The sequence below is a fragment of the Syngnathoides biaculeatus genome, chromosome 14 (assembly GCF_019802595.1).
Source record: "Syngnathoides biaculeatus isolate LvHL_M chromosome 14, ASM1980259v1, whole genome shotgun sequence".
Taxonomy (NCBI): domain Eukaryota; kingdom Metazoa; phylum Chordata; class Actinopteri; order Syngnathiformes; family Syngnathidae; genus Syngnathoides; species Syngnathoides biaculeatus.
The window spans coordinates 9,232,280-9,304,368 of NC_084653.1; the positions used below are offsets into that span (position 1 = coordinate 9,232,280).

The 72,089-nt window shown below is 38.3% G+C and overlaps 1 long non-coding RNA gene across 1 annotated transcript; it reads right to left on the reverse strand.

The window, feature by feature from the left end:
* Positions 1–357: 357 nt before the first annotated feature.
* LOC133511780 (uncharacterized) lies at positions 358–34,060 on the reverse strand. Its single transcript, XR_009798034.1, has 4 exons — positions 33,921–34,060; positions 2,346–2,393; positions 2,171–2,214; positions 358–581 (listed from the first exon to the last, which is right to left on the reverse strand). It is a non-coding gene; the product is annotated as an uncharacterized LOC133511780 (long non-coding RNA).
* Between the last annotated feature and the right edge of the window lie 38,029 nt (positions 34,061–72,089).

Consider the following 72,089-nt stretch of genomic DNA (forward strand, 5'->3'; position numbering starts at 1 on the left):
CCCAAACTGGAGACACTACATTGGTTTCACAATACACGCAGACTGAAATAATAATAATAAATAATACATTATTTTCCGAGCCTATTTTGAAACTTGTCTCAGATAAGAGCTTCCTTAGCCAATATGTTTTCACCCTTTGCTGTCTGCTGCAGATGTTTTTCAGTGTAATGTTGGGTTCTTTTGGAGTTCAAGAATCAGTCAGAAACAGGACACCAGATTTTTAATTTTTTATTTGCAAGTTCAGGGAACATGACTTGACCCCATCTGCCTCGTTTGCTTGTCTTTTGGCAGTAGGAGAGACACACCCACAGAGGTGAAAAGGTGTCAATAATGTACTTCCCATGTATTTATTGGGGTTAAGCAAGGCAAAATGCTGACTGGAAAATCTGCTCAGTCATGGACCTCAAAGTAATGAATTAGGTGGTGCAACAACTATATGTTTTCAGGGTTGATGATGACACATATGTTGGTCCTTTGGGGAATATAGTATCCATACTCATCTGATGGACGCACAGGTGGTCCTTTCACCTGCTCAAAGCCTTTTTTCCTTCAACGGCGGTGGTCTGGTTCTGCTCTGTCCTCTGTTGGTTTGAAAAACAGTTGGAAATCACCTTTGGCCTGATTTACTAAGATCACAAATAGCTGGTTTTAAAGTGGGTGTTCAGTTTGACAGAACGGTTGTTGTGATCTATTAAAATTGTAGTATTTTAAAAAGATCCCTAATACTAAGCTGCATAATATGTACTCTCACTTGTATCGATGTGAATTGTTGGCAACAGCAGGAAAAAAAACTGAGTCCCATATTTAAAAGAGGGTTTTCTGATTTCTGTAGCTCTCTGATAGTCTTCACTAAGGCAAGAGCAAAAAAGTTTGAAGTGATGGAATTGGAAGAAATAGTGGAAGAGAATTATACATATTAGAGTTGCAAAAAAATTAAAGCCTACAACTGCATAAAAGCCATGTTTCGTTTGATTTAACCTGTCCTGAGTTCATGGCAATTGGATGCATGTCCCCCTTCTGCGAAAAATTGCGTCTGAAACACAGACGAAAAATTGCTCTGGGAGAGGCCAGCACTGATTGTTGCACTACGCTGAAAGGACCCAAATGTACGCAAATGCAGAGTTGAATGGAGTTTTGTCGTCAGCGATATGTCATGACTCCTGCTTATGAATAGCTTTTGCCTGCACTATGGTGGTAATGCTGCAATCTGGTTTGCAATTGCTTTTCAGATGCAGTATTTAAAGACCCAAAATGAGAGACCATTCTTCTCCACTTTGCTTAATTACATTGTGAATGCTACATTAATCTTTTTGCATATCCATCCTCCCTGAAAGCACGTTTGGCAGATGCAATCCTAAATCAGAATCTTGGATTCATATCCATCGAGGGTTCATCTATGAAAAACGTATGAAACAGGTGGCGGATGGATGCTGGCTTTCGCACACTTTTCAACATGAAATTGCTGGACTTGCTCACCATGTGGAAGGTGATTCAGCACTTCATGCTGTTGACGCAAAATCAGCACATGCTGAACGTCAACAGCTTACACTGTACTGCCAGAAAAAGAATGTGCTTACTGCAGATTTCGATCCTCGCCAGAAAGCTGTTGTATTTAATAGTAGTACGCACGCACATACGCGTGCGCGTATGCGCAAGCAAACACACACATACGCTCTGACTATCCTTTAGTGAAGTGTAAATTTGGGCAAGAAATCAAGAGAAAATCTGGGCACTCTAAATCCTAGCAAGCTGTGAATGTGTTTTCCACACAGAGATATTTGACATACTCCCATTGTTTTATTCTTGAGAAGTTGCAATTGGACATTGGACCTGGCCAATATTACATTCCAATTGAGAAGTTAGACTCTTGAAATGGGTGTGGGAGTGCTGCTCTCAGACACATTGGTATTTGGCTAGGAGAAAAAATAGCTAATCTTCTGGACTTATTTCCCAGTCTAACTTAAGTGTCCTTGTGTAGCTGTTTTAACAAAACATACAAGTTCAGGCATGTTTTGGATCTTAACATGTTGACGACAGCTGTCTTCTGTCTAAGTCAGTCACTGGCATCCCAAATTACTGTGTACTGACACAGTCATGATAACAACCAGCAGCCATCTTGGTTGCGGTGAATGATCACAAGATACATACACACACAGAAACAGAAACTCACTATGGCGGTGATGCTTCTTAGTCTTCATATAGCAGTCTTGTTTGCTTAAGAAACCACAGAAAAAGGAAAAACATACAAAGAGCATACATAAAAATGCCAAACATTCCAAGAATATAAACTATTGAAACAGCAATGTATTCTTTTTGTCTGCTATTCACATTCTTTATATACATACATAGATGCATTTTCTGTGCCACTTATCCTCACGAGGGTCACGGGAGTACTGGAGACAATCAGGAGGCAGAAAATGCAGATTATATAATATTTAGAATATCCACATTTGCAATGATAATCTTTATCCATAATCTTTGTTACAACATAAATGTAGGTGGAGTGTACAAACTGCTTACAAAACAAGTCAATTGACAACAGAATTTAAATTCTAAAAATACTGATGTCAGAACAGCCATTCAGTTTGTGCTGCGACTGATAAAATATTCAAGGTTACAGGTAACTGTGGCATGTTGGCGAGGTTGGGATACGGTACACCCTGGACTTGTCAACCATCAATGTTGTCCGAACAATCAGAGAGATTTGATAGTTTTCCTGAGAGGACACTCCTCAACTGAAGTCTGAGGTTTGAGGACAATGATGTCTTCCCTGGAGGTGGTTCAGAGCTAAATCGAAAATGAAGTGCAGGGTTCTGTGTCCCGTGTGGACCGCAGGGTCCCGTAGAACCCTCGGGACTGTGGTACCCATCATTAGCAAACCGGCCTACATGTTTTCATTTGCAAGCAGACTGCAGGAGGTCAACTGCTGTTAAATTACCAGCACTGGCTGGGAAAACAGCATGCAGATAATTAGTTCACTCTGCCTGTCCACACAATTAGGTTTTCTGAAAAAACAGTCCAGGAGTACCTCTGTTGCAATTAGACCAACATTAATCCAGCATTTGCGTCAATATGCAGCTCCGTATCCGAGAGGCATCACAAAAACTTTGACTGGAATCTAGGGGTGGACCAATATTACAAAAGATTGTTGCATTCATTTGAAATCCACATGACCCAATAATTTACACTTCCCAGGCATTTCGAATCCTTGCAAATATGGCACATTCAATTCAGATACTTTACAGTGACATTAAGTGTTTACCCAAATAAATTGAAGTTTAAGGTTTGAGATGTTGGGGTTTGTCTGTGGACTTTTTTTTCACCAATTACCCCCCCCCCAAAAAAAAAAAAAAAAAAACATTTTTGAGGTCAGACATCTCTGGTTCTTCCACACCAGAATCATCCACTCATGCCTTGATGGACCTTGCTTTGTGTATTGTGACATCAGAAAAGGCCCTCCTCAAACCCTCCCCAGTTGTACAAACCCTTCAAAGATTATTCTTAACCTTTCAGTTTACTATACCTGTATTATCTGCAGGGAAACTAAGAAAGACATACTATACATACACATTTTTTTGCCAATACATTTATCTGAAACACATTGTAGCTCAGACATGCTGTTCTTTGTATGAATCTAAAATAAATATTTAACTGGTTCTTTTTAAAAATCTGGTTTTTTTTTTCAGGTTGGCGGGGTTATCTATAATGATGTAGAAGATGGAGGTTGCAGGTGTAAACAACATGATGGGCTCTACAAACTCCTTTGTTATCTCCAAGCACCAGTTCTAATCTGTAGGGAAAATACAAAGTAATATTTGGGTTGTGGACTCAAAGATGCAAACACACTTATCTCTGGCTCATGCATGTGGCCAGCGGCAAACTGCTAAGGATTTAATGCAGCACTGACCATATAAACAAGCCAACAGACTGGAAACCTCATCAGCACATGTGCACTTAGTGCTTGAATGTTTGTGCAAATGCACTGTCAAGCACAACACATATTTGTTATTCCATACTGTTATCTTCATTCATTTCAGCTATCACCATCATGCAGGCCTCCAGTGACCTTGTGGGTCAAAGAAGAACAAGTATCCTCCCCCGAATTGACCTTAACGGCTTGCCAGGGAGAACCCCATGGATCTGTACTGAGGACAGAAACCTTCACAGTAAAATACAAAATGCAAGGATCATTTCCACAAAGTAAGTGGACATTGGTTTGATTTTACTGCAAGTACTTTAACATATATAGTTCCTACTTTAATATATATACTATATCCTGAAGGTTTGATTATGACTGGAAATTAGCTCAGCTAATACCAAAAGGTCACTATTGTAAGATAATAAAACATATGTGACTGGAAAGATCTAAACAAACAAACAAACAAACAAATTAAACCAAAAGCCTTTAAGGATCCATTGAACGCAGGAGGCCAAAACTGGTTGCATAATTTTCTGTGAAAACTGGAAATGTAATTATTTTTTAATCTTTTATACATTAATAAAATTTTATACTTGTTTCCTTTGGCAAAGTTGATGTTTTGTGTATTGCATTAACAGTTGGTTTATTTTTTGGTATGTTGTCGCAAATGGCCTTTTTTTCCACTTTTTTTTTTGTGGGGGGGTTGTGTGGTCAAGTCTAACACGCATTTAAGGTTTTCATAACTTTGTTACCTTCAGTGTTACATTAGGTTTAAAATAAAAGTTAAAAAAAAAACATTATATAAACAAAGTTTATAGCTCCCTGGTCCTTGGCAGCAATTCAACTAAATGAATGAAATGAATCCAAGACAGTTGGTGAAAACATTTCAACCTTCAGACATTCCAACTTGGAACAGACCGACTAACAGCCTTCAGGTGTAGGTCTTCCGTTCATAGGGCCTGGAAAGAAAACTCAGGAGCCAGTGAAGACGGTTTCCTCAGCCATCAAAGCTCCGGAGGAAAGTGAAGGAAACTAGCAGGAAGAGGTCTGTCAGATCGAAACCCACAACATAATCACAGGTCGGGTTTCTGACAGTCGACCCACAGGCCAACAACATGAAGCAGCTTGAGAATTTTTTTGTCTCTGAAGGAAATACTTGGCTGCAAACCTTATGTTTGCCAGGGAGAGTGGCAGCAGGACGGGTATTGATAAAATGCCTATTAAGAAAAAGGCTTCTCTGGGTTACAAAGATAGAGACATTGCCCAAGGTACTGTATATTAGATTTAAATACAACATTTATTTTGTTGAGTGTCTCTGAGTCCCAACAAAATACATGGCCACTTCCATAGAATATGTCAATGCTTGTGTTACAAAAAACACAAAAGTAATGCACAACCACGAGCTAGCCAATCAGTGTTTTTTCCTTCTCGCAATCGAGCAGATAACATTAACTGTTATTATGAAGATAACACCCATGAAAATACATTTGAAAACAAGATAACTAATTGTTTGTCTAAGATTGTAATATCATTGCTTAATTGATTTCCAAGACTTTCTAGTGAGCAGGAAGACACATGCCTTAACTCTTGATAACAATGAAAAGTTATTCCTGGATTCAAGCTTGCCTTCATCTGGATTTTCACCAAAATGGTCCCATGGTAATTGGATATTCATGACAACAAACAAACACATGCTCAGTAAAATATCTACTCTCCTTGTGTTTGCCCCGAAAATCATTTTGCAACATTACATTTCATAGTCATTGCTGCAGTGAACATTTTAATTTTTATATACAGGTAGGTATACTTTGAACAAGACTCAAGAACAAATGATGTTCAACCTCTAAGGTTCCATTATATATTACAACAGCTGTATGCACCGTGAAATAAGACTTGGAATTGCATTGGACTCAATGACTTGAATTCCTAATGTGAAATTTGTTGGGCATCATTGGTCAAACCTCCTCCCTAACTGGGATGGACATCCAATTAATCCCTGTATTGTTATTCATTAGCTCTGTCTGTTATCGCTGCTTCATCTATGACCTTTGACTCCTATGCCACAAAAGATTAGCTCATTGATTCAGATTCAGACATCATGTGCCCCACCTCTAAGGGTCAAGGTCATTAGGTAGCAACTTAATTCTAATTACAGATTTTATGCCATTTGATGATGGGTTTATTTTATTTTATTTTATTTTAACACATAGGTACGATTTTTACTCACCTATTTTTTTTTATTAGATCACATACATTTATCTTGCTGATTCAGGCCCCATTTCATATCACCACAGAAACACTTTGGCTGAATTAATGTCATGGTGAAATGTTGTTCAGGACCAATCAGTAAAATAATTTCATTTTTTCATCAAGAAGCTTCGCCATGTTTCTCTCAACTATTTGCAATCCCACTGCCTTTATCTCGTGGCAGCGCGTGTGAATGGTGGCTATAACTCAGAGAGATGGATTGAAAACGTGAGGGGGAAAAAAAAAGAAAGAGTTCCAGTCTGTGCATGAATTGTAACGTGAAATACACACCTGATGTTCAGAGAACCATTTGGTTTTCGAATTAAGCTGATAGAAATGGAATATATAATGAGGTTATATTTAGAGCTTAATAACATGGCTGACCAAAGTAATGAAAAAGTAAAAGTGGATATTCATTAGCAGCTGTATTATGATTTATTCAAGCTGCTCAAAATTCAATAGTTTTTCTCTTAGACAATGGATTTCTTCATATCAGGTCTTTTTCAATTGACCATTCACAAGACCCTTTGTGTTATGAAGAAACTCATATGTGGTATATGGCAGTCATGAAAGAGGAAGCATCTTCAAGATGAGCTGCTAGAAAAGACAGGGAAAAGGCTATGTTGGGATGGGATTCTAACGTCAGGTAGGATTTATAAGTCCCATGTATTGTATTCATTTTGATCTGTGTGAAAAATAAAATAAAAAGCTCTGTGCAGTTCCCAAATGGCTGGAGCTACTTTGTGTACTCTCTAGTTAGACTGTTCACAATTCATTTCCTTATTTTTTTTCATAAAAACTATGGGAAGTGGTAAACGACCTTTTGTAACTCCCAAACACTCAATGCGCTTTTATGGGTGGCAAACAGTATGATGACGAGATAAATGGATTTCACAGAGCAACTTAAAAATGAAAATTGCTCCTTCAGATCAGTTTCAAAAAAAGTACAATAATAAAGACCTCATGTTTGTTTATCATAGTGTTGATGTACTTGGTAATAAACAACGGTATAGCACACAAAATGATTGCTCCAGAGAGAGAGACCAAGTGTCCCAACTCAAAGCAGAAGTTTGTGGTGTTACATGTACTGACTTCTGTAAATCAGCGTCAGCAAAGACTGCCAGAAAATACAAAATAGCAGGAGTTGGTGTAGTAGTTGAAGCCTGCAGTTAGCAACTCTACTAACCAAGTTGTGTTGGGAATTGCTTACCAATGTTTCTTTCTATTGTGGTGAATGACTTAGAGGACACATTTGACAAAAACACAAAAACAAAAACAATGTTGTCCTCCAATTGTGACATCTGGGAAGAGCGTAAGCTTCAGTTAGCTTCCTGTTTGGCTATTTTCCTATTCTATGGCACAATCACGAAGTGCATGACTTGGTCATCTTCCATTTTATTGCTTGCTTATACAGTATAATAACACAAGAGCACATCATAGTTGGTGTCATCTTGCCAATGTATGCCTAGTTTCCTGTGCAATAAGGTTGTTAATGGCAATGACCCTGAATGTTTGCTGCCAGAGCAATACTTCGTTTAAGATGCGCACTTTGCAAGGTAAACAGAGTTTTAAGGGATCTTAAATGAGGTAATCCCAACATGGCCCCCTCTTGCTCCAGGCTGGGTTTTGAATACGAAAACTGTTACACACCCTCTTTTATGTTAATCCGCTCCTCCGGCTTCAAAATAAGAACCACATGTCTACAAGAAAGTGCTTCAGAGTGCACTGACAGACTGGTCTTTCATTGAGTGGATGCAGCGTGTCCTGGCTGGGGCGCCCGCCGCCGGATTCAAAGGGAGCGCTAGTAACTGGAATTTGGTTAGGTTATACTTTATTGATCCAGAAGGAAATTCTGGAATAATGCAATTTCAGTAAAGTTGATGTTACACAGATTATATTTTTAAAAAGTTTTAAATGATGAAAATGGCCATCATGAGGAGATCTGCTCAAATTTGGATGCTCACTGAATGTGATGTAAATATTTGGCACATTGTTTGGAGAATGGAAAGAAAACAAAACTGGAGGAAATGGTGCCTGCACACAGAAGACCTTGATTACCAAATATTATTCTCTACAGATGATTGTTTCCAAGACTGCCCACTGAAGCATTTTCTGATTTGATTCAAAGGATCCCATACAACACAATTGCAGAAATGTTAAGGCTTTATTGTCTCAGTTATACAAGAGGAGTTGAAATTTTCATTGGGGCCATTTTATTCAGACTTATGGGCCATCTTTCGACTAACCCGCTCAATACAAGCCACAAGGTGGTTAGCATAGACACCATCCAATGAAGGAAAGTAAACATGTCACTGATTATTTCAGCAGAATATTTTAAAAAACATGTTACTTCCTGGTTATATTGTGCCTGCCAAAATGTGAGTTTCAGGAAGCAGTCACACATCTGTTGAGGTCATCTGTTGGTTCAGCCAATTGGTGTTGTTTTCATGCTTTTTGATTGCGCCTTAATTGAGGAATTCTCAAAAAAGTTGCTGCTACTGCCAGTCCTCCAGAACCAAGAACCCACACATGAAAAAAATCCCATCGGTATATACAAGTCGACCAGTAGGGACGGGCCATTCTCTGCAGGCTCAGTTTAAAATCCTGCTGCCACTTGAATGAAATTCAACTACAGTGTTTTTTGGGGAAATAAAAGTCAGTTTCCCGATATCTCCAGGTGCTATTGCGCCTGTCATCAAAAATCACAATTCTCAGATGAGAGGCGCAACATCTTCTGTGGACATCATAACATTGACATCTCTCCTTTCACCAAGCTTGTGTGTGGTCCCGCTCTCTATACGCGGTGATGCATGATACAAGAATGTATATCCAGCTGAGTAAAAGTTGACTTTGCCTCAGTCAAATTTGTATAGATAAATAAAAAAATCACTGGCTAGGATTACATTTACCAAAATTTTATTTTAACAGTGATTTAGTTTTTTAGTTGTTAAGAATATGGAATGTAGAATGTCTTAGTACCAAATGTGTCACTTGTTGCTAATGGAAGTTTGTAATTTTAAACAAACTGTACTTCCAAAGAGAATAAACTCCAGTGTTATGTAAGCTGTTCCATAACAGTTTTCTCATTATTAAATGCTATTTAAGTAATTGACTTATTACGCCAATGTTATGTAAGATTTTCCATAACAGTTTTCTCTTATCAAATGCTATTTAAGTAATTGACTTATTTCAAACACATTTTAATGTTAATGGTCAAACTTTTGCTTTATTTGGAGTAAACATTCTGATTATGTGGTGGAGATTTATCAGCACGGAGCAGGATGCTTTGTTTACACCATTATCTTGGATGTTGTGAGTACCACTGATAAGTAATGGAATTTTGTCTGCTTCACCATTCTGAGAAAAGAAATTTTAAAACAAATAGTTGAATTGAGAACAAACACAAAAGTCACGTACCACACTACTGTATTCTAGACTGCTTCACCACAATATTCCTTTAAGTAATAAGTTAATTGATAACTGCAATTGATGACCAAAAAAATTTTGTCAATTGTTTGGAAGAGACATCTTGGAGTTGGGTTAATTTAAGACATAGTACAGCCTGTTTATCACTGAGCACGTTGTGGTTTTCATCCATCAATTTACTACTGCTTGCTTATCCTGTTTAGCGTATGGAGCCTGTCCCAAATCACTTTTGGGTGAAAAGTTCACATCACATTATCATGGTTATCAGTATTATTGCAAGACTGTAATAATAAATATGAACAAACACAAATCACAAATGATTGCTCCAAAAGAATTGACACAAGTTTATTTTGAATACAGAGAAATATAAAATCCTGTATCTACTTTTTACACAGGATATTTTAAACAGCAGCAACCAGAATGAGTAAGCATGCATGCAACACCATCAAGAAAAAAAAAATAATGATGACTACAGTGATTTAACAAACAGCAAACTTTCCATGATGTAGAATTCACGCTGATCATTTGAAGGAGTGAACAATCTGAAATGTCCATTCATTCATCCTTATTTCTTCCTTATCTCCCCTTATATTTGTTTCACATAAAAACATAGGGTGTTTGTTTTCATGACTGGACTTTTCCCTTCATCATTCATAAACTCCTTCCTGTTCTTGGTCATTTCATCTCAATCATCTTCCATCACTCTAAAGCTTTATCATAAAGCAGCTCTTCGTTCCGGTCAACTTATCGATTTCCCGTCAAGTTTTCCATTAAGATGTACCCCTGTTCAACAATCTCTAAGCTTTTAAATGTGTTATTGTGATTAAATCCATAGTACTGTTTACTATGTTGAAAGCCCATTCTCTAAGTTATCCATCTTGTGCTGGTAAACAAAGTGAAATTCATTTGGTATAATTGAAAGACCTTCTAGAAGTGCTCCAGGGTTTTTATTTGTCTGCCATTTGCAACTCAAGTCTATTAGACTATTTTCTATGCACATCTATTATGTGTAATATATGTACAACAAGTCATCTGTATGCGTTCCATGGCAGCAAATATATTTCAAAAGCTAAACAAATGGTCATTGCAGTTATTATTTACTGAAATGTTCTACTGGCAATCTAGTAATGTTAGCCACAATGATTATTCATGTCATAAACAATTTATATTATGGAATTGTGTAACATGGCTTACTCAATATTGATTCACTACTTAAGTTAAATTGTTTAGCATTCTCTAACATATGCTAAACCCACTTCAAAATCATTGAAGATTTATGTGAAAAAGAAGAAGTATGAATTTCTTCACAGGTATGGTAGTTTTGTTGAAACCATCCAACCATTTGTTCTCGTTGAGAACCATCAAAACTACATAAAGCGCAAAACCCTCTCCACCACTTTTACACATGTTGCCACTAGCACACACAATCTATTAGAGAAAACACTTTTTAGTGTCTGCTATTTAGGATCTTTATAAATCAGGCCCTAAGTGGGCCGAATACATATGTAAACCATTTCACAGAAGCATGTCTTGGGAAATATCTACCATTCCAAACCACACAACGGTCCAGTTTCCAGAAGATTCATTCAAGGGGAAATAAAAACACAACTGCTACCCTTGCTAATTAGGTCATATTTCATTTCAGACACAAGCCTGAGCTAATGATATTGAAACGCATGCAAGACTGTAATGTTTTTACTGTAAACTAGCCGTCAAAGCACCAAAAAGAGCAATTTTGTTAAACGTGATCCAAAGCTACGTCACTTAAAATAATATAATATCATATATCATTTTAAGTCTGGGTAATAGTTGGTGGGAATTTTACAGTTGAATAGAGAGTGCTTATTTCCGCATCCTGCTTCTGTCCATCAGGTATATCTACACATATATTTACACAATCTGTGTTTGAAAATGAGAGAGTCAGGGCAGTGGATTAACAACAGAGGTTGTCATTGAATGGCCTAACTGTTATTTTTCCATCCTAATGCCTGCATTTACCTCTTTGAGCCTATAATTTCCACCACACACACACACACACACACACACACACAGAAAACCACCTGCCCGAGAATGTTAGCAAGCAAAGGTAAGTTAATTGCTCTAAGCTCCGACGAGGTAATTTAAAGTACTTTAAATGAGCCATTATGTCGAGACAGAAAAAAAAGAAAAATTAAGAATGACAACTATACAAATAACGTTTACAATTTTTAATGCACTAACGGACAAATAGGCAGGATTCAGTGGATTAAATGAGTCAAAGGAAATCACACAAAAAGTACAAATGAGGCATGGCCAACATGCATCTCGTTGGCTATCTCAGTAAAATTTTCACATTTTTCTCTTCGATCGTTTTTTCTTACAAATCAGATCCTAACCATAATGACTGTGTCTTCTAAACATCCAAGCTAGAATCTGCATTTCGATAATTCCTCCTCTGAAGCCCTTTTACACACACAGAGCTGCAAACTCACATTAACTATGCAAATCCAATGTGAGTGTTGCTTGTCTAATTGAAAGAAAGAAGCCGGAAGTCCTAACTAGCATTCACCCTCACTGTGCGCTGCTCTGTTTATCTTTCCTCCTCATCTCCACAAGCCTGCTCATCTCTAACATTCTGCATGTGCACATTAGCCCATGTTTATCTGGTAACATTTATCTGTCTGTTTCCTTTTTGTCATAGAACACAATGCAACCATAACTTTATTGTACAGCTATTTTAAGGTGGCTCAACTACAGGTGCTGTTATGCCACTGCGGACTGAGAAAAATGAATTTGGTGAATATACACTCAAGAATGACACACACTACACGTGTGCGCACACATACAAACACGCACACACTGACACACAATGAAAGCACACTCTCACTGCCTACCAAATCGTTGGATTTGCATCTCATTTTACTATGTGCGTACTTGTGTTTGCGTGTTAGTGCATCCGTGTGTGTGCATGTGTGTTCTTGCATGTATGTCTGTGTGCGGCAGTTTTAGTGTGAGATTCTTTTTTACATACGTGAATACCTTGGTGTCACACAAAGGCTCTAATGCGCTCTGCAAACGTTCATACCATTGCAATAGGGAGCAGATTTAGATGCACAGTGACAGCTTAATAAACTGGATGTCTTTGGGTGCCTCCATCTGCAAGGGGAGGTGTCTGGGTGAGATGCTCAAGATCCATCAATAGGAGGAGGGTCTTTCTCTCGTGGGGCTCCGGGCTGCACACAGTGCACACAGTGGCTGACCTACAAAATGGTGGTCGAAATAGGGCCTTGTGTTTTAGGGCTAAAAGGGAGGAGAGGTCTGATTAGTGGGTGGGGAAGAGTTCAGTGGCTCTGGAAGGCTCTGGAAGACCTGCTAACTACAGATTTGAATAGGCCTGCTGCTATGGTAAACAAGCTTAAAAGCAACTCAAAGCAAGGGGTGCAGGGTTATATCTTATGGTGGGAGGGGAAACACTTGAGGGAACCCTCACAGGCATAATGTAAGGGCCTCAGGCTGTGATTCAAAGCCATCCTGAGACTCACTCAGCATCCCTATAAAGATGTTAAACATATCACAATCCATCTAACATGTTCATTTGTCTTTCAAGCCATATGACTGTTCAAATTTGGTAAAAATTAAACTGTTTGTTTCTTAATTCCGGTTTTCCGGAAGAGAAATGTCTCTCACAACACAACACCCTTCAAAAGTTCACACCACAGTTAAGCGATAGCATATGTTCAATGCATGGCAATGAGACATTGGCAAAATCTTACTTAAAAGCATCGAATGCAATCATTGCCTACAGAGTGCTATGGCAACCTAATGTGCTATATGAAATCATCAGGGGTGTTGCTGCAACTTATATATTACATAATTTTTCTGAAAATATTACTTATTTCTTTATTTTTATCTTATTTACTCCTTCCATGCGATGGAACAGTGGGGCAACTGGTTAGACCTTTGGCCTCAGTTCTGAGGATCCGGGTTGAAATCTGGCCTTATCTGTTTGGAGTTTGCATGTTCTCCCCTTGCCTATGTGGGATTTCTCCAGCTACTTGGGTTTCCTCCTGAATCACAAAATCATGAGTGGTGGGTTAATTTAAGACTGAATAGTCCATAGTTATGAATGTGAGGGTGAATGGTCCCCCTCAATTGGCTAACAACCAGATCAGGTTGGATCCAACTCCTGCCTACAGTTAGTTGGGATCGGCTCCACCAGACCCACAACCCTGAGGATAATTGATGTAGAAAATGGATGAGATGTAGAAAATGGATAAATGGACAGATGGGTGCTCTGGATCCATCCATTCATTCCACACTTTGCCTCCTCCATCTATGTGAAGTGTATTGTTTATAATTTGGCCTTTTCAAATGACCAACTAAAAATTAGATTTCCACCACTTGTTCCTTTATCCTACATCGTGATAAAAACAAAACCAAACCAAAAAAAAATCCCAGCGCAGACAGAAAACCATTTAATGGCAGGGAGGGCTCATATGCTCTAACAGACATGACAAAGTTATTGCCTTCTTGGATCATTTTATCTCATCAAGAACTGTTGTGCTTCATGTTGAATAGAGTATTTTTATAGGTTAATTGCAAGCAAGCACACGATTATTTTCTCAGCTTTTTCTTTCTTGCACTACTTCTCCCCTTGAGCGAATCGCATAAGTGATCATTCACTGCAGTCTAAACAGTGTTGCTTCATCCGTGCTGTTTTATATCCCCTCTAACTATTTCACCAGATCCTCTTTTCCCATCCAAGAGCCATTCTTTGAGTTCAGTGCTAGTCCTCTGAGTTCAATCACTGCGCTGTGCTCCGGTGTCCAGCAATTATGCTAATGCACAGCGGCGTCCCTGTATGTTTAGCCACAGGCTAGAGGTAACGGACCATTCCACATTCATCCGCTTAACCCCAATCTAATGCCCCATTAGTGCCACAATGCTATAGTTTGAATGCTAAGGGGGAACTTCTTTCCTCCCAAAGTCAGCCCATAATGTTCTGTGTCCCTAAGTAATATACTTATTTTCGTACAAAAAAAAACAATCTTTCATGTCTTTCTTTTTCTTATTCCCTCATGGATGCCAATATAGAGTGTGTAATTTCCAAAAGAGATAATGAAGAGGATAATTTGCTTTTCAAACAAAATTTTATTTTTATATAAATGACCTATTATTTGCCTTAGTCTAATAGAGTGGTGTCTTGATTTACAAGTTTACTTTGTTTGTGACTGAAAACATGCAGCTCTCAAATAGCCTTTCCCAAATCAAATAAATGGAAATCCCATCGATACATTTATTCGACAACAACAAAACAAAGAATAAAAAGTAGCACTTAATGCTATTTCAGTGATACATTGGAGCAGCTGTAGCGTGTTCGCCTCACAGTTCTGAGGACCGGGGTTCAAATCTCGGGCCTGCCTGTGTGGAGTTTGCATGTTCTCCCTGTGCCTGCGTGGGTTTTCACCAGGCACTCCAGTTTCCTCCCACATTCCAAAAAACATGCAACATTATTCGGACACTTTAAGTTGCCCTTAGGTGTGATTGTGAGTAGAGGTCTTTGTCTCTGCGCTTAGCTGGTATTCAGTTCAGGGTGTACCCCACCTCCTGTCCGTTGACAGCTGGGATAGACTCCAGCATTCCCTGTGACCCTTGTGAGGATAAGTGGCAAAGAAAATGGATGGATGGATGGATGGATGGATGGATGGATGAAGATACAATATGATGGCGCTCAAGAGTCATTGCAGAAGAATCACGTTTTACATCTGTCAGCAGAAGAAACTTACATTTCTCCACACACTGCCTGTGTAGGCAGATCATTACTGACAATGCTGTATACACAGTGTAACATCAAAACTAAAATTATCAAACCATAGCAAACAGAATAGCATAACTACCAAATAATAAAACAAATCAAAGAATGATTTGTGAAATCTTTGACACAAAACATGGAGAATGCTGTTTACATGCTCCAAGCATACTTTGCAGCACTTTGGAGGTCCTTGGTGCAGCACCAGCGTGCTGCAATGTTGTGGTTGTAAGGTGGTCGGTGCCTGTCATGGTGGCAATGCCAGAACCTGTTGGTGAACACTAACGGCGAGGGATGCCGTCAAGTTGAAGAAGGTGCCATGTTTGGTCCGATGGAGTCTTGAGGCCACTGATGGGTATCAGGTGGCCAAACGGAATGCAGCTTTGGTTGTCGCTGAGGCAAAAACTTGGCATGGGAGGAAATCGTTGAGGCCATGGAGAAAGACTTCCAGATGGCTTTGAGGAAATTCTGGTCCACCATCCGCCGGCTCAGGTTGGGGCAACATTGTACCATCAACAGTGTATATTGTGAGGATGGGGCGCTGCTGACCTTGACATGGGACGTTGTGAGTTGGAGCGGAGAATACTTCGAAGACCTCCTCAATTCCACCCACACGTTTTCCCATGAGGAACCAGAGTCTAGATTCAGGCTCTCCTATCTCTGGGATTGAGGTCATTGAGGTGGTTAAAAACATCCTCAGTGGCAAGGTCCTGGGGGTGAATGAGATTTGCCCAGAGTTCTTAAAGGATCTGGATGGTTTGGGGCTGTCCTGGTTGACACACCTCTGCAACATCACTTGGACCTAGGGACGAATGTGTGGTGGCCCGCATTTTTAAGAAGGGGGACCAGAGTTATTGTTCCAACTCTAGGAGGATCACATTCCTTATCCTTTCTGGTAAGGTCTATTCAGGAGTGCTGGAGAGGAGAGTCTGGCAGCAACTCAAATCTCAAATTCAGGAGGAGCAGTGTGGTTTTTGTTCTGGCTGCGGAACAGTGGAGAAAATCTACAACCTTGGTAAGGCCCTCGAGGCTGCATGGGAATGCACCCAACCAGTCCACATGAGTTTTATGGACTTGCAGAAGGCATTTGACCATGTCCCTCGGGTGTCCTGTGGTGGGTGCTTGAGGAGCATTTGATACCGAACCCCCTTATATGGGCTGTTCAGTCCTTGTACGACCAATTTTGTCCACATTGCCGGCAGAAAGTTGGACTCATTTCCAGTGAGGGTTGGACTGCACCAAGGCTCCCCTTTTTCACCAATTATGTTAATAACTTTTAAGGACAGAATTTCTAGGCAGAGCTGAGGTGTAGACGAGGTCTGGTTTGGTGTAACAATATTGCATCATTGCTTTTTGCAGATGACTTCATCAAGCCAGAGATCTCAAACTCTCACTCGAGCAATTCACGGCATAGTGTGAAGCGGCTGGGATCAGAGTCTGAGACCATGTTACTTAGTTATGGCATGCCTTGTCCAGGATGGGGATGAGATTATGCCCTCGGTGGAGGAGTGCAAGTATTTTGTGATTTTGTTCATGTGTGGGAAGAATGGAACGGGAGATCGACAGGCAAATTGGTTCAGTGTCTGCAGTGATCCAGACTTTGTATCAGCCCATTGTGGTAAAGAAGGAGCTCGCCGAAAGGTGAAGCTCTCAATTTACTGATGGATCTATGTTCCCACCCTCACCTATTACTTAAAACAATGGGAAATACAATAAACGGTTTATTCAAATTCAAGTGCTTGACCTCTTGTTTGAAAATTGGTCAACTATCTGCTGCTTTTTGTGACAACATTCAGGATACATCTCATTGTGAGAGTAGTAGAATATAATATCGTGTATACAGCACAATCCTTAATCTAGAGATAAGGCAAGACCATATGGCTTGCTGAAAATTCCATGGATGCATTATAGGAACATACACCAATCTGAGAGATTGTGAATGGCTTTTTGGGAGTCAGATGTGTCCATATGTTGAATGAGACTGTCAGGGTCTGTTTTGGGTTAATATCCTTGCCTGCTACCTTAGACTGTGACAACAATCAAGTGAAGGCTTTTTTTTTCCAGAGTTGGTCATGATTAGATTCCAAGAGATATTCTCATTTGGAAGAAGGCTTGGCCAGTTAAATGAAAATCATGAGGATCCATTTTTTTCTACAACAACAGAATAGCCTGGTAATTAGCTGTCTTATATCAGAAGCCCCCAACTCCAACATAAATCAGCCAATCCTTTTAACAACCATAGGGTCTGAGCAAATGGTGTGAATTTGTAATCAAATAGAAGAAAAAATAGAATTACCACCTTTGAAAATCTTATTTTTGTCTGATTTGGTTTTGGTCCTGTGATAGTGGCTCTTATTGTGCAGGGCTCTACAACCCACATTATCAAGAGAAATTCAGAGCCGGAGCCTTCTACCATGAAAAAACAGTTGACAGATGTACTTGACATTGGAAATGTGTAATGAACACCTAATTTTCTGTTTTAAAAAATCAGAAACAAATGCATTGTCTAAACCTTTTGTCACACTTTTTTATGCACGAAACAATCCCTTGAGGGGAAATAGTATTTACAGTCTGCTGTACAGTTTTTTTGTTGCACACCACATGGACCACTAGATCACATGCATGCATGCATGCAAGGAAAGATTCCGAGTCAGGGAGCCACACAAACAGTGCTAAGCAGCTTTATCTGGAGAGTGAAAATGGGGCCTTGCTCTAGGATACTATGACAGTAGCCAGCAAGCAGACTTGTATCTCTCCAACAACCACAGTTGCCATTTTTTCATTTTTTGTCCACTGGTGAAGTCAAACCCGTCGCCCTTTGTCTTCAAAGGGCGAGTCTTGACAAATGAGTTCCTGCCACTTCAATACAACATATTCATGAAGCGCTTCAGGAAAAGCATAACATTTTTGGAGGGTTAAGCAAACGAATGAACAGCAAAGCACTGTATTAACATGCTCTTGGTAAAGACAGTCTGGAGAAGACTGAACAGATCCTCTTTAAAATGAAAAGCATTCAGTGTTTTTGTTCTTTTCAAAATGGCGTCTGGTTTTTATAAGACCGCAGCTTCCAGTTAGGTGTTAGGAGGCCATGTATAGAGCTTGTACACCCACATCATTAAATCACGTGGCATCGCCATATTGCCGGTCAAACAGAGCATTGATGCAAGTTAATTCCATTGAGATGAAACAAAAATATGTCTTAAAGCACAACATCCAGAGTTTTGTCCAATACCATTAAACATTTAGAAGGTGATAATAAATGAAGGTACATGGAAAAATTAGAGACACTTGGCATAGAGGACCCATATTTAATGCTGAAGTCAATGTTTTCGCTGATAAGAAAGTGGACTGTTAACTCGCTTCCGCTTATCTTGGACAACTTACATGTATCTGGTGAGTAAATTGTCGAGATTTACACAGAAAAGTTCGAAAGCATATAAAAGTCTGGACGCATACAAATACCACGTTGCCGGATCTGTTCTCAATCAGAAATAATTCCCATGTAGTGATGGACCCACTCAGATTTTTTCAATACAAATACTAATATTTAAATAACCTCTGGTTTAAACCAACTCTCATTCATTAACTATGACTGGAAAAAAAATTAGAACAGGGAGTAATCTCCTCCGGACATGGAAGCGTATTGTGGCCACACGTTAACTTTCGTAAACCTCTCTGTGACAGTTTTTTTTTTTTTTTTTTTAAATACGCAGTGTTCTCAGATGAGTCAATCTGGCATTATGAATACATCTTGTTTATTTTAGATTGAGAAGAATAAGTCCTACCTGAAATGAAATGATCCCTACACAGGCGTGTGTATTTCGTTGGCCACCATCCATCCCGTTTATTTGCCAAAATCCAATCTTTTCTCATCTTTTCAGATGGTATTTCAGTGAATAATATCTTTGAAGAAGGCTCATGTATTGTGATAACCAACACCACAATCGGTCTCGGGCATTGGGAAAAATGTGCTCCGGTTCAGCCGACTTCTGAGCAGCTTTTTTTTTGACCGGCAACCCATCGATCTTTTCTGGTCTTTTCAGCTGCTATTCTATAGGATGATATATTTGAAGAACTGTGCCGTCTATTGTGACAACCAACAGCACAACAGATCTCAGGGAATTTAAAAAATCTGCTCCGGTTCAACGGCTCCCGCACTGCAGAGCAGCTAGGCTTGACCGGCAATATGGCGCCGTGCAAACTGTGACGTCACAGCATGAGCTCTATAGTTGTTGTAACTTCTTAACTACACCAGCAGTTTATATCTCCAACTCCTGAGAGGATGCTTCACATTTCTTGTATCCCCTTTGATGGTTAAGCCTGGTATCAGCTTGAAGTTTTACAAGATGGTGAGTTGAATGAATAACCTGTATTTTTTCAAATCCAGCTACCTCTCCCAGTTATGTAATCCTACATGACCTTGTTTCTTCCGAGTTCATTGGGGTAAAGCTGGACTCACTCAAGTGAGTGTAGGTGTTTGTGCATACTTGCAACCACGATTTATTTAGCATGCCATACAGAGTCCTGTGGTGGGTGGCAATCTGAATGTAAGCATGAGAATGCTGAGCCACACAAGATTGAGTAAACCTTCTCTCCTTGTACCCAAGAAAAAATTTGCGAAAGAAAAAAAAGACAGCAAATGGGAATTTCTAGGCAGCCCTTCTTGCTTTGTTTGGAAACATAATCTCAGTCCCACACACAAAGAAGAAGCCAAGGCACGCTTTAGTCAAAGAAACATTGGATGACTGTCTAGACACACATATGTGATAGAGATACAAATCAGCACAGTACAGGAAAACTGGCCCATCATCCAATAGATTTTTAAAAATGTGACAAAATGCTAGGAGTTAAAGTGAACCACAAAGCTTTTGATGATTGTGGGTTTTTTTTGCATTCAGAAATTACAATGCTCATCATAATTATTATAAGAATGGAACCCTAAATTATGCCTTCTATTCCATGACATTCATCCTCTCCAAATGTGTTCTAATTTAAAAAGAGGTTCTTTTTAGATTGTGATGGAATATTATGAAACTGAAATAAATTGATCCACCATCTCACAATCACAAATGCATTATTAACTGTACCTTCACGTATAAATTTAAGTTTAAATTTTCTTAACTGTTCGGTCTCAAGTTAATTACTACATATGAGAACTAAAATATGTTCAATGAGTCACTTTTCTTACAAGCATAAATAAGTGAACCACTGTAAAGTAAAACTTAAATTAAGTCCTAATGATTAACATTGCCAACTGTGGAAACATACATGGCATGGTGGCAGAGTATAATTACATCATTTGCTTAGTTTTCGCAGACTTGCCTATATTCATACATCCTATGATCATGATAGTGTTATAGTCCCCATGTGTGCTGACATGCGTGCGAACCTTACATGTTACATGCTCAGGAAATGGGAAAAGAATGACTGGTCATATAACATTTTTTAAACCCTCTGCTTTTACAACCAGTATTTAAATGCATAATACAATCTTTGTTTTTTTGTATACATTTTTTTAACCAAAAATGTTTGCTCAGGGACTTTCCAATTGGATGATATAGCCACAAGACATTATAGTATATTGCAACAGTATTTCAAAAGTCCACTCAAGAAGCACTTGGCAACTGTGTTAACACATTCAGTCTCTTTGCAGCCTTCTGTTCTGCCTGCCAAAATATATGCTGTGTTTATAAGAGCAGCTTAAACATACAGTCATCAATTAGCCAGTTCAGACTTCCATATCCCCCTGGCTGTCTCCTTCACCGAGGTAATGCACACACACACACACACACACACACAACACACAGAGTTTCGCCTAACGCAAGCATAAATGTATCTCCTTCCAAGGACAAAGGTGTTGTTTTTGACTATTTCCTCTCCTAGTCAGCAGGGGAAAATTAATATTTTCTCTTGTCAAAGTACCCTTGACGAAGACGCAGAATGTGGGTATTTCGGCATTGATGAGAAACAATTGACCGACGTTTATAACTCCCGATCCAGTCAGAATAAGGATGCATTTGACTGACTATTCTGGAAGGGAAAGACAATATTAGTGTCACAATATCTTCCCACTCACAGCACAACAAAGTGCAAACAGCAAGAGACTGAAATTACATGCATGACATTTAGTTCACTGATGTAAGTCTGCCTGTTTTGGCAGTGTCAAGTAAAGCAAGTGTCAGGTCAAAAGACATACAGGAAGACTCAACTGGCCAACCAGGGGGATGCCTACACAAACAACTTCCACATTTTAGTGAGCATGGCCGAGAAATCATTTTCCAAACAATCCACTGTCATGGTTTTAGCAAATGAAATACACATATAGCTTTCTAACCTTACCCAACATACTCAAAATACAAGCAGGAACAAATCCAAGCAATGATCAATGTTTAGCTCATCTTGTTTTATCAAATCATGCCTTTTTCATTGTTGTTTGTTTGTCTGGTTCGCCAGCTACCAACCAATCAGTGATCATTTGTCACATTATGTCGACACCATTTTGTATATTGAATCTGGTGAAAACACAATAGACGGAATATACGAGCCACGCAGGAAAACTGCTCACAGATGATGGCTCATTAACTTACTGAAAAAAAAAAGCACAGGGCTACTGAGTACTGTGCCCCCATCGGCCCCCATTCCCTCCTCAAGACTTTCCACCGCCGTGTCCACAACGATCTGTCTATCCATCCTCACTCTGATCGCCTGCGTGCTGGAGCATATCTCAGCTGACTTTGGGTGAGACGTAGCAATGACTCATGAAGCGATCCCACAACTTCCAGGTTGGGACTCGAGAGACGACCACACTACTACAAACATGTTCTGTTGAGCCGATGACATGTCAGCCAATCAGTGTAGCAAGCACGGCTCTCTTGATGCATTTTGTAGTACCGGTGGCTTTTAGCTAGATTTTACCAAATTTTTCTTGGTAACACTTTTTACTGTTGTAAAACAGTGTATGTACAATTGTACCCTCTATTTTAGGGTACCTTAGCTAGCTAAAATAATACTGTAAATTTGATATGATTTTCCTGGATTATATTTCCTACAGAACCCATTTAAGTATGTGATAATTGCTTATTGTATTTTTTTAATTATTTGAAAATTGTATCATATTACTGCATTTACTGTAACATAGGTTTATATCTTGATTATCATATGACTTTGATCTCCCAAGATGTTCTTATGTTTTTTTGTAGCTGCTGTGAAGAACATTTTATAAGAAAAGTGGGAGTCATGAACCGATTTTAGGCTGAATGTTGATAGTTTGTTCTAAAATATGTACAAACAGCCCTACTTGATCTTGTGCCACAGCTATAATGCGGCCTGTGTAGACCATGTGTAACACCTTTCCTCAAACTACAGATTTCTTGCGCTTTTCTTCTGTATTTTCTATGGAGCGGTACTTCTATTTTTTTGCAAACTTTAATACAAATAAAGCTGACATATTTTCAAATACCCTACGATTCATCAATTATCAGTAAGCGTCAAATATTTGGCCTTCAAGACAACTGTATATATGGTCATTTCAGTGACTATTATGATGGAACACTTCAAATAAAGTTTGCCCATTACTATTAAATGCTTAAAAATAAATTTTCCCCCTTCCTCTGTGCAGCTAAGGAATCATTCATCCATCCATCCATCCATCCATCCCTTCTTTTTACTGCTCTTTTGTCATGGTCTACATTTAGGTTTGGGATGTTTGGTTTTATTTCATGTTTTCCTGTTCCATGTTTTTCACATCTTGTGTCCTCAGTTGATTGTGTCCACCTGTTCTCGTTAACCTCTTCTCTGGTTCTTTGCAGTTAATGTTGGTCCATTGTCCTTGTCCCTACCATTGTCTCTGTCCATCAGTATCATTTCTCTGTGCTACGTCTTAGTCACCAGTCCTGTTTAGTTTCTAATTCATTTTCAAGTAAGTGTTTCTCTGTTACTTTAGTTAGTAGTTTTTGGACTTTGTCTTTGTTTAGTTTGCTTTAAAGGAAATTAAATATTTTTGAGTATCCTGATCTCCTGCCTTGCTTTCCTGCTTCCCTGCACTTGGCTCCTCCATGTTTTTGCCTTGCCTTACTTGCATTCAAATACCCGAAAGCTGACGGGAAGCTGGATCTTATGCCAGCTCACTACAGGACAAAATGCAGACTATAGCCTACTATACTATACCCTAGAATGGTTGTCATGTCACAGGCAACATATAGAGACAGGCCACCATGCACATTCACACTGTTCCTGAGTGGAATCCATGATCCCTGAACTAAAGTCAGGCAAGCATTCGACTGTGCTATCAGTGACTACACCACCAACCACTATACTAGGAAATACATTATGGTTGGCATTGATCCGTCAACAGGGATTGACTTAGGAAAAGGGGTAATATCATTGGATTTTGTTAATGAGAAATTCTTTTGTGAAAAGCACATCAAAGTGTTGAGCGAAATGGAGGGCTGTGTGAATGCCCTGGAATGCCGTGACATCTAAAAAGATTCATGGAGAGGGAAAGTACGATTTATGCAGAAAACACACAACGGTTGGTAGCAATTTGCATCTGTAGAACACAATTCATAGTGAATCATGTCTACACTGCCTCCGCATTCCGCCCCTCAGCCAATATAAAAAGGACAACACAGAGAACCAAAGACAACATTTGTCTTTCTCCATTTCTCTACCTCCATTTGTTCATCCCCACCCTCATTCTTGAAAGGGACTACTACAAGTGTTCTGGTGACAGGTGGGAACCATCCATCACTCCTGATTGTAGAGCGCAAAGCCACCCAGTTTATAACACTGCTAGAATGTGGGTGGGCTAAATGATCATGACAATTAGTCTTGTATTGGTGAAAGCTTCACAAATGTATCCAAACAGAAGTAAGGCTGGAATTCATGCACCACACATTATACTCCAATCTGGATTGATTTTCTCCTGATAATCAATTAAAAATCATACTTCTGGGAGTCATGCATTCTAATAGCCCTGTTATTCCTTTGAGGCAAGGTGTATACTACATTTATTTAAGCTATGCTTTACATTAAAGTACCCCATTGGATAAACAGACATGTTCCTTAGCTGTAAAGCTAAAATTACAGTGAATATTTGATGATGGAGATTACATCACTCACTTACGAATGTTGTCTGAATGAGTCCAAATGTGACATCAAAGTTCTTGACAGTCATCTGATTTTGTACTGGCCAGTTTGGTCAACAACTCCAGTTTTTGATGGAAGAAAAAAGAAATCAAGCATGTGTTCATTGTGGTGTGATTACCATCCAGTAATGAGGACAGCCCCAATGTTCTAATTGATAGTGTAAGTGATGACAAAGGAAAAGAGGATCAACTAACTGAACGTTAATGAAATTCTCCAGTCGCAGTTGTTGCAGGGGAAAAATGTTGAGGTCAGCAGGAAAAAGAAAATTGTATTATTTATGAGCTGTCAAAAATTGCACACATTTACATAAGTACACGGTTTTGAGGATCTCCGTTTGACTGCCTTCGTTTACCTTGTTTATAAAGTGTGGCATTTTGTCCAGCTCATCTTTCTTGTGTTTTTGTGTACTTAGCAGATTCAAGAAATGAAAGGATCTTCCGGGTACAACGAGAACAACAGTGTAGACCTACAGAGTAGAGCATAATCCTTACAAAGTTGGTCAGCCTCCAATTTGCTTATATTTGAAGCAAATGTTTCCTTTGGAAGTAATTAAAATTTTACAACCCACCATCATAAAAAAAGAATAAATAAATTGAACTGTGCAGGCAATGTTTTAATTACATTATTACATTGTTGTACATGTAACTATGAGGTAATACTACTACTTGCTCTCGCACCTGCTCTTTTTCCGTGGTTTTAAAATGTGCCCCTTATGCTGTAGCCAATTTTGGCTGAAGGCAGGGACCTTGGTGATCCAATCCTTGACTACAGAAGCCTCGCTCTAGGAACGTGGAACGTCACCTCTCTGGCAGGGAAAGAGTCCGAGCTTGTGTGTAAGGTCGAAAATTTCTGATATAGTCAGGCTCGTCTCCACACACAGCTTGGGCTCCAGTACCGGTTCTCTTGAGAGGGGTTCCTCAGCCGGCAGACCAGAGCTGTGGCAGTAGGGTGGTTGGTGCCTATTGTGGCGGTAATCCCTTACTCCATTAGTGGAAACATACCGTAAGGAATGCCATCAAGCTGAAGAAGGACTCCTATTGGGCATTTTTGGCCTGTGGGACTCCTGAGGCAGCTAATGCGTACCGACTGGCCAAGCAAAATGCAGCTTTGGTGGTCATTGGAGCAAAAACTCGGGGATGTGAGGAGTTTGGTGTGGCCATGGAGAAAGACTTCCATACAGCATCAAGGAAATTCTGGTCCACCAGCCGGCATTTCAGGAGGGGAAGCAGTGCACTGTCAACACAGTTTATACTCAAATTGAGGCGCTGCTAACCTTGACTCGTGACGTTGTGAGTCACTGGAGAGAATACTTAGAAGACATCCTCAATTTCACCAACACACCTTCCTATGGGGTAGTAGAGTCTAAATTCTCTGAAGAATGCTCTCCTTTCTCTGGGGTTGAGCTCACCAAGGTGGTTAAAAAGCTCCTCGGTGGCAAGGCCCCGGGGGTGGATGAGTTTCGCTCACAGTTTCTAAAGGCCCTGGATGTTGGAGGGCTGTCCTGGTTGACGCGGCTCTGCAACATCGGATGGCCATCGGTGCTACATCTGCAGTATCAGCAGTGATGCAGACTTTGGATCGGTTCTCTATAGACCGCGACTTGTGTTACGAGATGTGACAACAAAAATATTGTGAAAAGCCTACCCCAACAATATTTATTTGGTATTAAGCAGAGGCATTAAAAATTCTGGCTGTTGTGTGGTGACTCACATTTAACATGCGTTTGAATAATTCTAAACAGCTACATCCCCAATTTATAAGAGGCCATATGTGCAGTTACAGTATTTTTACTCCTGCTCTCTAAAGACATACAGATAATAAGTTAAAAAAATGTGCAAAACACGTTTTTGAATGCCTTATCTTGGTTTCCTTTTTTTGCATAGCACCAAAAACCTGCCATTTGAACCAGTATGTGCAGACATTTTAAACCAACTGTAGCTTCCCTATAGTTAAAAATATATAAAACTCCTCTAACTTTGACAAGTATGAGAAAGATGGTGGAATCCTACTACTATAATGTCTGTGAATATTCTCATTCAAGGTCATTTTAAATTTATTCATTCAATCAATCAATACTGGACTGTTCTGGTTGTCTTAGAGGATTCGACTGATTTGAAAATGAATATACTTATTTGAGGTATCATCCAGTGCATATATACAGTTTCTCTTACATTTTTTTGTTAACACTTCCTTGTTGAGCGTTTCAAAAACTAAACAAAAAGAACAATGTGAATTTTGTGATGCTTGCTAAACTGAAAACGGGTGAGGTACATGACATCATACATGATGACAACTTATAAAGTGTATTTGCTCCTGAAAATATAAATATATATATATAAATAAATATCCATTGGTACACCATCAGAGGAATTAGACAGAATGTCCGAATGTTGACGTTACATTGTGCATTATCTTATATAACCATTGTTAATGTGTCAACACTCAATTTTTGCAACCTTTTGTGAGCTTGGTATATTGCTTGACATGTATCCAATCCATCAAACCCATTTCATGTTGTTGAAGGATGTAAAGAAAAATTGAACACCCAAAAAGTGGGGAAAAAACAAAAACAGTTTAAAGATAAATCAGTTACTGGAGTGAAAAGTGTCCTTGTAGACGCATGGAAACTGCCTGAACAGTAAAGTCTATGCCATACATTGTAGGGAGTTTTCACATTCCCATAGAAACATTGAAAATACTTCAAAAGGGTTTTCAATTTTTTTTTTAAGAACATGCATGCTACTAGTTTTGTTTTCCTTGTAACACTCAAATTAAAGAGGTAGGATAGTCAAAAAAATATTTTTGTGGATGGAAATGAAGTCATGACAAAGTGTGCAAATGCACAAAAAAGCTGGAATCCGAGAATACAGTATACGTATCACTCTTTGGTGTGGGTTATATAGTACTGTCTTTGGGACATGCCCTCAACCTTTTCTATATGGTATTGTCAGTCCTCAATATATGTAGAACATTCTGAAATTACTTTTCCTCGAGGCCATTGTCCTAAAAACAATACCAAACCACCACTTTGCTCGCTTCCCTTCGCTCAGTTCACTTTTGAATAAACTACTTGGCTATGTGGCAAAGCCATATTCTTCGGCGTTGCCATCATCCAACAGAAAATATGCAACCTGTCCTGTCTCACTTTTTACAGCTTTACACGTATGATGTCATGGTAAATATGTACTAAACCCATCGTTCACATTGTGGTAGAAATGACAGCCTGGTCTGAATTTACAGATGTAACCTAAACTGAACTAGACCACAGGGTAGAAACATGCCTTTTGTGTTCATTCAGTTTACTATGTTTTGAAATGTTATCTCCTCTTATCATGATCAATATAATTACTTGGTATTTTATCAATTCTTTTTAACAAAGAAAGAAATTGCTTGACTTATTTTTTATTCATAATTTTTACTCTCATACTTAATTTTCATCAGAATCCCCTTCAATTTTACATTCTGCCTTTTGTCGCATTCTCAGCTGGCAGAGGTGAGAACAATTCAGGTTCTTACTTACAAAGAGGTGAAGCCATACAAAGAAACCAGAGTCACTAAGCTCCTCTCTGGAGACTATGGCAAAAGAATGGAGGGCAATGAATGTATTAATGAAACATTTTCCACATCACATATAATCCTCGTCTGCATATACAAAACAAAATCCCATTGGGTTTTCTGATAAAAAACACAAGCCGACTGGTCAATTACTGCTCTCATTTGCTCACGAATGATCGGATTGATGACCTCTGATTTAGATGAGGTCCATTCATTAAATGGTTCTTGTTCATGACCAGGAAAGAAAACATTTTAGTAGCAGGTGTTGTAACAAATGACGAATGGTAACATGGTGATCTGCACCTGGATTATAATGCTCATCTGCACATAAGCCATATTAGGTGTATGACCTCAGAATGGTAATCAATAGCTGTACATATGCTAACACGGTCCCTCAGGCTTCATGGGTTTGACACAAATTACCTGTCATTTCCATTTCTTCTCTACTTTTTAATCATCTGAACATTAGCCTTCAATTTATCTGGCATTTACAGGTAGATGTGTGTTTGTGCTTGTGTCTGGGTCTTAGTGGCCTATCAGAACAGACAGTTAGGCCCCAAAGTCATTGATCCGGTCCAGGCAGACCTGACCTTCTTATATCTTATAAGCCAACCAAATCAGCATGGTGGCTCCACTGATCTTAGACACTCAATCTCTCTCTAATACACACACACACACTCCATCGATCAGCGCTCTCAAGATGACAGATACATTGACAGTTATCAGCACTGAAGTGAAGATAGCCCATCTGAAGAGCAAACCCATTTATTACCGGCAATGTCTCAGAGAGACGGCGTCATGACGCGAAAACATAAAAAGCAGTTCCAAACAAACAATTTGATACAGGGCGGATAAACCAACAAAGAAGGACGGGAAGGGCGAGAAAGATGATGCATGTTTTGGTGTCAGACTATTTCCACGGACTGGTAGAGTCTGACTGTGGTTTCAGGTTACACAAGTTTACATGCACACAGGAATAAAGTAGGTGAAGGTACATGAATGTATGTAGAAGAAATCAGTGCCCTCCAATTCTTGAAGCCATAAATTGACTCAATAGTTACTTACAACAGTTAGTGGAACGTTGTCACTATCTCCAGTACAAGGCAATGGTATGCAGGTAGTAAACTCGTGATGAAAGTAAAATTATAAATACTTCCATACATGGGGAGAAAAAGGTTGACTTCAACTGTATAAATTGTAAACTAGCGAGTTATAATGGTGTAAAGCAACAGTTTCTGAAGTACAGCTATTAGGAAACTGCAGAGAATTCAGTTAAACAAATAATGTTGCTATTGTAACATAAAAAGCAGCAATGCGCTCTTTTTTCAGATCACTCAATCATCAGTGTTATTATTGCCCTTTATCCACGTCAAACACCAACATTCCTGGAGGATAAAGGACTGAGACACTGAAACCAGGCAACAGGAGGTCTTCATTTGAACATTTCAAGGTGACTTAAGCGTTCAACATGGTTGCTTTCGCATGAAGAGGCTTTAATGGCTCCACTTAGATCTTGTTGCCTTTTTGTACCCAATTTGTCCCAATTTGTCTGGAATGTTTGAAGTAACTCGTGTTTTATTTGTTTATTTTTTAATCCAAGCTTCAGCATTCATCAAGGAAATGTCACTTATCAATGTTGGCACTAACTTCTTCTTTTCAATCATATCATTCTTTTGTTAAATCAGCTTATAGGATAATTTGGTCTAAGTAAGCAAAGTCAACAGTCTGTGTCCTGGTCATGTACTTTAGCCTGGAGCTGTCTTCATAACCTTTTCGGGTTAACCTTGACGTGGTATCATACTTCGGCCACCACCAAGTAAAAACAGACTAGACTAGTTCAATTCATCACAACTGAATAGTTGTACGTTTCATTTTTTATCTCTTTAATGTACGTACCTCCATTCAGATTGCTATTGGCATTCCCTAGTGAACAGTAAAAGTGTAGTCAACAGAAAGAAAGAGCAAAATCGGACATGCATTCCTGTGTGGAGAAGCCAACATATCTGCACAAATATGCTCCATGTGGTAGGAATGATCAATTTATGAGGGGTCACTGTTTGCATGATATCACCCTGTTTGGACAGGACCCTAACAATCACATTGATGTCAGCCTCACCAGGACAGTTAAATAAGCGTACTGCCTGACTTAACTGGAACTCACATTTGTTCGGTATTACCTCTTCATGCAGCGAGTCCTCATTCCGCACTGTCCAAATATTTAGGTGAGCTTTAAGATAACAGCTGATCTCAAACAAAATGCTGATCTGAGTTGAGGAGTCTGTATTTCATTTAGAAGTAGCTATATTAACCGGGGATCATCAAAAGGCTAATCCTGACATCATGATCTTGAGTGAAATGCAGTTTCCGCGATGTTTATCATGTTGAACCACATATACTATTGTGTCATTGAAATTGATTCAGTACTTGTAGTTGACATTGATTGGTTTTAAACATTCTTTGAAAACTGATTGTACTTTTCAGCCATTGTTGTGGATAATTTTCTTCACAAAAACACTCCTAATAAACATCTATGATTCGGAGCAGAAGCTTTTTATGTCTTCATATTCCTTATTTAATATAATGACTTGGACAGTCAATGTGGTTTTGAAATCATGGTTAATATTTTTCACCAAATTACAGTAACTGTATATGACACCGTTTAGTTTGTTGTGCCTATGGGTTTACTAAAAAAATCATACATTATAATTGAATTACTGGTAAATGCTAAAGTTTCCAATTAGCATCATAGAGAGGTGATTGCTTTGACACAATACTGATTAATGTATTTATTTATGTATGCAATATTGTGGTTGTTCCTTAAGTGAAGCTGAATCACTTATGCGGCTGTAATTTTGTACTCATTTGATTATTTTATTTATTTTCCACATGTGACAAAGAAATCTGAAAAATGGGAGGAAATACAAACAGTAATACAGTTTTTGGTTCATGAAAAGCAATATCAATATTGTTGGCCACCTATTAATGATAGTCAATGTAATGGTAATCACATAAACCTTTCTTTTATCACCAGTAGATGTGTCTAAGATCACCTCTTAGCTGGGCCAGACACTTATATAAACACAAGCTGACATCTTTGCTGCGGATAAGGAATAACACACTTTGGACAAAGTGCTTATGGATCATTTGGGATTTTGACAGCTTCAAAAACCTTCCAGGAAAATCTCTCTCTCTCTCTCTCTCTCTCTTCACTCACTTCAGACAAGACAAAGACATGATTTATTTTGTTGTTTTTATTCGGACTTGATTTGCGTGGTTCCACGAGATGTGTGTGGTGGGTTTGTCCGTATGGTGTTTGCCAGTGTTTGTCCTCCATTACTGGCAAGGCACTACCATGATGTCAGCCAAGGAATTGGAAGCTAAAGCTCTATTTCAGTTTTTTTCTTCCAGAGAAAAAAATGTGTGGGTATGTGGAAATATTAAGCGTCTCCTTAATCAAGTGTAGCCTTCACAAGTTCATCATCCTCAGCCTCGAGAGGGGTCATCGTCATCTTGCAAATGAGCCTGCGTATTAACGATGACTGAAATCATGTTGTGACTTTTGACAATATGCATAGAGGAAAACACGCCACAGAAAATATCATAAAAAGGTGCAAAGCAGCCATTTTGGGTATGGAAAATTGTGTAATCACTAATTAGAATAATATTAAGAGATCTTCGTGTCGCTCGGAGCTATCAGGCCATTTATTTTTTTTATAATACATATGCATAGGCTAGAGTAATCATAATCAGGTACCCAATTGCATCTACTGTAGTGTTCCTTGAAAAATAAAGCAAATCACGTGTACCCCTAAAGACTTAAGTATGTCGACTGGCTTGTTCATCCCCGTTGTGTCCTCTGGATGATGAGCAAACACTGTGGCACTGGTCTGAAAGCATGTCACTTCTGGGCCTCTAGCCTGCAAGCTTTGACGTCTGCCAGCATCATCAGAATCAGAGCAGATCCCCGGAGACGATCTGGCAGTAATCGTAGTGAACAAACCCCCCATAAACCCACCCTCTTTCCTCATCTGAACCAGCAATAATATGATGCCGGATTAATTTTTTGTTCCACTCTGTAAGCTATGAAGGAAAATAAAAAATGCTTAGTGTCCAAAAATAATGAAACGTTCCATGATACGTCCTTATCGGCCAAAACGACGGGAAAAAAACAAATCACATTATCTTCAAAAAGGGTTTAAAAGCCTGCTCGCTGGTTTGCTCCCCACCTCAAGCTGCACGGGGAATATCAACTGAGAGACAGTAATTCGCTGAAGCGCTTAATATTCTGTTCTCAGCTATGTAATATGCAAATTTATGGGGGTCATTCGGAAGTCATCCTGGAAAAAAAAAAAACTTAAACTTAATTTAAGGCGGTTTGAGAATTTTCCAAGAAAAAGGGTTGGTTATGGATCAGGTTGATTAGAAATCAAATGACAGACTGCTTCAGAGGGCACAAAGCTGTTCCCAGCTGACACAAGAAGACCTCTGCACATTTCTTACGCCTTGACCCTATTAAACCCCACACCTGCAACATTTACACCAGAATCTGTATCCGTCCTCATGAATTTAATAGCACTCATCCGACAAATGAGATAGTGAGCTGTGGCGAATGAAGACAATGCACACACAGCGTGTTTGAGTTCCAGTTCAACAAATATCAAAATCTGTATGTGTACGATCTTATTATATATATTTTTTTAGCTTTGTTCTTGTGTAACAAGATGTCACAAAACAACAGGATAAATAATCAGTCACAGTATTTTGAGCTATGTCAACATAAAGCACATGCAAGCAATTGAACATGTTTCACATGCTTCGAATCTCATCTCCGTATCAAGCTGTCAGGGATAGAAATGAAATTATATACCGGCTTTGTCCGTGCGATCTGTGGCCTATTAAAAAGGATAGGCCTGTTAGAGACCCATTGCCTCTGAGAATGGGATATTGATCTATCTCCATTGGCTCCAGATGTGTCATTGTGTTGTGGCTGCACATTTTATAAAATCTATTCTGATATCACATGTCCGGTAACAACCTGGGATTGTTGTCCCGACTATAGCCCGGCTTTTGCTGAAAAAGCAGTAATGAAGGATACGCTATGGGCTCCGCTAATCACCACCAAAGTGGAAGACTTAACCATTTGAAGATGGACAGACTGATAGAGAGATCATGAAGCTATTAACCTCCAAACAAGCTGCTGAGAGCCCAGCAGATGGCAGGGCTGATGGCGAACATGCTGCCAGCCATTGGGTTGTGAGCAGAGCAGAATGCCAGCACATTTAGAGCAGTTTGAGTTAGCACAGTGTGTAATGTAATCATGCCATTGTCTTATTTCTACATTCCCGTTGTCTCCTTTCTGTTTCTTTCTGAAGCATATGGCTGTTGGCCATGGTAATGAAGTAGTTTTATACTGTAGGCTGTGTACACTCACTGATCACTTCCACAGTTAACAGACATGTACTGTAAGAACAACTTTACAAGATTTATAAGGATCCTGGTTCATATGACAGTTGCTGTGCTAAAGATTTAATTTGTCGCATATTTCTTAGGTGAAAAACTGTCCAAAAATGTGAAAAAAGTAAAAAAAAAGAGAAACAGACCACTACAAAGGAACTTGCGATGAGGGAAGGCAGAGCAAGACTTACACCAAGAACAAAGAACAAATAATGAAAAATGATGAAATACAATTCTTATTCTATTTTACTTCACTTGTATGTGCTGTATAATTATTTTCTCTTTCAAATCTAATCATGTCCATAATTTAAAGGTAAAAAGGTATTCCCTGTTCAATTACACAATACATGACACAAAGTACAGCAGTGAGTTGTTTTACCTCACCTCAAGTTGTGCGGTCCCTCACTAATTGGGTTAAGCAGTCTTCACATCGTTGATATACGTTTTTACACATTTTGTATGTGTACTCCAATTTTTCATAGAAGAAAGTGTCATGATCCTGCCGCTTCAGCACGAGCTGTGCGGCTGCGCTGATTAGGAGGCACACACCTGTGCCTCATGCGGCCTGATCATCCCCCGTATACATAGGACCCGGTGACGACTGGTCCTCGGCCAGTTCGTTGAGCTTTATGTCCCGTTCCAGCACTCTCGTATTCCTGACTGAACCTGTGTGTACCGACCTCCGTCCGTTCTCTGACCAACCTTGTAAGCCTGACTCCTTGACACTTCTGCCTGCGTTGTTTCCCCGTGTACCGACTCCTGCCTGTCCGCTCATCTGTTGTCGTCGCTCGTCGTCACAACCACTGCTGCTGCACCGGACTGCCTGCTCGATCCCCGACCTCTGCACACAATAAACGTGTCTCTTCTTGAACTACCTTTCGTCTTCCGAGTTCCTGCATTTGGGTCCTACTCTCGTTTCCGATGGGACGTGACAGAAAGTATTTTACATTCATGCACAACATGCTTAGTTTTACTGACCCCATAAAACCTTAACTTAAAAAGTTCGAGGTGAGACAGAAAGTACTCTCTTACAAAGTCAGACATGGGCAAACGGGCAATTTCCCTAAATTTACAGGAGCTTCCAAACAAAAAAATAGTTCTTTGATTTAAAACAATTTCCATTGTTTTTGTGTTAATTCAAGTGTTAACAAACAATTTCTAACATGGGCATTTATAGAGTTGAGACAATCCAAACTTGGGGAGCAGTTGTGAGGTGCAGGAAGCAGCATGAAGTCATAGCTGCAGTCCCTGCATTTTAAAATTTTGCTTTAAATGAATGACAGACAAGGAGAAAATTTAAAAATTGGAATACTGGTACCAATTAAAACAGGATGTAACTGATAGAAGAAGATGGAAGCTGGACTATGAAGATACCAGATCAGTCCTGTCAAACACCATGTGATGTAATACCGGTTTAGAAGTTTTAATGTTAGGTTGCTAAATTAATGGCAAATATGCCTCTCTGGGTCATAAATTAATATATATGACTCTAATGTCAGCGCCTCAACAAAAATGAACCTCAGCACACATCACTGTCACAGTGTATATATATATATATGTATAGTGTTCACACACTTAAGGCTTTGCAGTTGGGCAATTTGTTGAAAGGGCTGTTTTAAATAAAAATACCAGTCTGCCATTGACTTTATAAACGCAAAGCTATTTTCCACCTTTTTTTTCCTAGGACTTACCAATTCTTTGAATCACTTAACTAACATTTTGTTGTGTGTCCACAGTTTTTTTTTTTATCTGATCACATCTGTATGGCATGGAGTCAACCAACTTGTGGTTCCTTTAAGCTATTATTGTACTCCGAGATCCCTCAACAAAAGTCCACAATTCATTTAAATTTCTTAATTTTACTCCAGAAACAGAACAAGCATTTTTAATGTCACCCTGCAAGTTCTCAATTGGACTAAGGTCCGGGGATTGGGTTGGCCACTCCATGACATTAACTTTGTTAGTTTGGAACCCAGACTTTGCATGTTTAATGGTGTGTTTGGGGTCATTGTCTCATTGAAATACCCAATTCAAGGGAATATCCTCTTCAGTATAAGGCAACATGACCTCTTCAAATATTTTGACAAATGCAAACGGATCCCTGATGGTATGCGATAAATAGGGACAACACCATCATTGGAAAAACATGCCCATATCATGATTCTTGCATCACCATGCTTCACTGTCTTCATTGTGTACTGTGACTTGAATTCAGAGTTTAGGGGTTGTCTCACAAACTGTCTGCGGCCACTGGACCTAGAAAGAACAATTTTACTCTCATCAGTCCACAAAATGTTCCTCCATTTCTCTTTAGGCCAGTTTATGTGTTCTTTGGCAAATTGAAGCCTCTTCGGCACATGCCTTTTTTATTTTACCAGAGGGACGTTGCAGGGGATTCTTGCAAATAGATTAGCTTCACACAGACGTCTTCTCACTATCACAATACTTACAGGTAACTCCAGACTTTCTTTGATCATCCTGGAGCTGATCATTGCCCGAGCCTTTGCCATTCTGGTTATTCTGCAATCCATTTTGATGGTTGTCCTCCGTTTTCATAGAACATAGATTAATCTGGTAAGTCACATTGCACTGCTATTATTTTGAACACTACTGTAAATATTTAAGTGTGTGTATTTCACTTCGGTTGGGTCATAGCAAAGGACTGGGATTACCAAAAGACAGCATATTGAGTTTGTACTAGTTTTGTACATCAAGGTTTCACAGCCTGGCTCCTATTATTGCATTCATGGCCCCTCCATGATGAAAGCAAGGCTTTGCATGGACCTAAACAGAGAACAACCAAAGAATATAATTAGAATGAATGTACAGTAGTCGCCCACTGAGTTAGTGGGTCTTTCTGAGAACTCAAAAGTAATGCAGAATTTTTTTTTTTTTATTTGGAGTGCAGGAAGTGAATAGTTTGTTAACCACAATTTCTCACTTATTACCATTTATTGGATACCATAATTTAAAAAGGATCTTTTATGCTGATGAAAATGTTGGGTGAAAGCCTATTAGCAAAGAGTTTTTGTTGCCAATTCCGCAGCCCCCTTTTATTATATACTGTAGCATCCAACTGTAATGTTAACACTCATCTCATTGTACAAAACTTCACATTAGGGCAAACAGTGTGAGACATTGATTACGATATTGTCACATTTTGCAAGCAGGATTGAAAAATCAGCAACAGCAGAGGAATTTGAACTCAATGAAAACTGATGTTTGCCTGGATGTGATGTAAAAAAATAAATACAATGAAAACTGTGAAGGATAGGACAAATGTGTTTCACAGCAATGAGTGTCCAGTGTCATATAACATGTTCAAGTTTGGAGGCTCCACTGTCATTGGTCACCCTTCGTGATCAGTGTATGAATCATCCACGACCTCAGAGTGACAATCGGGCTGACCTGGGAGGTCTGTATTTGTGGGGTTGTCAGCCATTCATTTTACAGCATTCCGGCATGATTGGGAGTTTCCAATGAATTCATTCAACATTCAAGAATTAACCCAAGTACTGCATAAGACAAGTGGAAATTCTCACATCCATACAAAAATAGGGAGGATTTCATTTTAGGAAGAGCATTGAAGAATCATCCCAAATCCTTTTTTGAGTCTTTTTACTATTGTCTAGTGTTAAACAACTGGTGCAGCTCAACAGTAGATCCTTATTCTGTAGAGAATTATTATACACTATCATCCATCCTGAATTAAACAACGCAAGTATGTTTCTCAAGAGACTGTTTGGGAAAAAAAGAACAGATTGCCATTTCAACTTTATTATGGGTAAATTCATGTTTGAATGTGTCACATTAAAGATTTTGCAGCTCCATAACTGTAAGGTGTAAAGGAAGTCAGGTTTAAAGTAATGGTAAACGGGATGAAGATGAAAAGTCAAATCAATTCATTTTCAGCTGTTATTGCTCTATTGAGACATTGAATATTTTCTTGATGTTGTCAAAATTAGTATTGGTTAATATAAGTATTATACCAGTATAGTAATTAGTATTGTAGTATCTCCTCACTCATTTAGGGGGCACATGCATTGACCAATGATATGTGAGTCATCTTATATGTATGTAAACTGACACATATTTGTCCAATGATAGTTGTGAGATAATTCATCTCTTAAACACATTTCGTGGGTGGGCATGTTTTAAATCATGTACTTAACGCTAATCTCCGAAAAACACATTTTGTACAATGTGTCAATTGTGTTACCTGATAAGCCCCGTAATCTTCTTTTGATTTTTGGGGGTCCTGTATCACAGAAATCTGCTAATTGCAGTTTACTACTGATTGGTCTGAAAGTAGAAACGAAATTTATCTGTAGCTGAATTTACCATTATTCTAGTGTTTCTCCTTACTCTGCCTTTTTATTTAAAACCAGGAAATTAGACCCTGGGTCTCCCATGAAGTCTATGCTGAAATGCAGACCATGGGAAGGAATGGCGTATGTGCAAAATATAACATTTTTCACCCGCTGATTTCAATGTTATACATTCCTGAAATCCTGAGAAGCAGTCCAATAAGTGTATCTGCTGGAGTGTCTGGCGGCCAAAGACAGCACTGTTTTAGACTGAAAATATAAACACATTTTGGTCATTAGTTTCCAAAACAAAAGCATTTTGAATCCTGCAAATACAAACATTCAAAAATAGATTTTTTGATCAGGATATTGTCATTGTTTCCATCCAAGCACTGGAAATACAATACATTAAGATACCAACAATGATCGACTGCAGCACTGCTTCTCCTGTCCCAAACATGTCCTCTCTGTTCTCTATTTAATGCCATCAATAGAATCATTATTGTCTTCCAGTCCCCTCATCAACCAGCCACAATGTTTTCATTATCACTGTCAAGCAGAAAATTTAAACATCACAATAGGTTCAGCTGACTTCTTGCTTATAAAAGATTTCTGTAATATTTTCTAGATACAAGTGAAGAACATTTTATGTATGTGGCCTCAAATTTCTGATCACATTGTCAGTATTTGTCTGACAGTGTGCCACCAATTTGACAACTAATGCTGCCTCTTCAAACAAAGACATTTGTGTCTCTGCACAAGCGCACACAAAATACACACAAATGGAGTGTGCAGAGGTAATAAGAGGTAATGAGTTTGGGGTCCAGCATGCTGAGGGCCATTGTCGGGGGATTGGGGCAAGCAAATATGATATTGACTTCCGCAAAGAGATTAAGACTGAGTAAGAGGAGTGGGTGTGAAAGATAAAGCAAGCTGGCGGCAGCAGATGAGTCGTTTGAACTTTGGGGTTAATCTTAAAAGGTACAGATACAAAGCACTGGTGGGTGATTAGAAAAAAAGCATGTCAGAAAGGGACGCTTGCCTGATTGTTCTTATGGTACAACCACAAAATATATAAAAATGAAACCAGTCTTGTTAGGTTAGCATTGTTTACTTTTGTTTGTGCGTTTCCAGGGTTTTGGTATTGTCCTTGCTTGAGTCAGAGCATCTATCAGCATAGTACCCAATTGCTGGTATTACTAGGACTTTTAGAAATAAACAGTGAGATATACTAATATCCAATGAGCTTAATAATAAGCAAATGCTACAAAGGGAAGTTTATTCCACTCTGGATTTTTTATTTGACTTCAGTGAGGTTATTGTATGTACAGATGACAGATGTATATAAAACTAAAAAAAGAAGAGAAAAAAAGTCTACGGTCAATCATCACATTTGCTAAGCCTCTTCTAAAAAACAGAGCAAAACAGAGAAATTCCATGTTAGCAAGCTATAGACCCATCTCAAATCTTCAGTTTATAGCCATGATTCTTGAGAAAGTTATTTTTAATCAACTTAGCAATTTATTGAATTTAAGTTGACTTTTTGACCCATTTCAATCAGGTTTCCAAACTCATCACAGTACAGAATCTGCTCTTATCAAAGTGCTAAATGATATAAGGTTGAATACTGACTCAGGAAAGGTGTCAATTTTGGTCTTGTTGGATCTCAGCGCGGCTTTTGATACGGTAGATCACAAAATACTGCTAAACAGGTTAAAAACATGGGTAAGACTAAATGGAAGGGTCCTGATATGGTTTAGGTCCTACCTAAAGAAAAGGAGCTACTTTGTGACCATCGGAGGTGCCCGGTCTCAGCGAATGGCAATGACCTATGGGGTCCCTCAAGGGTCAGTTCTTGGACCTCTTCTGTTCAGCCTGTATATGCTACCCTTGGGTCAAATTCTTCAAAACTTTAATTTTGACGACCATACCTATGCAGATGAGACACAGTTATATAAAGCAGTGTTCCAGATGACTACAGTTCAATTGAGGTATTGTGCCACTGTCTGACTCAGATAAATAACTGGATGAGCCAAACTTTTCTTCAACTAAATCACAACAAAACTGAAACAATTGTTTTTGGCAATAAAGAAAATAGAATTGCTGTTAGTAAACACCTGGACTCTCTATCTTTAAAAACCAAATACCAAGTCCGAAACCTTGGTGTTCTGATCGATTCTGACCTGACTTTCAACAAACATATCAAGTCAATCACAAAAACTGCCTTCTACCATCTGAAGAACATATCTAGAGTTAAATCTTGTATGTGTCAAGCAGACCAGGAAAAGCTCATCCATGCTTTTATTTCAAGTAGACTTGACTACTGTAATGGTATTCTGACTGGACTCCCAAAAAAAAGAGTATTAAACAGCTGCAGCTCATTCAGAATGCTACAGCTTGCGTTCTGACCAAAACAAAGCGGTCCGAGCATATAACTCCAATCCCAAAGTCCTTGCACTGGCTTCCAGTCAGGTTTACAATAGATTTTAAACTTCTGGTTTTTATTGTTTTTATGCTGTTTTCAATGTTTTATCTTTTTGTTTTCAAATGCCTTTAATTATGTAAAGCATATTGTGTTACCTTGTGCATGAAATGTGCTATACAAATAAATTTGTTTTGCTTTTGATTCGCTTTGTCTCAGTAATCCATCTAAAACTTTATTGGTTTTTTTTTCTGTAACATTATTTCATTAATTGCTTGGTAGTCTTTAAATTGGGAAATTAGCAAAACATGTTTTGCTAGATTCGAGAACACCATGTCTTCAATTTTTACAAAAGGAGAAAGTGTATTGAGTTGGGTTTCTGGTTCACCTCCTGTGACTGTTGTGAGCAGGAAGTGCTTGATTGCCACTTCTCTGTTTATAGCAGTTATGTAACACTAGCCTGATTACTGTTTTATGGCTCAGTGTGATTGACAAGAAACAAATCAGACACTTCATGCTGTTCAGTCACATTTATGTAACTTAGACGCCTCTCGTTTGAAATCCAGATAATAAAATGTTTTGGATGTGTTACAGGGAAGATGGTTGTGTTCAAGAGGATTAAAAGGCTGACTTACCGTATACTCATTCATTAGTTATCCAATGACACGTCCAGTGACGTTCATGTTTATCATTAAAGCAAGAATTTGGCTATAGAGGTAACATTCAGTAAATAGGTTGAAGCAGGGTCAAAAACCTCGAGGTCGCAAGTCATGTGGTTCTTTTGAGGACTGCATCTTGCTCACAGATAAATATTCACCGACAATCCTCAGCATGATAAATATTGAATAATTCTGTTGAGATTTTAAAGCAACCGATAGCAGAAGTCACAGGGTTAAAATTAATGTTCAAAGTATAAAACATTCTCCTGGATTTAATCAATCCATCCCTTTACTACCGACATGTGGGTGACTGGAGGCAAGGCTACATGTTCCTCGGGGTACAGTAGAGTTAGACTCATTTTTCATTGGGTAATGGGGTAGCCTACCTGGGTCATTGTGAGGTCAAGAACTAAACTTCCCCCCTTTCTACCAAACGGTCAGGTAGCTTTTAACAAAGAAAATGTGGTGAAAAGAAAGAAAGATGAGGAGAACTGTATATTTCACCACAAAGAAACAGAGGATTTTTTCATGGTGGTGAGAGGAAGTTCTGAGGTCTCCAATAGTCAAGGATAAAATTACATTGATGTCAACTACAAAGCAGCTCTTTGACATATGCCACGTGATATTTGCTTCAAAATAAGCACTACCCTGCTGAGTTCAATTTAGCAGAGCAACTCTCAGCAACTCCATGTATGGACCTAAGAAGCTGACGGAAAATCTGCTAGCTTCATTGGTTCTTTAGCAAAACTGGGAAAAGTAAAGCCATTCACAGATGGAGAGTAAACCGATATATTCATGCGTGATGTGATCAATGAGTTTTCTGATCCCTTTGCGGATAATGACCAGGTCATCAAATGAATCTGGATTTCAAATTGAAAACATCTACAACCCATTGTTTTTGGACCGTATTTGAAAGGTGAAAAACATTCATCCCGACCTCTGTGAGCTTAGAGGGCTAAATTGACTCTAAAATGCAAACTAGTGTTATGATATATGTGTTATGTTAATGGACAAAAAAATCAAAATGAGTGAAGTCAGTCAAGAATAGTCTTTCAGAATCCATGTAAACAAAAACAAACACAGAACAATATAGAATATCATTGTGGTGAGAAGTATAATACAGTAAACTTTTTCATTATAAATATTGTAATTAATATGGCACATGTGAACAAAAAAAGGAATTTTCAGAATGAATCTCTTTTTGTTTTGGGAGAATTGCTCTAAAATGGCTTCATGACTACATAATGACATAAGCTCGAGAACTCATTCCACCCAGAAAATAACTAATGATTGTGTCTCATGAGAAAAAGTATAAATAACAAATTTTTCTCACACACATAGCAATATACACCTAGTTTCACAATATGTCAAATGGTGGAGGCAGAGCTCGTCATCACGGTGATCGTTTGTTCTCACAAACACAACAAATTTGTTATTTGCAACTAATGTTTTTGCCACAATGATGACAGAAAAAGTCAGTAGATTTTGTAACTATAAATCAATTTTCCCATTTTATTTACAGAAATTCTTGTCATCGTGACATTCTTTGTCTTTTCCATCACTGCATTTTCCTTCTGGTCCTTTTCCTTTCATCTTCATTTTCCACTTTCTTCTCTCCTGCCTGCAGTCAAATGCTGGCTGCATCTCAAAGATAGACAAGCACAGTGCGCCAACAGTTAGCACATTTACTTCCCGGCAAGAAGGTCGCGAGTTTGATTCTGGCCTAGGACCAGGAAAGAGAATGTGTTGATCTGAAACTCTTTGTGTGTGCGTGTGTGTGTGTTTATGTCCTTTACCAGGTAAAAGACTGAAAGAACACCAACCATCACAGCTGAGGTGCATGTGTGGCATTTCATCATTTACTGTATTTTAAATGGTAATCTTGTGAAGCAGCCTCTCAAATGTGTAGTAAATTCGTAGTCCCCATGTAGATATCACAGATTTTGCTGTGAGACTATGAAATTTGGAATTTTTGTCCATCTAAAAGTATAATAAAAGGACATCAACCACCTATTTATAGGCCTTAATTGTCTTTCTTTTTTGTTCCAAGATGTTGTCCATATTTGGATGGATCAGTCGTGGTTAGTTCAATACTATTGCAGTGCTTCTAATTCCATTTTATCATGATTACAGCATGAATAAGACATATTGTACTATCAAGTGCATCTAATAACTGACATTTTTGAATCGTGTTGGATCCAGACGCCAATTTAGATTCAGCAATGAAAATGAACATCACCATGGTAAAAGCCCAAAGGTGCCTTGTCTGGCTAAAGTATCAACATGTCAACATCCCTTTGCATTGGAAGTTTCTTTCAGCTTGTCCCTTTCGGGGTCGCCACAGCGCACATTTATATTTGACACATTTTTTTTTTTTTTTTTACACCGGATGCCCTTCCTGATGCAAACCTTCTCAGGGAGCGGAGGCCTCAGTGGGATACGAACCCACAACCCCTGGTTTACCAAACCAGTGCTGTAACCACTGAGCTATGGGGCCTCTGTCTTGCCATTGCAACTCCACTATCCAATACACGATGACATGACAGTGAACTGTGCCACATCTTCTCATGGCTCATAATTGCTCCCCACTTGCCTTTAATTAAAATACATAATCCCATTAACAGGCAGAAATAGGATTAATACTGCCTCTGACTCCAGTTGCTGCTCTGTGATGAGTGTGCATGCGTGAGCGTCTGATAGGTCTATTGAGAACTCAAACATGTCTGCTCCCCCGACTCCGAGATATCAGCAGAACCAGAGGTTTGATGTGGGTGAGAGGGCGAAAGTATGGGGAGATTGCAAAGGACACAGACATAGAGAGTGCAATTGACCAGGAACAGGACAGGTAATTAGATAAACAATACATTTATAGTGCATCCGCTTGTTCTCCACTTGTATCAAATATTATTAATTACCCTATTCTTTGGATGAAGAGCTCTTCTAAATGAAATTGAAACCGTATTTGCTAACTTGACTGTATTACACATTGACTCTGTGAAGAAAAACAATGACACTACGAAGTAACAAAGTAATGTGAAAACATATTACACAGAACACATTAAACATTATATTTACTTTTCATTAAACATAATTGGAATAGATGATTGATGACTAGAATAACTGCTGCATTGAACAAAATGTAACATTCACATCTAACCCAGCCAATCACAGTGAAGCCACTAAATGTATCTTTTTACGCTTATTACAGCACAGTGTAGATGTGTTTGTTTCTTATGTCCTCACACCAAAAAGTTTCTTGCTTTGAGGCATTTCTGTGAGTCCATGTTTGGCTGGTTTCCAACCATCCCAGTTGACTAAAGCTTTAGATCAATATCTGGGGCCGAATTATAGAGAAGTGCTTTTCAGAGATGGTTAAATTTATTCAATAAATGTGTCTGAATATAAAAATGTACATACCATAGACCACAAAGCGATCATTGGACAGAGAGAACTTTAGTAGCTAGCTACAGAAACAAGGGCATATTTCTGACAATGGAGGTTTTTTGGGGCCTTGCTCAAGGGAACATCGGCAACGTGTCGATACTCTTCGGAGGGATCTAGTGTGGGATATTTGGTCATCTTCTCAAGCACTCCCCAAAAGCCCTTTTATAAGTACTATTTACCTTAAATAGCTGGGACCCTGTAACTTGCTCAAGGACACATTGGTGATGCTGAATGAGCCATTCTGAATTTCCAACAAGCTATTCTCAGATCACCACAGGTCATTTAAGGCCTGAAATGCTGTTGCCCACTCTGAGATGTATAAAAAAAAGAGGTATGATTTTAAAAAATATGCAGCACAGTTCCCCTCTCCCCCCCGAGACATCTTCCCTCACTGCCAAGCTAAAGGTGAGAAACAATGACCGTGAAAGGATGACATGCCAGCACAACACCTCTATTGTCGTAGCAACAAAAGCTGCAAGGATAAGAGAACATGCCGACCGGGGAGTGTTCAATGTTCCAGAGTCGATTATGTTGTTGTTGCCTCACAGCAGAGATTCCCGACATCTGTTTTTGTCCTGGAACATACCTCGTACAAGTCAAAATCCATCCATGTCCTCATCTCTGCTTTGTCATTGTCACGTTATCTACATCTCTGCGTTCAGCACCGCTGTCCATCACAACAATAATAGCATGCAATCTGTGTCCTGTGCTACGTGAATCCAGTTAAAATCTTTCTTTTTTGTGTGTTTGTGTCATGGGAATGTTTAGGCATCCTCAGTTTATAAAGGTCTTTGGTGGTGATAAATGGTGAGCAGTGAACGAGTTTGCACCACTTCCGGCATGCAAGCCAACAACATGAGAAAATATTTCATGAGATATTTTTACATATTTGGCCTTGAAGTGTTTTTCAAACAAATATTTACTTCATGACTTTAGAATTATATAATGATTGTGATCTAGAATGCGATGTGTTCTGACATACAAATTGCTGTATAGGAACCAAACTCCATCGTGAAGCGAGGAAAGACATTTTATTGACAGCACTGAGTACAAAGGCAAGAATTCCTTTGAAATACAGCTTGGCATCCCTGTTAGTTTATCATGGCATGCAGAATTTGTGGAACTTTAGTAAATATTCCCAAAACAAAGAATAGGTTTGAGCTATCCAAGTGACCTTGTGTGACAGTTTTACTGGTCAGTATTCCAACAGTGTACTCCAGCTGTCTGTGCTGTGCGTGCATGAATATACACTGCATGTGTCAGGGTTTGAATCAGTGAGTGCTGAGTTCAGAGGGCTTGTCTGTGTGCTCTCTGTTGGCTTTGCTCTGACAAGACAGTGAAGTGACAAGGCCAAAGCTTGGACACGAAGACATTTTTTTCAAAAACAAGTTCTAATTTGCTCACAAAATATGAAGAGTTTTCACCATCAGTAGTGTAATTGTAATGCTTCTGAGTTTGAGGGACCTGCATGCATCATTCCAACGACTGTGTTTTTTTAGCTCGTGTTAAAGATTCTTTGCATCAAAAGTTCGGCTCTCGAGATCAGAATTTTAAGGTTAATCCCTCCTGTCATAAATCAATCACATCCCTTTGTTTCCATTCCTCTTGTTTTTAAAGCCATTGCTCGTCACAGCATAACCCAGATATAGAATACTAGCTACATATGAGTTTTGGATGCAAAGGCGAATGAAACCAATATTAATCAAACATTTTTACTACTTACACTACCCCCAAAATAGTGAATTGTATCAATCAGTAAAAATTTTAAATAGCCAAGTCTTGATTTGCATGGGAATCATTTGTATTGCAGAGGGTCACACAGATGAATTCTTTGTAACTGGGAATTACATTTCCAGTCATTTTTTCATTAAGAAATGTGTGCATTTTATTGGAAATCAGTCCCGCGTGGAGTTTTCTAGCCTTTTGCCCAACTCAGCACGGGTTGTCTATGGCTTCTGCTGGGATCCTGAAGAGGATAATGAATGCATGAATAACTCATATTTTATGCGAGATGCCCTTTTCAAGCTTACGTTTCCAGAGTTGGAATCAGCATTACAGATTTGCAGTGATTGAGTGTTGGAGACACTGGGCAGAAATCAAATCGCGGTGTGAAAGCCAATACCTTGTATACTATCAACGCACTATGAAATACATCTCAATGTAATTAATAGAAACATACTTAGTTTTTCAATTGATGTTGGAAAAAAATACACATATCCTGTAGTGCTCACCCTACTTGGAGATTTTGGCAAAATATTATATTTTGGTTCCAAAACATTTTTCGTGAATCATCTCTGTAGGATGTCTGGAAAAGTATGTTGCAACACCACTCTCCATCTTCCATGGAAGCTTACTTTGGAAAGAATTGACACAAATGTTGCAGCAGTGGGGAAAAAAAGGCCACTAATGATGTAATTTGTGCTTGACGTTTTGTACAAAATACCTCTAAATTCTTTAGGGAGTCATTGCAATTGCATTAGTTGTGTGCTCCCTCCATTTACAGATGTGGAATAAAGATAAATCAAATATTTCTTAACTGTAGTACTTTTCCGCAAACCCATACATTAATTATAGTTTTATGGTATAAAGATTGAGATCACTCATAAAATGAATAGCACACAGTCATTAGTTAGTTTTTTTTTTTTTTTAAACTGGAGTGCAACAGCATCAATCTATGACATTTTGGCTAACAATATATGTCTATTGTGAGTGACACTAAGGAAAAAGGGCAAAGGTTTTTATAGGATGTAAATCGTGCATGTCAGCAAAGAAATGCAAGCAGCAAAGCCTTGATACAGTTTGCGTTGCATAACAGCTCATGCATAACACAGCGCACGTTTTACATTTACATATGCACATAAAGATGCAGGCAGACACATATGGTACAGCCTTCTATTTTCTTTGTTTTTCCATACAGGTAAAACAAACAGGATGTACTCTATATGCTATATCTGCATCCATGCTCTTATGTTCAAATGTTCACATCAATAAGAGTGCGTTACACAGAGACCAGCTTAATTTGAACATTCTCTTCCCTAGTTTCTCGATGGACTGAAGTGGAAGTCTACTGATTCAATTCAACACATGCTTGTCAAGTTGACACATGCTGGAGTGTCATCAGAGGAAGGATTAGGATTTCGTGGACTCCAGCCACAGGGTTATTGAATGATGGCAAAGGGATGCTTTCAGCGCATCATATGACAATTGACTAAAAAAAATGGAACATGGAATTTTTTTAAGGTAGGTAAAAATACTTCTGTGGCACATGGTGGTGTCTTGAAGGAACACCGATAACAACGACGCACAGAGAAGCCATAAAGAGGACACTTAGGCCCAGTAGAGTTGAGGTTTGGGTGAGGGGACACAGAAACAGCTTGACAGTCATTAAAAGTGAAGAAACTTCAAAGAGAAACTTGGAAAAAAGAGGTAATTATGAAACTTTGAGATGAAATTTGTCCCATTTTTCTGTGCAACTGAGATCCAGAACCATCCTCCCCCGCCTCCCTGTCCTCGAGTTCACCTCGGCGGCTTGTTTTCGCCAAGCTGTCCTCCTCGTTACCTAGCTAATCCTAACCACTGTCAAGATTTAAATGCTGCTTTCAGCGTGTGCCATATTTTCTGCATTCAGCATCATTTCCCTGAGCCTGAGAGACAAGGAGAGAGTGGGAGGAACATCAGACGAGATAAAGAGACACACTCCGCGGATTACACACACGTACACACATACATATGCCAATAAAAATGCAGGAACACATTGTATTAGCCTCTGTTTAATTAGCCCGGTGATTTTATCGGGGTGATCAGGAGTTCAGCACAGTAAAGTTTCTTGGAGATAAAACAGAGTTTGTGGATGCCAGATCTAATGGATGCCGAGCAACATTTAAGGAGATGGAGGAAGAAGAATTGGAGGAGAGGAAATGAAGATGATGAGAGGGCACTTCAGTTTAATTGCTCACCTGATACTTTGAACTCCTTCTTTATCATTCTCTTCCTTCTATTAGAACAGATGAGAAAATTGTCTGTCAGATTCACACTGTGTAGAGATACAGTACTTTATTTTCCACTATCTAGTTCAGGTATCCTGACCACTACATCCAAGGGTCAATTAGTTATAACTCCATCATACTTTTAGTGGTGTTCCTTAGTTTTCCTATCATAACAATATGGTAGAGTACGTTTGACTCTACCCAGTAGTTAATTGGCAATCAGTCCATGCTGTACCGCAGTTTTCTACTTAGAGGCCTAAATTTTCAGATGACACTAAACAGAAATGTGGTACAGGGAATGTCTGTATGGATGACTCTGTTTGCCTTAATCTTGAAGTTGTTCAATTACTTACTTTGGAATGAGCAAAAAACAAACAGATCCACTTTTTGTCATGCTCTAGATCCAAATAAGACTTTGATTTCCAATGCGTATGTGGATACTGTGCTGAAAATCCCATAAGGGTTAAGAATAAGTAGAAAAGAAGGAGTTTTGAAGGCAGAGGTTAATCAAAAATGAACAATGTATGTTATTTTGGGGAAAACTCATTTGGCAGTCTAAGGTGAGTCATGCTAGTCATTCATTTATTTACATATTCATTGTCTCAACATTACAAATATAGCTTCTGAAATACTGGACTGCAACTGCAAAAACATCAAATTAACGATGCCATGTAGGATAAATATTACTCATTAAGTACCCATTCGTATTACTTGCACTGATGTTACTGCTGCAATTTACGCACAACCGTGAGAGGCCCAATTCACACAACATCTGGGGATTCTTTTGGACAAGAATTTCAACAACTTCATGCATTTCTAATGAAACAAAGCATCTCCTATAATCAGTGGTGTTCATTGCAAAATCCATCTTTGTATCAAAGTTATGATTACAGCCGAACAACCAAAAGTTATTTTTACCTCTACAGAGTCCAATAATTCTTAAATAATGCTGAACGATGAATCAGTTTTTATTAAAGAAAAGAATAATGTCATAAGTCATCATAACACCGTGAGGTATTGATTTTGTCAGATTCTGAAGCTTCTCAGAAATTCAATAACCTTGCTCCCAAAAGCTACTAAGCTTCACTGGACATTGTGGCCATTGTGACATAGTCTTGGCTCAGACACCACCGCAATGTAATCCAGAGGTTGACGACTGTACCTGTTGAATGTCAGGCATCGGGTCAAGAGCAAGGCATTGCACTGTACTGTTCTGCTAAAGAAGAAGTTGGGCCAGAAAAAAAACTCTTAATTAAGCAATCAATCTGCTCCTGAACCCATCATCAAGCTACGATTACAGGATTTGGGTGGAGCCCAAAAGAATGAGCTCAGTGCTTTCGAAAGACCTAAATCCTTCATGAGCTGACACATCTGGAGGCACTAGACTCCTTACTGTTTCACACTGAGAGGAACCAGCCGCCAAATAGTTACAGGTTTGGTCAGGATGCTGCTCTGATGTGTCCAGCTGATACACTCAGTACCTGCCAAATTTTACTGGAAGGAAATTAATTCTGTTTAGGTCATTTATGGTACAGTGAACATCCTGATTGGACCCTGTCTAAAAGTTGGATCATTCCATATAATGTAATCCTCTCCAATTAAGGCAATGACAAGGGAACCTCTAGCATTTCAGTGAAAGGGAAAATGTCATCTTGTAAGCAATCATGGGGATAACCCAGCTGTATTGTTCCTCATCATCACTGAAATGTTTTCACCTTAACCCCCTAAAAACATTGCTTTCCTTGACTATTTTATCAACAGACAGTCTATGTGAAGACTTCAAAAGTATATTGTTCATTCCTCTAATGTATTTTGGACAAAGGAATTTGCGTGGATCATATTTTGGTGACGTGCTGTGGATGGTTCCGGAAATGCCTTGGGCTTGCGGGTGCTATTGGTTTTCACCTCTGATCCTTATAGAGGCTCAGAGAGAACAGATATAAATGTGGTTTGGAAGTCAGAAGGAATTGAAATCTAGTAAACTATGGCTTGGCCTGAGAGATTATCCAGGTGGGTGGTGATGTACCAGCAGTTTTATCTGAACTGGATGGAACAAGAGCAAAGACTGGTCAGTTTCTAGGTATAAATTCACCATCATAAGACTTTGCCATTGTTTTTCTTGGCTACTTCCAATCAGCTCATTTCCAGATGGATTTATTTAACACGCTAACGTTTTTGTTTGAAAGATAAATGAGTTGGGGTTTATTCTGAAGTTCCCAACTGGAATTATTGCAATTCCAAAGGCTGTCCAATGAGAATTCCCACAATGTGAGTCAGTTTATTCAATATACAAAGGTAAGAGGACGCGACTAAAGTTGAACCATCAGAGGAACAGAAGAGTGGGCCAATTTGAATAAATCTTTTCACAATAACCTAATTTACATTGCAAACCGTGCACATTTTTTAATTGCTCAAAAGTACCATATAGCATTGAAGGAAGATGAAAGATCATTTTAAGTTTAAAAAAAAATCTGCAGGATTTGGGGAGATTCTCATGAGCAGATCAAAAAAAGTCTTGAAAGCTTGAGATTCATTTCAGAGGCAAAACTGGAACAAAGAGAGAGATGGGAGAAGTGAGAGAGATGCAGCCAACATACACTGTCTGTTGCCAACATGCAACACGGGCATGCACACACATGTGAACACACAATAGTTTTCCACCAATTTTGAGTACATAGGTTAAAATATAACAATCCCATATATCGGTAATTGGCCCTTCAGTTTTCAGTCCTTGAACAAGCCGGGCCAAAGGTCGTGCTTTATAGTAAGAGTTTGAGTGACCCCCATCTGGCAGGTGATTGGTTAAAACTATGAGCCAAGCAGAGAGAGGAGACAGACCACCCAGCAACAACGAACGTGCCAATTGGATAATGCACCGCTTGGTCCAGTTGTTTGTCATATTCCCAAGTCAGAGACATCAGCCTTTGTTCTTGAAGCGTGTCTTGGTGGAGTGTGGGCTTATGATGAGGCCAGAGAAGAAATTAAAACTCACTGAAATTGGACAATCATTGGAATGTTTTATGATTTACTTTGTCACAAACTCGTTTTTTTCTTATAACTTTTTTTTTTTTTACAGTTGTTCTTTGGGATCGTGAGCTTCAACGTATGCCACTGTAGGTAGGCTACAACATGTGGATGTGGGGTTATGTGGTGTGGCCAGTTAGCTGACACTCGGACTCTCCTGTGTCAGAAAAGGTTATGTGAAGGTAGAAGACGGATTAGTGCACTTCAAAGAAATGCTCGTTTCTAAGATGGTTGATGCAAAATCCGCTTTGTGTAAATGGACAGCTCGCACTCAAAAAAAAAACTGAGTCCTAAGGTGAGGACAATTCAAATGCACTCTCAGTGCATTGATTTTATTTGGAGATACTCCAGCTTGAAAACATCCAATGCAGTCTGGTGAGGGCTTGTGAAATGTATAAGAAGTCAAATTTATTTACTCTTCAAGAAATCATCACTGTTTATACATACATATCCTAATGGAATAAAACACATTTTCAAAGCTTTTATGATATAAACAAAAAATATGTTGACAGTCACTGCAGGACATTATAATGATATCACCATGATGCTATTTGTGCCATTTGTGTGTGTATGTTATTGTGTACATTCATGGTTTTATGCTGCAGTTCTGTAACTGTCCATATTCAATTGTATTTTTGTTCCATATTATGTACTTCTACCAATGGCAAAAGTTAGTTAGCAACATTATGCAAAGGCGGCACAATTATTTTCCCATTTAATTTTGTACATATGTGATGGATATGCATTTCAAGAAGCAATTAGATTTTATATAAAAATCATCGAAATATTACACTTCAATTCACAATCCACCATAATATCCAGCACAACTTCAATAACTTCACATAACTTTGAAAAGCTACCTGTAAAAATGATTTCATTGTTATAAAGAACTACATATTTTGTTTCAATGAGTGACATAGAGGCCATGTTACTCTTGCATGGATAATTATAATGTTTTCTATTAAAACAGTTCATCCAAAATGGTTCCCCAAGACATTTCACTGGAACTACAGTCTAATTTTTTGTCATGCTACCCCTATACTGCCACTTCGAAGTGGCTCCCAAGTCACTTGAGATGAGATATTGAAATGAGGTTTTGCTTCTTAAAAAAATATTACATGGCCTAGTGCCTTTCTAGTGTAGCGCCTCTCGAGTATAAAATACTTCCACGAGGTAGCCACGTGAGTTCTTTACTCACTCCAAAGCAGGAAACTAATAAATTAACTCAATGATAAATACTCTAAATGTCTATTACAACTTTACTCTTTACTTGTGCATTTAATTCTCTATCAAAAAGTCTCTGAAATAATATTTCCCCTTATGAGTTAATATTATCCTAATCCTAGGACCTATCGTATCCTAAATAATCAAACTACCAGATAATCTCACCACTTTTTTAACTGTCTTGCAGATAGTCAAATAATACACCTGGTTATGTAACAAAAAGTGTGAACATTTAATAACAAAATAAAGGTTAGAAAATCAAACATGTATACACAACAGTCAAATAAACAAAGACAATATAACAGGTACACAATGCACACATGCTAAGCTAAGGGCCCAAACAAACATGAATATAGCCGGCAAGCAAACGAAATTCAAAGCCCAATGTCACTGCGGTGCTTCCCAACGCAGGAGTGAAGAAAGGTGAAGGTGGTTTTTCCTCTGTCCGGCGTCCTCACGGTCCCCGTCCTTTTTTCTTCCTTGAAGTCCAAACACAGTCCTCGCTAGCCGCGTTAGCTCAACACTAGCGCCCTTGTCCTGTCCCTCATGGTCCAACACACAGGCCTTGCAAGCTAGCGTTAGCTGGTTACTAGCGCCCAAGCCAAGTCACATCCTTGCACTTAGCCCCTGTGGTAGCGGCTAACTCCACCACGTTACGGCGTGATTTGAGTAGTCCACTCAAACGACACACTATCCCAGTTAAACTTTCAACAGTCCTTGTCGAACACGTTGATCAACTTTTGATAAAGGGCCACTGTTCACTTTCTTTGTCCTCAAACAACCACTCATACCTTGCACTTCCGGTCACACTGTCCAGCTCTTTTTCTCTCTCTCTTTTTCTCTCTCTCTCGCACCCTCTCTCTCTCTCTCTCTCTGTCCCCCGTCTCCTAAGCACATCACTTCCTGTCCTTCTTAAACAATGGTTACAACAATAAAATGACAAACAAAAGTATTTATTTTTCACAAATGAATCAAACACATTTAAATACAAATCCCTACAAAAGAAAATAAAGTCAGCACACACAGTTTAACAGATATTCCACCACATTGCATAAAGAAACCCTATAACCTAATTGCTATTCTATTATACTGGACTTTTACCTGTACCAACTTTTAACCGGGTTACAGTAGCTTGCTGAAATGGTACCTTGTGTTTTTTTTCATGAGCCTTAAACTCAAGACATGTTGATCTTTCACTGAGGTTCATGACCATTCTCTATTTTGGTCATCTTTGAAGGGTGATCACTCAATAGGCAATTGCTGGCAAGGGGTTTTCCTTTTGTTTTGTTTGACTGTTTCCTTTCCTGGATGGAGAGTTGAGGTTGTTTTTTATTTCTGTGAACTGTTGGCTTGTGAAGTCCTTTTGTGATGATGAATAAATGTGCCTTGACACATAGTATACTCTATGTTCACTGTAAATTTTCTTATCTCTGCACTTTTTACTCTCTGTATTTCTGACTCTTACTGGAGAACTGTTATCTTGAAACATACCTTGAGGTTTGCCCTATAATGTCAAGATCCTCAGTGTGGGGCAAATAAAGTTTTCCTATCATTTTGAATATTGAAGTGAATAAATGTTATCGAGAACAAGAGCAATTGCAAAACGAATACCTCCGCCAGGGCTAGAACGCCTTAGCTCGATTATCAGTCAGTGTATACAACCTAAGTGGTCAAATGTTGAAATTTTGTTTTTTTAATGCAAGGGAAAAAAAAATGTAAGAGGATCCTCCATACATGTCACAATTTACAACCTGATCTGATGAGATCTGTCTTAGATATAAGTGTCTAAACATATTCAGTGTACTTTTCCATGTTACATTTAAATTGCTGCCAAATGCGCAATCTGGATCAAATCTGAATGAAACTTGGCTTCACATCACAGCTTCTGACCCATCATACCAAAAGCACATTTTGTTCCAATCATTGTTGACAGACTGATTTCTTTGCCCATTACAAATGTCATTTTTTTCACATACAAATGTTTGAGCTCCCATATTAATATGCAGATTTTTTGTGAAGTTTGATGGGCCCATCCTTGGCCTGCACTTTGTCATTAGGGTTCATGCACTATTTACCTGTACTTGGAAATGAATAGCACTGCAGTTAGCAATTTTAAATAACAGTTTTATACAATCTTACTAGATAGTATACAGTGAATCCAAATATTCTACACCCACCTGTTCAAATGTTTATGGGGGAAAAAAAAATATGAGATTCGAGTTTAATGATTTCAAAACCTCTTTCCCCTACAAAATTAAGTCTTTTTGAGAAGGGATATAAACATAACTGAGATAATCCGGTTGCACACGTATGGTCAGCCGCTTATAACTGGGGATGAGGCTGTGTTCAGAATTAACCAATCACATGGGATTCACTACACATCTGGAATCATTTTAAGTCACAACTATTAACACTAAATAAAGTTCAGCTCTTCTACGATTACTTTCCTGACAGTGGAGGGTTTTGTGTTAAACTAATTAGTATTTGGAACTGTTTATAATTCCCCTCACCTTTAACAGGGCCCCAGTCCCCATTAAAGCTAAACAGCCCCACAGCATAATGCTGCCACCCCCATGCTTCACAGTAGTTGTGGTGTTCTTTTGGTGATGAGCAGTGTGTTTGCACCAAACAAAACTTTTGGAATTTGCAAGGGGAGATGCACCACTTGCCAGAAATTCCTGCAGCTCCTTCACATTTACTGTCGGCCTCTTGGCACCCTTGCTAACCATTTTTCTTCACATCTTTTTCTCAATAATTTCTATGTTGTCATTTTTTTCCCCACTAGATGATGACTATCTTCACTGTGTTCCATTGTATATTCAAGATCTTGGGGAAAAAATACCATTCTTCTGAGTGATATCCCTCTGATGCTGTGGAACTTCTCTGTGGACAATGGCTCATGCTCAGAGGTGGGTCGGTACCCAAATATTGTACTGAAGCAAATGTACTGTTAGTTTAGAATAATATGACTTATGTAAAAGTAAAAAGTAGTCATCAAATATTTTCTCAAATAAGAGAAGGAAAGTACTCAATGAAAAAAAATGCACGTAATTAACTTTTGAGTAACTTCTGATTTGTTTAAATTAGAACATGAACATAAAGTAAAATAAAATATTGATATATGGAAATTAAGAAAATTTACTTTTTATTTGCCCCAAAACCAACAACAAAATAAGTTGCTGTATTTGTTTAAATGACAGGAAGACGCCATCTGCTGAACAGACTTGACTGTGCGTGAGCGTGGGCGACACAGTAGGGATAGTGCTAATGGTGCCATATCCAGTGTCAAAACAACAATAGAAACATCTGTAATTTGTCAAATTTAAAGTGGTCTGAAATACCCCCCCACCCCAAGAAGAGTCCTTTTGATTGGCTAATGAAGGCTACTTGCGTGGTCATGTGACTGCTTTGAGTCATCTGATTGCTAAATTGGAGTCATATGACGTTGGTCTATCCCATTGCAGTGCATTTAAAATACTCTAACAAGTCCAGTTAATGGAAAGTGTTAGTTTGGTAAATGTAATGGTGTTAATGTAGTGCGTTACTACCCACCTCTGCTTGTGCTGTAAAATGTGACAACAAAAATGCCAGGAAAAGCCCCCTGTTGCGTTTCCATTTTATTCAGTGTTATTCAGAGGCACTTTCAAGAACAGCAAAAACTTGTGTGCTGACTCCCATTTAACATGAGTTTGACATTTGACCGTTTTAGTCTGAACATAGCCTCATTCCCATTTATGTTTAATACAGACTTTTTTTTTTTTTTTTTTTTACAAACCCCAATACATACCCTTAACCATTACCATTTACATAGATTTTTTTTTCAATTAAATTATTACAGGTGGTTACAGGTCACATCAATAGTGGAAAAATATTTGAAATTTTTGCTCTTCCACTGTATACCCAAACAGACGAAAACATAATCCTCTTCTAGATGTAATAATTGCAGTGGATTTTTATCTTTATGGAATATACAAAATCCAGTGGAATTCACGACAGAATAAAAATATATTCAGGAAGTTTGTTTTTTCAGTTTTATTAACGCCTGGGTTTGATGGAGCAGTCATGGTCAGAAAGAATATGAGTACATCTATTCATCTTCAATTACAGGGAGATCAGATTGACGTTTCATTGCTCTCTGTGTGGAGTGGGGGGAGGGATATATCAGGGGATGGGGGGGCGCAAACCATTGCATACCATGGATTTTCTTTGTCTTTTTTTCACTAATAGTAATACACAGGGCTGGAAAATTTATTCCAAATATGACTTGCATAAAAAAATAGAAACATGTCCATGAACACAAAATAGCATACACAGAACTACGATCATATATATTATTAAATGGCAGTAATCTGATTAATATAAAGAAGTGTTGTGGTAAACTTACTGATTCGCTTGCAAGCTGGGCTGCATCTGATGCTTCAATAAGGAAGAGAAAACTTCAAAAATCATACCCAAAAGCAAGTTTTTATGCAAATGAGTATTTGATTGAAGAAAAAAAATCTGATATGTTGCATATGCGCTTTCTGTTGGGAAATTTTCAACGAGAGAGCCAAAAATTTACATCAAGTATATCAATGAAACAATAATTGAACAAAACAATGTCATCTAATGTCTTTGTTCACAAATAGATCTTACAGCACAAGTCAGTGAGAAAAAGGACAAAGATAAGGTATTATGCATTCTTCAGACTATAAACATTCTAAAATAGATATTGTAATGAAAAATAATGTAACATTATTCACTTCAATGTCTATACGAAAAAATAAATGTGAGCGGAGAATGCGTCATCCATGCGCAAAGTTGCAGAAGTGTCATTCTACGATATCCAAGTGGTCGCCATATTGGCTGTGTCCTCTGTCCGTGACGTCACCCGGACATTCGCAAATGAAAACACGCGGCGCCTCCTAACTCTGGGAGACAAACGCGCCCCATCTGACACAGAAGCTCTTTTCGAAAAGAAGAACACCACAGAACCGAGTGAAGTTACCGGGGCAATATTACACTATTGTTTCGAGGCCTCGGGGCAATATTACACTATTGTTTCGAGCCATATTCAGTTGATATGCGATAACGGTCAAACCTCATTCCCGTCCGATCCACTTCTGCAGTGGAGATGAGCCATGCAGCTCATTGCAGCCAGCCAGTGTGGCTTATGACGGAGCCGAGCTGACCTGCTTTAGGGGGGTGTTCACAGACGCCGCAGTACTGAGCAACACAGTAGAGCCGGGGTGCACGCAGCTGAGTTCTTTAGAGACGTCCCCGTCCCCAAAGCCGTGGTGGCATATAATGGAGCCGAACCATGCTGCTTTTAGGGGTATGTTCAAAGCCGCCGCAGTACTTGTTGAACACTGTCGAGCCGGGGCGCATTACTGACTACCTGTTATTTGGTACCCACGAAGTTCTTGTCCTCTGCACCCGTGCATTCCATTTTTTACAGCGAACCGGGTCTCTTGCAATCTTATAAAGGCTAAATCCATTTTTACGAGTGTTTAAGCAATGTCCAGCAATGCAATGAGCCGGCATTTTGGCTAAAGGAACATATCGGCTGTGGGTTTTTCATTAATAATATAGCAAAAATCATCCATTTCATGACAGTCGCACTTTAAACATGAAGTCAGTTGTTACAAAATGGCAATGATGAAGCAAGCTTGATGTTCACCAGAACTTGAAAATCTGTGTTTCTGCAATATGTATTCGATATGGAGGGGTTCTTGAGATTCATTTTGTGTTCATCCAAATAGATTCATTTCTGCCAGTTCCTCTCTTTCTGTTTCTTGCTTTGCCTTCTTGGCCACATTAACTGGAGACTTCTTCGTGGCGTAACCTACCCCGTCCGACTCAGGAAAGCTCCCATAATGACTGTAGGCCACAACAACAACAACAAAAAGCCTCTCTGCACCACCAGAAAATTATTCTTTCACTCTGCTCTGAAACTGGATCATATATAGGAAGTGAACCCTAAAATCTATTTCAGTGCTGAATAGATTCTTCAATGGAAGGTTTGGAAACTAACAGAAATTGAAGCTACGTCCAGATATCATGGACTTTTATTTTTTTTCAATATTTGTAATTCACTTGTAGGGAAAAAACACACACACTCCAACTCTTTACTTTGAAAGCATTAAACCACAATGACTCAGCATCACAGAAATAAAAAAAAAAAAAACACTGCTAGTTATTATTTGCATTAAATAATTTATATATCCATGCATGTGTGTAGAAATTTGTGAAAGTGAAGTGGTAGTTCCCCATATTGAAGCGGTAACATGCTGCAAGTGGCTTCTTAGCATCCCTGCCTCAGCTCAACTACTGGATCAGATGATGACTGACTAAGACCACCACCAAAAGCTTTTAAAGCACACAGATGAGCACAAATATGCAGCTACATAGAGATTCACTACTTCCTATTGGCAAGCACGCCCTGTCATGAGTTTGATAAACACTTGCTGAGCAGCACCTGCATTTTTATGTCGCACAGAAAAAAAAAAAACATATTACATTTTCTAGTCAAATTAAACCCATTTAATTTATCTTGCATAGCATGGATCATACGAGGAATGAATGACCAGTAAACCATCTCAAACAGTCGCACTTCAGAACAAAAGACAGCTTAAAACGTCTTCATTGGCAATGCAACCACAGTAGTTTTACGAACCATGTGTTCAATTTTACGCGTCTGGGTTTTGTCATGAGAAATGTACCAGAAGGGGAAACCTTGAAATTTGGGTGCGATAGTAAAAATACCTCTTTTACTTAGAATATCTGTATGTATGATCATTAAGGAGCACTGTTAAGAAAACATTTAATATACTGTAATCTATTTACATAAGGCAGCAAATGAAATATCAGTGATACAATGTAGAAACAACAAAATAATAAAAAAAGGTAAGCACTCAGAAAAAAAAATACGTGACCAAATAACGTAATTTGTCAAAAAATCAATACATTATCTCAACAAGGTCACCCAATAAACAAAGGTTTTGTGAAGAGATTTTATAGCATTCACTGACTTTGCGGAGCTGATTTCCTTGGGCAGCTTGTTTGTAAAGGTTGGGGCCGTGACTGCAAACGTTTTGACACCTCTTGTTTTCAGCCGCGCCTCTGGAAAAGACCTTCACTGGGGGGGTCACTTGTGACAAAGGAGTCAGAATTATAACTTCGAGGGAGGCCGTGGATGAAGTGCCTGAGAAGTCAACAACTGATCACGCAATCAGTTCTGAAGATTTCGAGGAGAAAATATGAAGGCTTTGTTTCCACCATACCAATTTTCAATAAAAACAGACAAAGAGTACTGTATGTTTTTGTCCCATTCGTATAGAGGTAAAAAAATGCAAGTAGGCCTGAATGCTGTTATGTAAATGTTTTTTTGGGTTTATTTTGTTTTTTTCTTTGCGCATGCGTGCGTGACCAGCCACATTCAACGATGATTGTTGGAACGGAAGACAAAAATGAGCTTGATTATACTTCCCAAATGAAGTGTAGATTTAATGTGACAGAGCACCGTCAACTCAAATTCGAAACCTATTTAAGATAGTATCTTAAAAAAATAATAATTTGGGATAAGACTGAGACAATGAACACGTGTTTGTGGGACAGGAATAATATGCTAATTAAAGTCTGCTCAAGCACTGGTTTATGTGAAAAGGGACAATTTAAAAATATGTATTTTCATCATTTTTAGATCTTTTACATCAGTGTCTTTTAAACATGTTGGAATTTTGTGGGATGGTATTTTAAGGCACAAGAACATTTTAGCCTGTATTGGGAATTTATTTTGGGATCATAGCTGGATAATACATATAAAGATGCCAGCTTGGCCTTTCATTTATTCATTTCTTACTGTGGTATACAGTGTTTTGTTATTTATTTTATTATCTGTAGGGGTTTGACTTAATAGTTCATTTCTTTGGCTTCTAGATCATTGGCATGATATTCTTAAATCAGAGAAAGTGATGATGAACTCACAATCATTTTCATAATCTTAGTTTCCACATTTAACATACATTATACACAAGAATTGGTTGATTATCTGGTTAAAGTCCCCAGAATATTGGAAGTCAAGTAAAACAATTATTTGTGTCATGTTGCTGACACCATATCAAATAATAATTATACAAAATGTGATTTAAAATGGCTGCAGATGTCACTTTGCATGATATTCATCCATGGGGCCTGCATGGTGCCCAGCGTCTGGACCAGCAGGTAAGCAGCACCAGGCTTCTCCTCAGTTGGCGTGTGCATGGTTGGACTGATTCAGTGTGACTACCCAGGTCAAGGGCCAATCCGGGGTCAACTTGGTGTCAAGCGTGTTGTCCAATAAAACAGCGGGACTTCAGAGCTGGATCCGGCCAGTATCCTGGCAACAGGCAGCTCAGCCCCCCGGCCCGGAGCCCTGAGAGCACTGGGCTGCTGTTGATTGAGACTGCAGGGCTCTGTTCTTTTTATCAGCTTCCATTCATGTGTTCCTCTAACTTGGCCCAGATGAATTAACTCGGACAATAGAAGCAGGGGGTACTAAAGCATTCACAATGTCCTCACAATGAGCAATTAAAGAAGATGTTCAGTTTGCACCAGTTTGGATGCAAACAATTCTAATGACAATTTAATATTATAGCCCTTCTATGAAAATAGAGGAATTGAGCAAAATTATAGATACTCACTAGACTATGGTAATAATAAATAAAAAATGTGTTTACCATTTCTTAAAATTGACTTCACTTAGGACACCCCATAAAATATATATATTTTTTCTCGGTAGGATTTGTATTGTATACATATTACAATTAGGGGAGCAGTGTATTCAAATCGTAATGCCCCAAATAAATAATAAAATGTGAAATTCCAAATATTTCATTTTGCATGACATCAACTCCTTGATCTCAGTTTAACTTGACCCAAACAATGACTTATGCGCTGCTTTTTCTTTTTCTCTCGCTTTTACGCAAATATTAAAGGTTTTCTAAAAGTTTGCTTGTATGTTTATCTGTAACAGACCTTAATCATAAAGAAAAAATACAAAAAAGTACAAATAAAAACCCAGACAAACAGACATTTATCAGACACACAAGAATTCTGATCCACCAGCGATCTAGAATCCAGTCATCCAAGACAAAAATCTCACGTGATCATACCCGATTACAACCAGATATGTTGTGCCGATGTTGGGAGTGGAAACAGGATTGTTGTAGAATGGTGATGTCATCAATAAAGACTTTTTTTTTTTGCTGTCTCGTGAACCCACATGTACAATATATGGTATGGGACAGGATGTTTGTTTTTTTATTTATGACCACTTTGTTCCTCAGTCTGATCGTGTCTTGTTTGGCTTCATTCCGTTTCATGTCACAATTCACGGAGCCTGGATTTGGGAATTTTGGGCTATCCTAACATACATAAAAAGCTTCATTTGTATTTTTTTCTTCTAAGATTGATCAATCAAACAATAAATAGCTCTGTATTGTCACACTTTATGTCTGATTTGAGATTTTCCCTTGGGACTGCTACAGAGAAGAGATATGACCAACATGAAAACCAGAGAACTAGCCATATGTGGACAAAAAAAGCAATTCTTGAGGTGAAAAGAACTCTATCAACATTGGCCATAGACATTTCAACCATTTGAAATGCCCTGAAGAAAGAAACCAAAAATATACAAAAAGTCAGACTTTCAACAGTTAAATACTATTATTATTATTACGTGATATTAGCAACCTTTTGAGTGAAAGAATCACAAACCACTAAAAACGACTTCATGAATAAAAGTAGAGAGACCATACCAAACCATTAAATAGAAGAGGAATCACGGGGCCAGGCAAAAAGCATTGAGAATAGCCTCGAAAATTCTGTGAGAAAGTTTCATGGACTGATGAGTCAAAGAATAACCTTCACCAAAGTGATGCGAAGGCTAAAGCTTTGACAACAATCAAGCTCATCTGTTCAACTCAGTGGAGGTGATTTACATGGCTTCCTTTGGGAAAGACGCATTAATTTTCATTAATTTTCAACAACATGATAGAAGATCAGGAATGAACTCAGAAATCTACAGAAACATTGTCTCTTTGTCTTGCTGTTATTGCTGGCAAAGGATTTGCAATCAAACGTCTTATTCATTTGTATTTTAAGTACAGTACTTTTCCTTACCTAAAATATTGTTTTGTTGCATAGAACAGCAATTATCAATAGTAAATATATGCTTCCACTGCTCTCTACATTAAGAATGTGATTCTTGGTTCTTAGGAAGTTACAATTTGGGTTCAGTTTAAGTACAACTTTGGCCTACAGAAGGTAGCCGTGTATCAAAAGCGGCTTTCCTTACACTTGTATATTAATCTTGTTTTTATCTCTTTGCAGCAATGGTCAGATAAATGTTCACTCCCTGAGTATCATCTCTTTATATACAAGTCCACAGTTTTGTTTACATCTTTCCCAGGTTACCATCTGACAATGATTTGGCAAGGTTTTTGACATCACTTCATACTCTTAAAAACTCATTTTCGTAGATGTACAATCAAATGAAATGCTTACATTCAGAGCCTCTAATCCTAAAGGAAGACTTGGATCTTACAATACCGTTGAAAGGATGGATACAGATTTTTAGACAGGTATACAAATCCTCTTTTTGTGTTATGCGAAAACTGAGCTGGTTAACATTTAGCACGATGTTACCCAATTTGTGATTTATGATTTTGACAGCATGCTGCAAACCTCATAAACACATTTAGCACATCCCTACAGATCTATTGAATAGAGATATTTAACAGCCTTTCAGAGGTGGTTAGGAAAAAATAGAAGCAAATACTCTGAGTGCACTGTTTAGCTCTGCCCCCTTTTGCTTTCCCCTGTCAAGTCTTCAAAGGAAATGCTAACTCCGCTAGTCAGGAGAGTAACTGTAATTAGGTGGAAATCAACAATACCAACCCGTCACACCCATTGTATCTGAGACACGTTTTATTTTCTTAAATTGGAGAAAATCAGACCGTCCTGAGATGGCTGCTCTACTGAATTTGAAAAATTATGGGGTGTACTACTTTAATACGTTAAGAGGACATCTCAGCAAAGCACCTCCAACTGACACATTTGAACCCTCGTAGAGAGGTTAAATAATATTTTGGCTACGATGAGGGTCATGCACCACTACAGTATTCTGACTTTGTTGATGTTACCCTTTCCATTGCAGTCTCACGTCAGATGATTATCATTCCTGTTATGCGTTTCTTTGTTTGTTTGTGGATGAGCCCTACTTCTGTTTATTTTTCCATTTGCTGTATTCATCAGTGGTTACAGTATTTTATGTAAATTCTTGGGTATGCTGTGCTATTGTAACGATGACATCCTTTTTGTTCCTTTTTAATCCTAAAAATGTGACATTTGCACACCATGTAACATCTATTGATACACTTGTATATACTTGTAAAACCCAACTAACAGTTTAAAAATAGATAATTAAGCAAATACAAATACAAATAAATATGTTGTGTGTAAGAGCCAGTTGTAAATATATGTAAATAAAACCTAAAGCATTGATTGCTTGTCTCCTGTTCATCTTTTGATGTCAAACCAAAATGTTTACAGCATTTTGAGGGTAATGTTTGGATGTGGACGTGTTACTGGTTCATGATTAAATTAAATGTTATAAATCTGTTATCACCTTAAAATCAAATGTGTTTTTTCAGGATATTCACATCAGTGATTGTATTAGAATAATATATGACTTGTCCTCCAATAATTCCAATAAATAACAAAGTGATCTAAAACGCGACTGCACAGGATTACATGCATAGTTTAATTTAATAAAGCTGTGTGTGCTGTAATAAGAACCCACTGGAAAATCCACACCTACCACATCATCGGATAGAAATCTCTTCTTGCTGCTTGGTGGGCTCTGTGAAATCTTTTACAATATATATCATTTTCCACTAGTAATAATAAAAAAGGCAATGGCAATTAGATGTCAGGCAGGAGTTCTAATTCATTTTGTTGACATCAAAGATTTATAATTGCATTATTGGCGGAAATGTTTTGTGACTAAGGATTTCCTAAATTAAAGATGTCACTTCAGGTTATCAATGTCATTATAAATCCAGAAAAGGGGACAATTCTTCTATCTATCTATCTATCTATCTATCTATCTATCTATCTATCTATCTATCTATCTATCTATCTATCTATCTATCTATCTATCTATCTATCTATCTATCTATCTATCTATCTATCTATCTATCTATCTATCTATCTATCTATCTATCTATCTATCTATCTATCTATCTATCTATCTATCTATCTATGTGCATACATGTGTGCTTGTGTATATATAATACAGTATACACACACACACGCCCAATAAAACAGATTGACCTGTACTGACTGCTTATGATTAAAGGCTTGCTTTGTGTCTGTTCAGAGTTGTTGTGCTTGCTGCAGTTTAGTGTGATTGTCACTGACTGTGACGTATCGATACAGGAGGCCAAATATTTGCCCAAGTCCTTTTTGAACAGTTTCAGAAAATGAGGAAAAAAAAGCACAAAATAAATCGAACAAATCAGAAGTGATCAGTTGTCCCAATTTTCAACCTTTGCCTTCTATTATAACCTGGGTGACTCAGAATCTACATGGATATAAAGAAAGTACTAGTTTTTAATTAATAATTCTTTATTTGAACATGATTTTATTTGAAAAAATAAGCAAGCAAATCCATATTTTAAATTGATATTTTGACAATAAGTTAAAGTGAGGGAACTGTGCCATGAGGTGAAGAATATAAAAAATGATATTTGTCCTTTTTTGCCATCTCCCTTTACAAACAAACATTCTATTTCAGTAGACCTGATAATTATCAACTAAAAACATAACTGAGTGTCATATTAGGAGTTCAGACTACAGAACTAAGATGTTGATAATATTAGAATTAAAAATGTATAGTAAATATTAAACTCAGTATGTGGTGAATGTAACATACATACAGTAGCTCTGGATGCTCGTCATTCTTTTTTTCATCTCATACTGTGATAGCGATGAACTACCAACAGTGCTAAGTCTTTTGTAATCCACGAAGACACATCTATAGTGCCTTGCTTTACAAACAGTCTTCATTTAAAAGATATGTATCCCCAGGAGCCCCCAAAAAGGCCCCTGAGCATTGCACTCTGCCTGGTTGAGTACACTCATCCATCATGTGGACAATGACCCAAATGACTGTCATGTGTGTCGAGCCCTGTGAGGTTCGTGGTACGATCTTAAAGTACAGGTTGAGTACCATACATACATACAGTAGTCAACTCTGCAGAACATCTGTTGATTTAGCAATGTCATCTTCATATATAATTTGAAGTGCACAAAGTATGGTGTATTATGCCTTCACCAACGATGAACTATTTTCTGTATATACAGTAAGTGAGAACAATTATTAGAGCTTTATTTGTCTATTTGTTTGAAAGCTAGCAGGCTACTTGGTATTTAATTGAGCATGAAAACCAGACAGGAGGTCTTAGTAAGATTCTGGGGGATTGACATTTCTGTTGATACCATCGTAACTCCATCCATCCAGCCATTTTCTGGGGCCGCTTATCCTCAAAAGGGTCGCGAAGAGAACAAGCAAACTCCAGACAGGCGGCGCAAGGATTTGAACAGTAGTCCTCAGAACTGTGAGTCCAACGCTCTAGAGCTGCTCCACTGTGCCGCTCCCATAGTAACTCATACATAAAAAAATAAAAATAAAAAATCTCTATTTGTCCCCTTATTCAGATATCCAGCAAAATTTAATTCGTTGTCTCTGTCACCACCCGCCAGTTTGGCGCAGATTGATTTTGTATGTGTATCAATAGTTACGTTTCAAAACACTAAATAATTACGAAAACAAAGCTATTGTAATGACATAAGACTTTTGCAAAGCAAAGTCTTGTTTTGTATATTCATAAAAATATGAATCAATAACTAATTGATTTTTAAAAAGAAAGTCCTTTCCAAATTGAACATTAATTCCAAGGCAGTCAAGAGCATGCCCAAGCAATAGGTGGCGCTCCAACCATTAACTATCAAAAAAAAAAAAAAAAAAACCTATCGGAAACTTGAAGACAGTCACTCACAACAAATAAGGAACATTTGAATGAAGCCAGTTGAAATATCACCCCCATATGTAGAGTTGGAAAAAAATATTGACAATAAACAAAATGGGTAGCAGTGAGCTGATTGTTAGGATTTCTGCCTCATAGTTTGGAGGTTTGGGGTTTGAACCTCGTCTCTGGCTTTCTTGAGTGAAGTATAGATGTCCTCCGTGAGCCTGTGTGGGTTTTTCCTCCCACATTCCAAAAGCATGCACATTTGCTTCAGTGAAAACTTTCAATTGTCCTTAGATGGTAACATTTGTTTCTCTACATGTGCCCCGTGATTGGCTGGCAACCAGTCTAGGGTGTGCCCCGCCTTCAACTTAACGTCAGCCGGTACAGGTCCCAGCTCACCTACTACCCCAATGAGGACACGCTGCATGGAAAATGAATGGATTCATCTGAAAATATTTCATCAAATAAGAAGCCAGAAGAAAACAAGAAATGAAAAACAGTGCAATAAAATGTACTTTAAATGTGGATCAAAAGCTAAAAGGAAGATGAAAATACTGAATGTTTCCTTGTGTTGGGCTGGTCCTCCTATCTTGACAGAGCGTGTTTGTCGGTCCACTGGAGAAAACTGTGATTTCCTGTGCAAACCAAATATTTTCAGCCCCTGCGGCTGATAATCACATTTCGGAATTGTGTTTGGAATAAGTGTTTGAAACAGAACTGTGTCTATAAACGCCATTAATTGGACCGGTTTTCCACTTCTCCAAAGGCATATTTCTCCTCTTTCTCATCCCTATTGTTCCATTCATCATTCATCCTCTCCTCGATGCAAGAGTTTGCACCTGACTGAGAATTACTAACGTGGAAATGCACATTCATGTTGAAGCGATGAACATGCATGAGTTTTTCCAAGTGCACGTGTGTGTTAGCGCGTGTGTTAGCGTGTGTGTATGTGTGTGTGTGTGTGTGTGTGTGTGTGTATGAGCGGCTGCGTGCGTGTGTGCGTCATAATGAAGCCATATGGCCTGTCTGTTAGGCTGCCAGCATTGGGGAGCTGTGATGCTGGCAAGAGAGTCATGATGAGACGTGGATGGCATACTTCTTTCTTCTCTTTGTTATCTCCTAAACTTCTTCCGTTTAGTCCTCTCTTCTTTGTTCTTTTTTTCTCTTTTCTCCTCCTTCCTGTTTTGCTCTTCTCACCACTTCACTCCTCATCTTCTCATACTCCTTGTACAGCATATGTGCCCAATAGTTTTCTCTCCTCTAAGTTTTTTCTTTCCTCTCAACTTCAACCCACTTTACTTTTTTTCTACTCGCCCCTCTCTTGTCTGCATGAGGCCCTGCTATTTTCCCATTTCTCTCCCTCCCTCCCAATAAGATTAACTAGTGTGAAGCGATCCATTTCCACATTTTCCTGCGAAGCCTGGAGAGAAGACTGTGGCCTGACCTAAATTTACATGTTAGGGAGGGAATCTAGATGACAGCGCACGGAGGAGGAAGAGACACAGAGCCAAAGATGAGGAGGGGGCCTCTGTGTCCATCGGGGGCTGTCTACGGAGAGTAAGAACAAATAATCTGTGTTTATGTTCAGTGAAAATTATGTTTCACAGTCACACTCACTGACCACACAGTTGGAAACGCCTGCACAATCTGGGAAATGGAATTTGATTGGACAGTGTCTCTTTAGAAAGATCATTAAGTTGTTGTTTTTGTTTTGTTTTTTTTGACACAGACGTATTCACGCAACTAAATTTTTAACATTGTTGTTTTAGTTTGCAGTGGTTTTTCCATATGTTGAGATATTTCTGTTTACACCGCTTATTAAGCTAATTATGTGTTAGTAATGTTGGTAAGCTTGCCAGGCAGCTGGATAAACATGGTCAAAATTTGGAGTTAATCAAAGTCTTAAAGAAAAGTTTTCATGAGTCTACACGGACAATATTTGTGACAGGATTTCCAATCATTTTTTTGATGGAATGTTGAGACAGAATTCCAAGTATTCGCAATAATATAGCAACAGTGTGAATCACATGTTTACATAAACATGAGAAGTGAAGAAGCAAACTCAGTGAAACCAATTTTAAGTTAGGTGACAAATCCTTTGGTCACAATTATACATGACAAGATTTTTTTTTAAATTAACACTGACTGTAAGTGACTTTCAAAATTCTGCATTCATCCACTGTGCTTGTGTAACTAATGGTGAAGTTGTTAGTGTATGTTTACATTCAAGAGAACACTAATGTAACCCAGTGTTTTCTAATGATTATGTAAATTGTATTTGAAACACTTGTGACATTTTTATTGAAGTGAAAGAGAGGAAAGCAAGTAACTAATTTGTTCATGTTTGTAATACAAAATGTGAGACATTTAGTAAATGATAGATTTAGAAAATACATTTACAATCTTCACACAAAACAATATAGATCAAAAAGTTTGAAAAAATACTTTTGATTAATGTGTTTTCAGAAGAAGCTAAAGGTGTCTGCCTGATGGCAATCAGTAGCCTCAAGTTAAGATTTGATTCAGTGTATATTTTAGCCTCTGGACTTTCTAATGCTCACATATTCTAGAATATTCCGCCCCTCTATGGCATCAATAAAATTATCTTATATTATAAATTAATGTATTTTAAAGGCTTGTGTTTTGAGCATTTTACATAATTATTCCTTATTCAATATGAAAAAAATGTCACCATCCTTAAATAGCCACATAATTTGTAATTGTGTATTTACACAAGTCCGTTTTTCCATTCCTACATGTATGACTCATATGAAGATGATGATAATAATAAGAAGAAAAGTATATAATTATTATTATCATTATAAATGTTATATATATAATATTGTATTTGTCATTCATTATATACAATCACAATAATAATAAAAAAAATAAAAAAAGTAAAAATAAGTATTGATATTCTTCTTTTTATATCTGTCAAACTAGTAGTAGTAGTATTTATGTATCTATTTATTTACTTTTAGAAAAATTTGTTTGTTTTTAATATTTTTTTAATAGCGTTGCATTGACTTTAAGCAATAGCTTATGTCAGTTAGATGATTTCTATTGTGTGAGTGGATGTGACAACTAAGTGGCCATCTTTAAGGTTTTTTTTTGTGTGTAGAAAAGAAAAAAAAGAAAATGAAAAAACTTGTTTCTTTTTTTTTTTCATGAACAACAATTTAAGTAATTTCTTTGGTGTGAATAAAGTCATTTTGGTCTAGAAAATGTAAAAAGTTGTAATCGTCTTTTAATTCAAATCCCATGAATAATTGTTGTGCAAGATGAGAACTAATTACCAGAATTTTATCTAGGAATGATTTTACACTTTCAAGTCAGACTTTCCTTCGTTTATCTATTTTTGCCTGCCACGCGTCCTCCACGGGGAACAGATGAAGTCGACTCCTTTCGCATGCATGGGTGTGTGAGAAACACTCACTATTCCTCGGCTCGCTGAGACACACGTGGCCTACTCAATTTTGGGAGTGTTTGTGTGAAAACACTCACGCAACTGCAGCCTCCTCTCTCGCCCAGACCCACACGAACGGCGCCATTTTGCCTGTTATGCGTCCAATACACACGCAAGTGTCGAGACGGGAAAGGAGTGCGTCTCTTCCACTTAGCGATCTTGTGTTTGCGTTAGTGTGACACATGCCAACTACATCTGTGCGTCTGCCCATGCAGGTTGTTGTGGACTAGGTGGCACGAGTTAGAGGCCTCAATGTTTGCCAGCGTTCCCGTTTGTCGGATAGCGGCAGCTTGCGTGATCAGAACAAAGCAAGAGAGCATGACAGAAAATCCCTCAATGCCCGGCCTTTAAAAATGCAGGAGGCCAACGCACGCAGAAGCAAGTAAGGTAAATGTATAAATTATGGACCAAAAAAGTCTGCTTCAAAAAAAGGAGCGATCCCACACATGAGGCAGCAAACTTTATCGCACGACAAGAGCTGCTTTCTGGACTTCCTTTTGCTTTTGCTCAAGAATGAGCCTGCAGCGTTTTCTTTGTTTCTTTTCATTTGCTATGCTGGAACACATAAATGACATTAGGCCTCTTGAATATACAAGCACTAATGTCAACCAAAAAGATTTGAGTGTTGTAAATATAGATGTGTATTAATCATTTTTATCATAATTTTTGAATTAATTGAATAATTACAACTTTATAGGGCATCCTGGAACCCAAAATAAAAGTTGATGTTAAATATAAATCTGCTGTAACTTTACATACAAGATAGAAGTTAATCAAATTCAAACTGATGGGAGAAGTCGCAATATATGCCAATACCAATGTGAAAATACATGTGAGGAAGTAACATATTTGAACAAAAGTATGCATTTATCGAGAATATTTATTTTTAAAATATTTGTATCGTTCAAAAATGGTTTCGTTTCAATCGGTAGAGGCCAAATGAGCTACAGAACTTCTGTTTATATAATTAAACCGGGAATATTTACTTGATGAACAGTTTAAAAATGTTGTGTTATTCTTTAGCAAAAAAAAATTAAAATAAAATGTTGGCATGCCATCATACTGTAAACACGTCCCTCAATAATTTAATCTTCATCAATTTTCGAATGTATTTTTTTTTGTTAATTTTCATCCAATGTTAGTCATAAGATCCACCAATACCCTGTTGAACTTGTGATTAGTTTTACCTGCAATTTTACCCATAACTCGATACAGTATTTAAAAAATTAATTATAACTAATACACTGAATGTTTTTATAAATTTCAAGCTTTGGTTCCCACTTTTCACATAATGAGCATATGGAGTATTTTTTTAATTTATTGAATTCTTTATTGATAGTCCACCATTAAGTTAGGGTTATAAAGGTATGGTTTTATGATAAAATACACAGTTAGTCAAATAGTTTTAAAGTACAATATCTGTCGGTACTTTTAGTTATGTACTAGATTTTTGCTCAGATTTGCCATAGATTGCATGTGTTTTTGGATAGAGAATATATTGAAGGGATAAACTATTCAGAAGTTACATCACCCAATCACACGGAGTTCTGTCAGACTACGAAATGATGAAGCTGGTTTCCTTTTAAGCACTCAACTGTAAAATGTCCTTAGCTTCCATGTGTGCAAAAGGAGCATGTGTTTACGGGTGTGTGCGTGATGGTGCGCACGCACCGCACATGCGCATTCCCAAAACTTCCTGAAGTCTTCTTTAAAATGTGCACCAAAGCAGTAGAAGCAAGTCCGCGCAGGCACTGGTCCTTGCAGCATCATCGATGGGATTTAGATGTCACCTTGAACATTTGAACACAGCATTTGCAGGGTAACAGAATGTAACGTCTTAGTGGAACGGGATGTTGCTGCCTTAAAATCAATCAATAAATAAAAATGAAAATAGATATTAAAAGTGGTTGAAAAGGAAGACTCTATCACATCACTTCCTTTTCAGTGGATGAAACGGAAATACAGTA